Below are 72,089 nucleotides of genomic sequence, written 5' to 3' on the forward strand. Positions count from 1 at the left end.
GTATGCATGCGTGCGCGTAGACCATGATTGACAGTCGAGAGCGCCTAAGCTCCGTGATTGACAGCCAAGAGCGCTTTACTGACACTCCATGATTGACAGCCGAGAGCGCCTGAAAACTCCATGATTGACAGCCAGTAAACTGTATCTTTTAACAGCAAATGTAGGTTGTATTTTTAAGCAAAATTTGTAAAAATAAGCAGGTCACTCACGTACGTTTGGCCGGCCTGAATTCGCGTACTGGACGTTATTATGCGCTCCGATCCCGCCCGTAGCATTAACACACGTACACATCCCCAGCTCCTTGCTGCGCCTACGAGGTACTAATAGACCGGGGGCCCAGAAGATTTATTCAGCTGAAAAGGGTCACACTTTTTAATGGTCTCATCATATAGGGATGTGTCCAAGGGTCAATGAAATGCATTGCTGGCAAGTCACATCCTGTACCGTAAGCCTAGGGACCACAAAAAGGGACCCCGAAAAATGGATTTATTCAGCCGAAGGGGGTCACGGACAAAAGTTGGTGAATATTGTTCCTTTGGGTGTACTTATCATGAAAACAGCAATGCCAGCTATTTTATCCTGTACGGGGCCCCAGACAGTAGCCCCAAAGGGCCCCAGAAATATGGTGTTATTCAGCTGAAAAGGGTCACGGCTAATTTCTTTTGCAATGGAAGTAGTTCCCATCAGAGATATCCAAAACACCAATGCCAGCTATTTTATCCTGTACGGGGCCCTAGACAGTAGCCCCAAAGGGCCCCACCCCCCATAGGCCTACGTATAAACACACACAAACATTGATTTTATTCAATTAAAAAGAGTCAGGGCTAATTTCTTTTGCAATGGAAGGAGTACCAATCAGAGATATCCAAAACACCAAAGCCAGCTATTTTATCCTGCACGGGGCCCCAGACAGTAGCCCCAAAGTGGCCCACCCCCTATATAGATAAGCCCTACGTACAAACACACACACACATACATTGATTTTATTCAGCTGAAAAGAGTAACGGCTAATTTCATTTGCAATGGAAGTAGTACCCATCAGAGACATACAAAACACCAAAGCCAGTTATTTTGTCCTGTACGGGGCCCTAGACAGTAGCCCCAAAGTGCCCCCCCCCCCAACACACATACTCACACAATAGTTTCATTCACCTGAAAAAGGGTCACGGCTAATTTCTTTTGCAATGGAATTAGTACCCATCAGAGAAATCCAAAATACTAAAGCCAGTTATTTTATCCTGCATGGGGTCCCAGATAGTAGCCCCAAATGGCCCCCTTACCCCCTCCCCCTCCCCCCCCCCACACACACACATTGATTTTATTCAGCTGAAAAGGGTCACGGCTACTTGCTTTTGCGATCGGAAGTAGTACTCATCAGAGAATAATATAGGTTTTCCCGGCCAATTTCGCACTTTTTTCAGTCCAATTCCTAATTGCTGCATTCAATTTAGCACAATAATAGTCTAGACGGCATGTTCGGTATTTCAATTTTATAATCCTTTCATTCAAATTCATTTTGGAGCATTCAAATTACCTTTTACATCATTCGAATCAGCACGTTTTCAGTTCAAATTCGTAAGACAAGCACCATTTCGCAAATCGTTCATTCAATTTAGCACGAGATAGTCACGTGATCACGCATACGCAGCGCTCGTTCATTCGAATTCATTCTTGGGCATCCAATTTCGCATTTACTGCAGTCAATTTAGCAGACACGTTTATGCTTTTATTCTGACATCACCTTTGCAACAGTACTTTCGAAGTATGTGTATGTGTTTATAATGTTCGGTAGCATTATTTCATTCACAGGTACATTGATCTTAAGTTTGTTTTGACATTAATTGGGAGAAGGAGGTTTCAGTTTACATCGCGATATTTCTTTCATCTCCATGTTTCGTCGTTTTCATGTGGTGGGTGCTAGATTGCGTTTATTATCATTAGGAATAAATAAAAGTTCTTGGATCAGCTCTAGCCATCAATAAGTAAAGGTTATTACCCTCATATGCTTTTATGATTATTTCCCTGTCTTCTTGAGAGAAACGCCTGTATCAAACTCGTGCTGCCATGATTGGACATAAGAAAGTGAAGTGAATCTATGGTACTGGTGCAAGCATGGCATGTATACTTCTGATAACATGTATATATGAAAGAAGAGGGGCGTTACAGAACAACAAACTTGAATTATTTACGGTCAAAGATACCTTTACTATATACTTAACAGTGTGTGGATGAAACAAAAATTCACATTTAAATACGTATAAATCACGGTTCTCACCTTTTTTCAAAATAGAAATAACATTACGCCAATTTGAATGAACATGTTTGGAATTTGACTGCCCATACGCGAAATTGAATGACTGAAATACCATTTTCCGCCAGTGCTGGCGAATTTGAATGACTGAAGAGCACGTGCCAATTTGAATGCCCGTTTTACGAATTCGAAAGGCACATGTGCGAATTTCATTGACCGAAATGCTAAATTGAACGAACAAGTTGCAATTTTGAATGACAGAATGTGCAGTGACGAGGATTTTCGCTAAATTGAATGAACCTTTTATCAAATGGACTGACAAAAGTGCGAAATTGGCCGGGAAAACCTATATCCAAAGCACTAAAGCCAGTTATTTCATCCTGTACGGGGCCCCAGACAGTAGCCCCAAAGTGCCCCCTACACACACACACACACACACACACACACACACACACATAAATTGGTTTCATTCAGCCGAAAAGGGTCACGGCTAATTTCTTTTGCAATAGAAGTAGTATCCATCGGATATCAAAATACCAAAGTCAGATATCTTATCCTGCACAGGGTCCCGTACAGTAGCTCCAAAGTGTTTTGCTTTATTCTCTTTATTGTTTGCATCTCTTCTTCTTAAATATGCGCTCCTTCGTCTTCATTTTCGCGACAACGACAACGCGTCCTCCTCATTATCATCAGTTTTGCTGTTCTGGCAAACATTTTCCAGCGTATCGGCTACGTTCGATTTTAGAGCGACGAGTGCGGAAGACGTGCATAATTGAGTCTGGGAAAGCGTAGGAACAGCGTAGCTAAAGCGGCCAACAGCGTTATCGAATCAGGAATGAAGCGTCGTAGGAACAGGCCTTGATTTTATACGAGAGTAGAGAACTTAGTGAGAGCGTCGTTAAAGCGGGAAGGTCGTGCTTTGATCAAGAAAGCGGCGCAGCAGCGGGACCATGTCGTCGGTGTCTAGCTTAGACTATATTTCCCGTTCTTGTGCCGCTGTTACTACGGTCAGAAAAACCTGGAATTGTTACGCTCATCCCGCGGTATTTACACTGTCACTGCTCTCTCCCCGTTTGAGCTACGATTCAAAATAGGTCAATCTTGATGGGGAGATGAGGAAGAAATTTTGAACCAGTTCAAAATTTCTTCCCGATCTGTAAAATTGCCAGATCCAACCCCATCACCCAAACGCTGCTGCTACGATGCTCCCGGTCCCCGTACACTTTTGCCGCTCTCTCCCGATCTGACAGATTGAATAGATCGGGATGCAGATCTTGATAGTGGAATTACATGTGGGGACACTTTAGGAACACTCCGTGGGGCCCCGTACAGCTATATAACTGGTTTCGGTGTTTTTGATACCTCCTTGAGTACTACTTCCATTGCAAAAGAAATTATAGCAATGATTCTTTTCACTTAGAATAAAATAATACGGGAGCACTTTCCAGCTACTGGCTGGGGGCCCCTTAACTGGATGGGTTTTTGTTTTACGTATCTCAGCTGTTAATTCCACTGCCAAGGAAAATAGGCGTACATGACTGTTTTCACCTAAAAACAATTAATTCATATGGGGTGGGAATACCTTGGGGCTATACCTGTCAAGGGCCCTGCATCCGGGCCAATATCGCACCTCTTTTAATCGAATTCTTTAATGTTGAATTAGATTTAGCAAACATTTCGCCTAGATGACATGGTAGTTCAATGTCATATTAATCTCTTCATTCAAATTTATTTTGAAACATTCACATTACCTCTAACCTTATTCTAAATAACACTTTTTCAGCTGAAATCCATAATAAGACAAGTACCATTTCACTATCCATTCATTCATAAACTCATAATGATATAGTCACGTGATTACATGCTGCGCTCGTTCATTCAAATTGATTTTTGGCCATCTAATTTAACATGTTCTGCAGTCAATTAAACAGATATGTTCATGCTTGGCCTCTTTCCTTATTTTCTTTCGTCGTAGTTATTGTTTTGTAAGCATCATAGCATTTCATGTTTTCGTATTCGTTTAAGAGACTTTGACACCATTTTTTAACGTGCTTTTTGAATCCAAAGAAGTAAGAAGCCACAAATTATCTGGCCGTTACGAGCGCTTTATTACGAGCGGTCGGCCAGTTACAAGAAGTCAAGGTTATGAACCTCAAATTTTTTTTTTTATAATTCTTTCTATGTCTTCTAGAGATATACGTCTGTATATATTGTGCTGTCATGACTATAAAAAATGAAGTTAAGCTGCATTACTGGTACACGTATAGGCCTATAACGACATGTATATACTAAAAGAGAAGGAGCGTTACCAGTCTGGTTACAGAACAACCAAATCCAGTTATACTAGATAAGAAATATGACACTTTTACTGCTTTATAACAGTAATTTATAGATGAAACGAAAACACACATAGAAAGACATGTTAAAAAGATCTGAAACAAAGAAATAGCATGATTTGAATTTGAATGAACACGTTTGGAATTTGACTGTCTTTCGCGAAATTTAATGACTGAAATACACTTTTCGGCAAGTCAAGGCGAATTTGAATGAACGTAGGGTACCAGCCAATTTGAATACCCATTTTACGAATTCGAACCTTCTATCAAAATTAATGAACCAACAAAAGTGCGAAATTGGCTGGGAAAACCTAACTGGCTTTGATGTTTTGGGTATCTATGATGTAAACTAAGGCCTACTTCGATTGTAAAAGAAAAACAACTATGACTCTTTTCAGCTAAATGATGTCATAATAATTATGTGGGGGAGGGGCACTTTATGGCTACTGTAACCTGGGCCCAGTACAAGATGAAATGACTGGTTTTCGAAATATGGTCATCTTGGTTGTGCACTGTACAGAAGTATGCTTCCTTTGCAAATTTCTTGAGTGTTTTGCTACTCTAACCTATGGGACCCCGTAAACAGGATAAGATGACTTGCTTTAGTGTTTGTGATATCTCTGTTCAGTAGGCCCTGATATTAACGTTACAAAAGAATTTGTAAGACCATTTTCAGCTGATTCACAGTACATGTATAATGGATGGGACACTGTGGAGCTACTGTCTAGGGCTCTGTGCAGGATGAAATAACTAGCCTTGGTGTGTTGAATATCTCTGATAGGTACTTCTTCTAGTGCAAAAGAAATTACCCGTGTTTGGGGCTATACTGTGCGGGGCCCCATACAGGATAAAATAACTGGCTTTGGTATTTTGGATATCTCTGATGGGTACTACTTCCATTGCAAAAGAAATTAGCCGTGACCCTTTTCAGCTGAATGAAACTAGTGTGTGTATGTGTGTGTGTGTGTGTGTGTGTGTGTGTGTGTGTGTGTGTGTGTGTGTGTGTGTTGGGGGTGCACTTCGGGGCTACTGTCTGGGACCCCGTACAGGATAAAATAACTGGCTTTAATGTTTTGGATATCTCTGATGAGTATGCCTATACTACCAATTGCAAAAGAAAGTATAGCCATGACCCTTTCAGCTGAACAAGCTTAATCAATGTGTGTGTGTGTGTGGGGGGGGGGGGGGTGGGAGCAATTTGGGGCTACTGACTGGGGCCCCGTGCAGGATAAAATAGCTGGCTTTGGTATTTTAGATATCTCTGATGGGTACTACTTCCATTGCAAAAGAAATTAGCCGTGACTCTTTTCTGCTGAATGAAACTAGTGTGGGTGTGTGTGTCGGGGGGGGGGGGGGAGCTCCTTTGGGGCTACTGTCCGGGGCCCCGTACTGGATAACATAGCTGACTTTGGTGTTTTTGATATCTCTGATGGGTACTAGTCCTTCCATTGCAAATGAAATTAGCCGTGACTCTTCTCAGCTGCACGAATGAAATCAATGTTTGTGTGTGTTTGTACGTATGGCCTATGGGGGTGGGGCACTTTGGGGCTACTGTCTGGGGCCTCGTACAGGATAAAATAGCTGGTATTGGTGTTTTGAATATCTCTGATGGGACTACTTCAATTGCAAAAGAAATTAGCCGTGACTCTTTTCAACTGAATAAAATCAATGTTTGTGTGTGTTTGTACGTAGGCCTATGGGGGGTGGGGCCCTTTGGGGCTACTGTCTAGGGCCCCGTACAGGATAAAATAGCTGGCATTGGTGTTTTGGATATCTCTGATGGGAACTACTTCCATTGCAAAAGAAATTAGCCGTGACCCTTTTCAGCTGAATAACACCATATTTCTGGGGCCCTTTGGGGCTACTGTCTGGGGCCCCGTACAGGATAAAATAGCTGGCATTGCTGTTTTCATGATAAGTACACCCAAAGGAACAATATTCACCAACTTTTGTCCGTGACCCCCTTCGGCTGAATAAATCCATTTTTCGGGGTCCCTTTTTGTGGTCCCTAGGCTTACGGTACAGGATGTGACTTGCCAGCAATGCATTTTATTGACCCTTGGACACATCCCTATATGATGAGACCATTAAAAAGTGTGACCCTTTTCAGCTGAATAAATCTTCTGGGCCCCCGGTCTATAAGTACGTGAAAGGCCATCATGCCTACGGTGTACGTGAAAGGGCATGGCACAGTCATCGCGCATCGTTTCATTACGCGTGATCTGTGAGCCCCATGCAAACCAGAAATGAATAATTCATAATGACGTCAAATGACGCGGGGTCGCAGCAGCGCCCATACAGTCCTTCCGGCTCTGTCTCTCGATCTCTCACGCAGTCCTTCACCTCTCGCCGCGCGGGAAGCTTGTCTCAAGCGGCCTAGGCCTAATAGGGTGTGAGTGAACCGGTTCCAAACAAAACAAAAGCAAAACTTTTTGGAAGACATTTTTTTTTTTTTTTGAGGATCGTAAAGAAACAACGATGGAACTGCGGCTCATCGGCACTATATTGCTTCTCGGTGCTATATTTTGCTCAGCAGCAGCAAGACGGCAGCGACGTCCGAATATCATCGTTTTGTTTGCGGACGACTTGGGTTATGGGGATCTGCAAGTTTACGGACACCCGACTTCTTCCACGCCGAACCTCAACCGTCTGGCAGCAGGCGGGAAGGTATTCACTCAGTTCTATGCAGCAGCCGCTATTTGCAGTCCTTCCAGGTGAGTTTGCTTGGCCTGTTATACCAAGGAGTTATCGTAATCTCCTTGGCTGTACATATTGCTTATTGCAGCCCTGTGTGAGTGGCCTTTATGATAGGATCCCTTCGGCCCCCTCCCCTGTAGAGAGAGACACTTCTCTCAGTAACAACGCCAAAACGGCGTAACATAAGTTTATTATTGTCTAATGCTCATTATCGTCATACAAAACTTGAGCAGGTAAATGTTAGATCCATTCATTTTGATCTTTCTTATCCCATTAGGAATGTATATGTATCCAAAGCTTTCAGTTGTTTCAGAGAATTTCTCAGAGATGATACAATGTTAAAAAATGAAAGGAAAGTGCAGGGAAACAAAAAATTGTATATTATCAAAATATGTTTGAGTTTATTAAATTTGCAGTAGAATTAAATCTAGTGCCATATGATAAATGAACTATTGCCAGATTTTGCCATTGGTATAGCTAGTGTACTAAAAAGCTGTCAGGGGTTGTGCAAATAAATATAGTGCTTTGATACAGTGACCCCAAGAAAGGGAGGAAAAAAAACCCCACATGATTGAGAATCTGTAGGCAAGACAAGACCTTTCTTGAAGGGACTAAGGAGTTCACGCTGTGAGAGATCTCGTGGGACGGGCTTTGAAGTTTGACCATTCGAGTGGAACAATAACATGCGAGTAGGAAGTGGTTAGGGGAAGAGGGGAAGGAACAAACAAAAAGGCAACAGACACCATTGTGTGGAGGGCCTAAAGGAGGTAGATCCTCTTCACGGGTCAGTGAGGAGTCTTGGCGGAAGAAAGCAGCATCATGCAATCATGCATGGGCAGCTGATGAGAGCAGGCTTACAGCGAAAAAGGTCTTCTCTAAGTGATATCATCTCCCCCCTCCCCCCCCCCCCCCACACACACACGGACACTTATAGAAACAAGTAAACAAACAGTCAAGTGTGTCGTATAAAATGGGACATTTTAATAGTGGCATATGTGCATTTGAACTACGGGTAGAATGGTGAGTGCACAGATGATTTTGTTCAGTATAAGCTTTGGAACATAAAACTAAGGATTGCAAGTTTCCCATATATTTAATCTGTCACTGGCAAGGATGCTAGATTGGCATAGGCTGATAAATGCTGGAAGAGTTTGCAGTGTGTGAACCTCATATCTGAACCTATAAATGTAATAAACCTCATGTGTAGACTTGATTAAGACTTGATTAATCAGCACATTTTAGACATATAATGTGTTCATCAAATTTGATTGTGATCTTGGGTGAATAAATCTGTGTGCAGATTTCCCCTATGGAAGATTTAATGACCAGCAACAGTATGACAAGAGTGTATTGTATATTAGATACATGTAAATTGCATCTAACACAAGAGTGTATTGTATATTAGATACATGTAAATTGCATCTCATTGAGTGTATTGGTTAACTTACACCTCATCTGGTATTTTAGAAACATCACTAGTGAGCTTTCATTTACTGGCTGATTGAAGAGTCAGTGACAAATGGGAAGTTATTTATTTTTAAAAAATGCTCAGTTTGCAGTTCACCATGTGTATTCCTTAGAAGTACTGTTGGAATGACGGGAGAAAAGAAAGAGAGAAAGTTGGATAAGAGGTAAGAATTGAGTGATTCACGTAGTGTTCTTTCTGGAGTGTGTGTAGTCCTGAAAAGGACTGTGAACCGAAGAGATAGAAGAGCTTAAGAAAGGACTCATCTTTTCGGACAGTTGACTGTCCGTCCTCAGGACAGGAAGTTATTTATGTTCAAACCTGATTTATGTGGTCTACTGATGTTATCTTACACCATACAGAGGCGGATCCAGAAGGGGGCGCAACCGGCGCACGCCCCCCCCCTTTATTTTTCGTCAAAAACAAAAGAAATAAAAAGAAAAAAATGAAATGAAACCCGGAAGTGGCACCAGATATAATTAGTCACCCCCCCCCCCTTTACAGAATTCCTGGATCCGCCCCTGCCATATAATCTGGAAGAATTTTGTCAACTGAATCATCATCTACATCTTTATGTTGGGAAAAGAAGGAACTCGTTACTAAACCTGCACAAAATCAGTGAGAGAAAATTTATACGCAGATTGGCCAATATGAGAGAGAAAGGAAACTTTAATCTTCAAAAAGGGGTAGAGCCTAGAGGGAGGAGGGAGGGGAGGGGAGGGGAGGGGAGGGACGAGGATATGTGATTCATGTGTATGTGAGATGTTGTTTCTGCATCCTGAACACATGACTGCCTCATAAGTAAATAACATCGTTTCCTGTCCCTTTAGCCATCCACAGGATAATAACCCCCATTTAGTCATAATAACCCCCATTTAGTCAAGGCGGTCTGAGAAGTTGTGCCCTGTTCCTGGAATAGCTTGGGCAGCCAGCCAACCTTCCTGAAAACCCTCTGGAAAATGTGACATTGAATTATGTGGCTTCCAGATAACATTCGAGTATGAAGTGACCCATACACTAACTGCTGGAGCACATAACACAGCTTTGCACATATTGTACACACACATAAGTAGACCAATACATTATTTTGTAAACTGTTAAAGGGTAAGGTAACAATGCTGTTCAGAAAGATCTGATGTGGTCTTTCTCCAAGACTCAGACAGATATAGTTTTACCATTTCTGAAATGTAGACTCATGGGTATTTACCCTCTCGTGTGAAAATTATCAGTTGTTGTAGGTGCCAAACATTGACAAAAAGAGTTCCTGAACAGCTCTAATTACAAATTTCATTATCATTGATCATATTAGGGGAAAGACATCTGAGAGATAAATGATGGTCTTATATATATGCTGGAGTCATTACACTGTAGGCCCTACTTTACATAATGTTGGATGTGAATTTTCCCCATTATAACCGGTATCAAATTCAATCTTCATTCAGGCTTTCAGTGACACACTATCTCATGTAATGATAAAACTACCGAAGGACATAAAGGATAATTAAGCCATACACAGGGAGGAAGGAAAGGTTGTTAGATTTTATGTGCTGGAATTTTCCCCATGAATGCATGTACCCAATTTAATCTTCATTCAGACTTTCAATGACACGCTATCTCATGAAATGATGAAACTACCAAAGGACATAGAGGATAATTACGCCATTCGCAGCTGGAGGAAAGAAAAGATTACTAGATTTAATCAGCGATGCAGATGATGTTTTGTCATTGATATAATTATGTTCTAATAGAAATATATGACAAAGAGATAAAGGAAGAATGATGAAAATGTTGGGCATTTATTGAGTGACATGATACTGTGGTACTGAGAATGCTCCCACTAATGATATCTCGTCAATGTTATTATGACAGTAGTTGTGTTTTAGGCCTATATGCTCCATTTTAGTTCAATACATGATATGAAATTAATTTTGAATTTCCTGAAAGTGGCATGATTTTTCACAATTTGGACTGAAATGATTTTGCTGCTGAGAATTTACCAACAAAGAGAAGAGCAGGAGAAGTCTCTTCCATATGTGCCAAAACAAACTTGAATGATGTCATACAAAGTGAATTAAAACGTATCATAGCCTTCAATATGTGCACAAGGGGGGGGGGGAATCTTACCCAAGAAAAATTCAGCCATGAAGCATTTTTATTTTTTTTTTTACATAATGCTCACAAATGGATGAATTCATCATGCATTCCCACATCATGTTATATTTGATGATTATTTTTTTTCAAATGAATGTTACTCTGTCCGAGAGCCCACTCATATCATTTTGTATTTGGATCACTGCCTTGTTCAGAACATCTCCTTCACCACAGGCAGACACAGTGTTTGTAATTCTAGCCAAGTTTGGAGGAGCCTGTATACAGGCCTACCTCCTTTCAGCTTCGGGCTTTTGGTCCCCTCTGACTGCTAAGAGTAAAGTCAGAATGAACAGTCATCACTTTTTACAAAAGGATTTCTTTCCTGTTTTGGTTCATCGTTGATGTCTGACAAAGACTGGAAGGATTGTAACCTAAACGTGCAGTCATAGATCGGGCTTGGTGTGCAAATAGCCAGATTATTGTCATTGTACACATTTGCTGCTCTCACCCCACCCCCCCCCCCAAAAAAAAAGGGAGACCCAAAACAAAGCAGAGCAAAACAAAGAGATAACAAGGAAGAATCCTGCATTCCGCATAGTGTCGTAATAGTCCAGAGGGCTCTGTCTTACTATGGGTGTATATTCACAAGAAAATAGCAGAGCCTAACATACAAAAATACTCTGTAGTGATAGTGTATGTTGATGTTGAAGACATTCTTTGTTCACTGAGAATAAGGGTAGCAAAGTCTGAATGTCCAAATCAGATTTTAATCATCCCAACCTTCAGACTGTCTCCCAGGTGGGTATTATTGGGATGTCCAAGAGTTCTATCAGTATTGTGCCCCTGTCCCTCCCAGTGAAAGTCAGAGTACCAATTTGTCAGAAATCTGCGGACGCGGGACGGCACATCTCTGTTGGACCCGAAAGAAATAACAGACTAGGAATTAACTTTTGTTCAACATTCGGCCCAAATCTGCAAGCTACAAGGTTTGTTGAATCCCTGCAGAAAGAATTTAGTGGGGAGGGGATGGGGGGACGGCAGGAGTTCTGTATTTTCTTTTTGGATATAGAGTGGAATAGTTGTACCCCTGAGCAACTGCTTTGCCATGAATGTCTGAGTGACGATGGTGGAGGACTTTATTTATGTTGGGAGTTTTTAGAGGAACCCTACACTGCCCAGCGCCTGAGAACATTTATTGTCAAGATGAAATCCTATCTGACTCCTCCTGAGCTGAACTAACTTACAATTTAATAACTCCCAGGGGGCCATTTGCATGTTTTTCCCCTCCTCCTCTCTTCCCTGTCCCCAGTGCCCCATGAGTGTGTGTGCTTTTTCACCTTTTCTCAAAACAAAATATTCTTGACTTGGAACGATGTTACTAAAGTAAAAGGTGAAAATTTATGAACAGTTTGGTAGTCCGAGATGGAAAATTCGCCCCCCTCATCCTTTGTGCCTGTTTCCATTTCATTCACACCAGCCCTAGTTTTCTTCCCCCATTGTCTTGTGAGGGAAGAGGACTAGGTGGCATCCTGGATACCACCAAGTTGGTCCCAGTCCCATCTCCCTCCTCCCTTACCCTCACTCCCAGTGCACGCGTGTGTGTGCCTCGCGCTGAAACGAGGTCACCCGCCGTGGTGTGGGTGGAATGTGGGAGTATTGTTGGGAGTGGATGACCCTTGGCTCTGGGCCGCCCCGAGGTCGCAGAGAGATTGAGCAGTTTTTTTGAATAAATAAGCATGGGAGGAGGAAATCGTGCCTGTGACAGATGGGGACAGTTAAAGCTAAACATTTTGTCACATTAGGAATAGAACCTGTCTTTACCCCCCTTAATATCCACACCCTTCATAGTTCTGATATTTGCATTTTTCAGAACAGCTTTTACACTCTGGATACAAATACGTTATGACCTCCATCATCAAATACGCCATGCTTTTTCTTCAATAAAAATATACATGTAGAAAAAAAAAAACACATATTTGTGTTTCAGAACAGATGAGAAAATGCATACAACAGTAAAGAAATTGCCACAGAAAAAGCATTTTAGATCAAACAAATCTGGACTACCTTCTTTCTTGTATTTTTTAAATCATAGTACTAGTATCAATGCAACATGATTGAAGATGGACATGAGGAAGAACAGTTGTGCAGGCTGAATCTTGTGCCATGCTGAAATAAATAGGGCCTAAATAGAATGAAAATGAAATGCCTGTGTGATAATAGTTTGTACTATATGAGTTACAGGTGGTGTATATTTGATTTCACTGCCCATTATCTTTTTTTTTAGTCAAGAAAATGATGACAAAACTTTCTTTCCATACTTAAACAAAATTTGTGATATTTAAGTTTTCCTTTCTGATGCTAGGTAGCTTGAGAAATAGTCAGTAGTAGATGATCAAACTCATGTGGCAATTTCAAGGCAAATTGGTATTCGATATTTGTGTAAACAGAGATGTGGCTAAGTTGTATTCATATTGCTTTTATGCACTTCATCTCATTGAATTGACTTGTTTTATGTGACTGCTATGGAAGCAACAAATATCTCTAAGCATCGCCATAGGACCAGGGACTTTTAGTCTCCTCCAGAGGATGAGGAAATGAGAATGAGAGGGTGATCAGATGCAAAATATTCATACTAGAACAGTATAACTATGCCAAAATGGTGTAGCTATACGATGAAATTATACGTCTGAACACTAATGAAATGGTGTACATAATGAAATGAGGGTCAGAGCATCATTTCGAACTAGAACTCGATGACGAATCAGCATTCCATCATGTCCATTGTGCGTCTGAACCAACGGCGTAAATCCGTACTGAGGAGTGGGGGGGATGGTCACCATCACCACGATTACAAGCCCATAACCGGACCGGGGGGGGGGGGGGGGGGGGGGGGGGGGGGAAGAAGCTTGGTGCCCCCCCCCCCCCCCCCACACACACACACTTTACAGGGACCGGATGTCCCACTCTTTTGCATGAAATATAAAGTGGGAGGAAACTTTTTGTTCTTGTTGCTTTTTTTGTGCTTGTCAGATGACTTTCGGCAGAAAATCAGACCTTAAAAGTATGAAGACACTTTTTTGTTTTTTAAATATCTGTGAGAGGGAGCGGAGCGACCGAACGGGGGGAGGGTGTGTAGGGGGGGGGGGGGTATCCCTCTCCCACACGAGGAAGATTTTGCATTTTCAGACCTGAAATTCAGCGATCTGGTGCACACTTTTGGTGAAAATTTTCTTTTCTTTTCTTAAAAGAAAAATAAGAAAATGAAATATTCACAATATATTAATGAAAGACTAAATCGTGGTATTTCAGCTCTTGCTCCGCCTGTGCGACATCACTGTGAAGGCCTACTAAATAATGGGGCCTATTACCGGCGTAGACAGGATTTGACCTATAGGAGGAGCGGTTATGTGAGGGAGCGAAGCAAACGGGGGGGGGGGGGGTATAAATCTGTTTGTATTGAAAATTTTGACATTTTACAGTCCCAAAAACTGCCGTCTGTAGCTATATTTTCGCTTTGGAAATTAAGGGGGGCACACCGGGTGCAACTGCTGTCAACCACTGGCAGCAACATCAGGAGAATGGCCGCTATTTGATAGCGATTAAATGCGAGCGAGCTTGAAAATTTTGACATTCTACAGTCTAAAAACTGCCGTTTGTCGCTATACTTTTTCGCTTTGGAAATTATGGGGGGCCGCGCCGGGCGCAACTGCTGTCAATCACTGGCAGCAACATCAGGAGAATGGCATAGCGGTCAAATGCGAGCGAGCGGAGCGAGCGAGCTTGAAAGTTTTGACATTTTACAGTCCAAAGATTGCCGTTTGTGGCTGTATTTTTTCGCTTTGGAAATTAAGGGGGACACACCGGGCAAAACTGCCGGCAATTACTGGCAGCAACATCAGGAGAATAGCATAACGAATAAATGCGAGCGAGCGAAGCGAGAGAGCTTGAAAATTTTGATATTTTACAGTCCCCCAAACTGTCCTTTGTGGCTGTATTTTTTTCGCTTGGGAAATAAAGGGGGCGCACCGGGCGAAAACTGCTGGCAATTACTGGCAGCAACATCAGGAGAATGGCATAATAATTAAAACAATGCGAGCGAGCGAAGCGAGAGAGCTTCAAAATTTTCACATTTTACAGTCTAAAAACTGCCGTTTTTAGCTATACTTTTTCGCTTTGAAAATTAAGGGGAGCCGCACCCGGCGCAACTGCTGGCACTCATACGTCATATCCTGTAGTAGTCTCCTCATCCAGCGGTTCCAACACCAAAACTTTAAAAATTCATAACTTTTGCATCGATTGTCCGATTTTAATTTGGAAATTCAATACAAAGAAAATATAAAGGATATTCAACAAAAATTCACTTTTCTAGAATTATGAAAGAGCAGTGGACCAACCGCTTTCAGAAAGCAGGGGGAATAATTGCTACCCTTAACATATGTCAATATCAAGTTGATGGAATATGTAATTTTCATGAAAAATGGATTTTTGTAGTATTTTCTTTATATTTTCTTGATATTGTAGTCCACTCATACGTCATAACCTCTAGTAGTCTCCTCATCCAGCGGTTCCAACACCAAAACTTTAAAAATTCATAACTTTTGCATCGATTGTCCGATTTTCTTCAAACTTTCACTGATGTGTTCTACTAATGTTGCTGCTTTCACTCAATCCACATTGCTCTTTGGGTTTACCTTCCCTTTAAGGGGGACCGCACCGGGCGCAACTGCTGTCAATCACTGGCAGCAACATCAGGAGAATGGCATAGCGATTAAATGCGATCGAGCGGAGCGAGCGAGCTTGAAAATTCTGACATTTTAGAGTCTAAAAACTGCCGTTTGTAGCTATACTTTTTCACTTTGAAAATTAAGGGGAGCCGCACCCGGCGCAACTGCTGGCAATCACTAGCAGCAACATCAGGAGAATGGCATAGCGGTTAAATGCGAGCGAGCGGAGCGAGCGAGCTTTAAAATTTTGACATTTTACAGTCCAAAGACTGCCGTTTGTGGCTGTATTTTTCGCTTTGGAAATTAAGGGGGGGCGCACCGGGCGCAACTGCTGTCAATTACTGGCAGCAACATCAGGAGAATGGCATAATGATTAAATGCGAGCGAGCGAAGCGAGCGAGCTTCAAAATTTTCACATTTTACAGTCCCAAAACTACCGTTCGTAGCTATATTTTTCGCTTTGGAAATTAAGGGGGGCGCACTGGGCGCAACTGCTGTCAATCACTGGCAGCAACATCAGGAGAATGGCATAATGATTGAATGCGAGCGAGCTTCAAAATTTTCACATTTTACAGTCCCAAACTGCCGTTCGTAGCTATATTTTTCGCTTTGGAAATTGAGGGGGGCGCACCGGCCGAAAACTGCTGTCAGTCACTGGCAGCAACATCGGGAGAATGGCATAGCGATTAAATGCGAGCGAGAGGAGCGAGCGAGCTTGAAAAATCTGACATTTTAGAGTCTAAAAACTGCCGTTTGTAGCTATACTTTTTCGCTTTGAACATTAAGGGGAGCCGCACCGGGCGCAACTGCTGGCAATCACTGGCAGCAACATCAGGAGAATGGCATAGCGGTTAAATGCGAGCGAGCGGAGCGAGCGAGCTTTAAAATGTTGACATTTTACAGTCCAAAGACTGCCGTTTGTCGCTGTATTATTTCACTTTGGAAATAAAGGGGAGCGCACCGGGGGAAAACTGCTGGCAATTACTGGCAGCAACATCAGGAGAATGGCATAATGATTAAATGCGAGCGAGCGAAGCGAGCGAGCTTCAAATTGTTCACATTTTACAGTCCAAAAACTACCGTTCGTAGTTATATTTTTCGCTTTGGAAATTAAGGGGGACCGCACCGGGCGCAACTGCTGTCAATCACTGGCAGCAACATCAGGAGAATGGCATAGCGATTGAATGCGAGCGAGCTTCAAAATTTTCACATTTTACAGTCCCAAACTGCCGTTCGTAGCTATATTTTCGCTTTGGAAATTGAGGGGGGCGCACCGGCCGAAAACTGCTGTCAGTCACTGGCAGCAACATCAGGAGAATGGCATTATGGTTGAATGCGAGCGAACGGAGCGAGCGAGCTTTAAAATTTTGATATTTTACACTCCAAAAACTGCCGTTTGTAGCTATATTTTTCGCTTTTGTTTGTCCCACTTTTATGGGAGAACCATCCCCCCCCCCCCCCCATCGACGCCTCTGCATATGAGGGTGCTTTTGTTAAGTGAAAGATCTGCTGCACACTCTTTGATGAATTAGGGATATATACGTCAATGTCAAAAGTGTACAAAGTTTATCGAAAGGGATCCTGTATAGCGGAGCTTTTGCATGCTTATGATTGCAATACAACGATCTGGTGCATAGTTCTGGGGATATTTGGACAATTTTCCATTAAGAAAGTTCGAGATTTGTCCTCATCTCGGGAATTGCTTGGGGGATAAATGATTTGTCTGCCTAAACACTTCCAAAGGGGCGGGGCAAATGCTCTTTGCCCCCCCCCCCCCCCCCAGATAGATTTGACGCCCCTGATCTTCCCTGGGAATGCCCATAGATGTATCCTGACTGAGTCACTGTCGTTTCTCCTCAGGAATGATTCAGGAAATGGAGGGGGTTCAATTATGACGATATAGTTTTTGTTATTGTTTGTTTGTTTGTTTTCGTACATATTTTGCAGATGGTCCCCAGTTACTCGCGTCATAGCATGTTTACATGTAGGCCTATACTATTTCACGTTGTCAACGTCTGAGCCATACCTTACAGTGACTGTATGTCGATGTACTTTCTTCGCGAGCGAGCGAAGCGAGCGAGCGCTTGAGAAAATTATGTATACATTTTCCTACAAGATAGAATACTGTTCAGCTATGTTACCTGTCTGAAGGCCGGCGTACAAACGTCATGCAATAATTATGTCAAAATTGTTACAATCACATTTCTGCTTCCTCCATTTTTCCCTCAAAATTCAGGGGGGGATGATTGTACAGGCCATCCCCCCCTCCTCCATTTCAGGGGGGGATATATCCCCCCCATCCCCCCCGGGATTTACGCCCATGGTCTGAACGTATGGGCAACTATAGAACGGTACTCGTATAACTGGGTGGGGCTTAATGGGAGCCCGCACGAAAGGTGACCCTATACATACATGTTACTCATGACCATAACAGCATGCGTAGTGAGAAACTGCACATCTATACGACGTTTTCCAGAATGGTTGAAATTAGCGTCTGAATGGTCAGTCCAACCTTGGCTCTCGCAAAATTCCCGAAATTAAAATGGAGCCAAACATTTTTCTTGTTTTACAGTAGTCATGCTTTTAATATTCGGTTCATATGTAAACACAGAAAAACATCAATAGGCCCGTTCACAAACAACGAAAATCGAAATTTCAATCGCCATCCAAATTTCGATTTTTTTTTTTTCGACCGTTCATACACAGGGAAAAATCGCACTTCTCACAGCAAGGAAAGAACGATCAGTGGCCAAACTGCGCATGCGCGAATCTTGCATGACCGAAGACTGACCCCGCAGTCCCAATAGAGTTTCGCACGTGCTGCGAATGATGGGACTAAAAATACCGATTTCCGAATCTCGATCGCGCTCACACACATGACGCTTGGCAAAATAATCGCGATTATTCTGAAAAATCGCACTAATAGTGCAAGTTGGATCGCGATAAGGATCGAGGTAATTAGTGAGATTTTTCTTTCCACACTGGAAAAAATTTCGAAATTTTGATCGCGATAAGAAAATCGATTTTTAAATCGCACTTTTTCCCTTGTGTGTGAACGGGCCTAATGTTCAGACCCCAGTCCCAGTCTCAATCCTTGGTTTGCAAGTGAGCACGATGTAATTGACCTTCCAGATGAAAGTTACCCCTGGGCACTATGGCAAGAAACATCTGTGAAGTTGAATTTAGATAGAACTTAAAAACAGGCAAAGAAAGAAAGAAAGGGGTTTCCCTTTTTAGTGTCCCCTAGATAGTAAAAAGTCAGTTAGAGTCATTCATGCATACAGCAGCTGTATCAAATGTTGCAGACTTCTTCATGAAACACTGGGGATGTCACCCCTCCAGCATTTCATAGCTTTACTTCAGGGCACTGTTTCGTGAAAGTTGCCAGCCATGACAAGTTTTCAGTCTCTTATAATTACCATAATAACACTATTAACAGTCAGTGCAGTGACCAGAACTTTTCAACTGATCAAAACTATTAAAAGGATTTTACAGAAATTGTCCCAAGACTGACAACTTGTCAGTGCCGACAACTTTCATGAAATGGTGCCCAGGTGATGGATGCTCTCTTACTACCTTAAAGGGATAGTATAGCATTGGTAAGATGAGAATTCAGCTTTTAATTTTTTGCAAGATGCTTAGAAACCATGTATGAAACGTTAGAGAGCATACCATTCTAAGAGAAACTCAAAGTTTATTTGATGAAAATTAATTTTAAAGGGTAGGTTTGCTTTACTTTGGATATCTTAGCCATTCTAAAACCAATTTTCATGAAATAAACTTTGTATTCCTCTTGGAATCAAATGTTGTTTTGTTTTTCATATTTCTTAATGGGTTTCTCATTTATCTCACAAAATAGTTGGAAACCTGAAGCCCCGTCTCAACCAAAAATATACTTCCCCTTTAAATACAATTAACATTATTCTTTGATGGAAATTTTTCATACTAGGGTGACAATATTATGCAATGCTGTACCTTAAAGTGACCTGTGGTCTGTTTTTAAGCCATCTGTTATGTCCTAGTCCATCTTTAGTCTAATTAGGGTACAGGCAAGGGGAAATATTATACACATCCTGGAATGAGCAAGGAGGTACTAGGCAAGCTAAAGTACCTCCTTGGCATGAGGCTAGACTCAATACCATTACAGTGGATAGGTGTTAGTGTAATGATGTTTTCATAACATGTGCTAGTAAGTCTTGGTGCAACAGCCCAAGGCCATGTTATACTGCCATTTGTTTTCTCCTGACATCCAATAAAACAAACATGTCATAAATTGTGCTTCAGGCGTCTCAGCCAGAATGACTAGCATTCAAGCTCCATATACCAAAAGGCATCTGTAATAAATGTTACTGTAAATCTTTCTACCAAATATGCCCCTAAAAATGATGATAGTATCATTGTCATTATCTTAACAAAAGCGGGTAAATTCTACCAACTCTCATCATGCTGATTTGGAAACAGAATTTGGATTCAGAAACATTCATGAATTTAGCTGTTTTTTTCAAATATTGTTCATCATTTATTCAGAGTTTTATGTCCAATAGTCATTGAGAGTAAGTTTTGCACTTTTATCATACAGTGAATTTATCAATGGTGTCAAAAATCTTACAAGTCTTTAACATTACTACATGTATAACATCATGATAGTACTGGAACAACACGGATTATTTGTGTGCTTGTACTTGCAACCAGTCTATTATCAGCAATTATCCAGCAACCACACAATATCAACTTTCAGATATCATTGAAACAAATTTTGGACCACCCATCCACAAAAGATGTCATTCAAGAATCAGTCCAAAAATTGTCCTTTCTATGAGCAACTTCTTTTCCAACCAACTTATCTTTGGTATTCAGTGTAAACCCACAGTTTAGTAGCCTGACAGTTTCATGTTACTCTGAAATGCAATACTTAGTACTGGTATATTTCCTATTTTTTAGTTACTCTGTATTTATTTCCTTAACTATATATAGATGAGTTAGCGATGGTCCATTGAGAACAAAAACCCCTGTTAATAAAGTGTAATTCTACTGTGGAGTTTTGGGAAAGTGATTGTAGTTGATGACTTTAATATTTACCAGAAATCATGATGTTTATCATGTGGAGTTTGCATACAAACCAGTTTCAGTTTTGTGAATGTGACCAATACCAGTGATTGGCAGGACCTGCATAGAACTTGAAAATTCCATGACATTTGTGATGTTATGACTAATTATCATTATGGTAGAAGACTAATTTTGTACTGCTGTGGAATGTTTCAACCTTTATTTTTGAACAATGTATCAACATTCTATCAATATGTGGAATGTTTCTACTCTATTTCTGATAGGAGAGTCAACTTCAACATGAGTGCATGGATTCATGCTACGGAGCTTTGATGTCTTCCGCCAACTTCACAGTCTGGTGGCAGCACCAGTTTGCTTTTAATATTCAATTGCCTTGAATCTCTGTTCTTACAAATTGTATGACAAACGTGTGCTGTGCCTGTTCCTATTGAAGATGTTTGCCAAATATGACAATGACGAAACACCCACATATTTCCCCTCTATGAATGCAGTGAATATATTTCCAATTCATTTGTGCCGTTCAATGTCAGGGTGAGTGGGATTGTGATCAAAACTTTTAGATTCACCAGCATACAGGTAAAAAAAAAATGGTATGTGGCATTGCTTGACTGCAGTGCTGCTAAGTCTATCTCCTGAGCCTGCAGGAGGATCTCTAGCCTATAATCTAGACGGAGGATACAGTTTTGGTCTTTACTGTTACGCAAAACATCTGATGCTACAGGACTATTGTCTTTGCTATTAAGCTATACATCTGATGCAGCGAGACTACTAACGGTGGATGTGCGCGAAGCATCCTCTGCCTATATCGACTCGTCTTGCTTTAGTCAGTGTTTTCTTATTATTGACGGTAAATTGGTGGCAGTTTTCGTAAGAAAAATCTCCTACCGATTCATATATAGTCGATAATAAGAAAACGATTAAAGCAAGACGAGTGGATATAGGAGGGATGCTACAGCTGTTTGTTGTCTTTCTGCATCATACGTATTGCTTGGCAGAGACAATAGTCTCGCCGCATCAGACGTTTAGCATAACGACACAGACAAATTCTGCATCTTCCTCTTGAGGATCCCTGAAAACCAAAATTTCTCTTCATGTGCTGACAATGCAATACAAATGCCTTATAATACAGGCATCATTTTCACCCATTGAAGTGCAAGTAATGCACTTCAATGTATCTTGTTGATTTCTCTTTGGGATGTCCCTCATTTTCATGTGTCAAAGTGAGCAGTTTTGCCAGATTTTATGCCATAGATGCACTTTTCTCATATGAAGTAGACCTAGATTATATCAAATATAGATTATTTAACACGGATTGCTAATTATACCAAATCGCTCAATTGCTTCGCCGGTCTGCAGGTTGAGATGTTGATTGAGAATAAGTTACTCCTATGGAATGGTCTGTAAAAGCTGTTATTTTCACGTATCAATGTTTTTGCGAATGAGGAGGTCACAGTCATTTTCACGAGATGGTGGGGTTTTTTTTTTTGTGATTTGATACCAAGGCTATCCTAAGAGCACCAGTGCTATCAATTCTCGATATTTTCATGTATTGTTGAATTTGTGGCCATACAGCGATTCACAAAAATCACGAAAATCAAACCCTTGCAAAAAAAAAACACCCCAGCTTTTTCAATATGTACCCTTTAACCTTGTACATGTACAAACTGCATGCAATGCAGCTTCCAGGATGACTAGTACGTAAAATATTTTTGTGAACCGCAACTTGTTTTTATGATAGAGATCCTTGTAAGCTGATACAATTAGCCGAGCTGTTGAACTACACAGGTTAGCTCTCTCTGGGCTCATTGTAGGTTATTTAATCCTCTGTATTTTTTATATGATATGTTTACATTACTCAAGACAGCCCCCAGTGTCAATAAATATCCCGCAACAATATCTGGAATTTATGGCTGCCATTTCATGGCCACATCTTTGTCCCTATCCCATATTTATGACACTGTTTTTTTTATATTTTATCAATGCTTTCTCGACATCACACCCCAGGGGTCAATTATATAGTCAGATGCCTCCTGTGGTTCAGCAAGTGTAAGAGTTAGAGTACAATACCAAGGCATACTAACAAGGACGTTGCAGGTTAATGCGGTTGTAATCATATGATACTCTAATGTTTCCAGTTAGGTGCCGGATGTTTTGCAAGGTGTATGCATAAGGATCCTCTGAAACAAATTACTCATCTTCTCTTCTTTTTTTTTTTTTACAGTTGCCAGAGAGCATGTTTGTAGGGTAATCTTTTAACAAACAGGAAAACCACAATTTGAGGAGAGATTGTTATTTAAGGTAGCTGGCAGCTAAGGGGAACATACACAGTCTCTAGGCCTTTTCTCATCAGCCCAGTGTTTTGAAATCATTCACTATTTCTGATTTGATATTTGATAATGTGATTTCAAATTAGCCTTATAATGTGAATTCTGATTAGTGCACAAATTTGAAAGATTTAATTGAGAAAATTTCTTTAGTCAAACTCAGGAAATTGTGGATATACTGTATTTTTTGATAATGTGAATTCACTTCAAGAAATTAGAGTGATACATTTATATTCCATCATGCCTAGCATGTGTGACCTGCATTTGGCTGCATATTGCAACCTAGGATTTTTTAAAGAAAATGTTTAGAAAGTGTGCTAAGCCAAAGTAGGAAATGAATTAGCTTGCTAATTTGTGATTGAAAAAAAAAAAGAATGGGCCTGGACTTTCATCTTGGTGATCATGTGAAAATGCCTTCTGAGTCTGGTTGGGTTAAAAAAAAAAATGTTTGGATTTATTGCATCTGAGATATGATAGCAATTTCAGGATTTATTAGGCCAGTGAAATGGCAAAGAGAGGAATACTTTCTTTTTTTGCAATAAAAGCACTATTCAATATTTCCTTTCACTCAACCTGATGGCCATAGAACTTCTCATAAGATGATTTTATTGAAAAGAGTCTGTTGCAGATTGTCAAGAAGAGTTTGATAACTTCTCGGAGGGATCGATGATGAGAGAAGCTATTTTTTCACTCCTCCTGTAGGTAGCTATATCAGCTTTCTCAGCAGACATCCACGGAAAATCTTTGGAGGCCTACAGGGCATTCAGACGCGAAAAATTTATACCAATATGGTTTAGCTAAAGAATGAATTTCTATGTGTGAACGCTGACAATTCAATGAAATGACCTTATAACGAAATGACAGTCAGAGCATTGTTTCAAACTAGAACTCGAGAACAAATCAGCATTCCATCATGTCCATATGCGTCTGAACATATGGCGACCATAGGACTGTATAACTGGGTGGGGCTCAAATAGGAGCACGCAAGAAACGTGACCATCTACCTGTTACTCGCGGCGACGTCATAATCGTAACAACTGCGCATCTAAACAACCTTTTCCATAATGGTCGAGATTAGCGCCTTACCGGTCTGTCTGCTATAATACGATGATCCTTTATACATCATGTCTTTATCGAGTTGTGGTATAAACTGGTTTACGTCTGAACAGGGGTCTGTTCCTGCTTTGATGATGATGATGAGACTATCAAAAATCTTGAGTCTGCCAACAAACACATTAAGTGCTTGGAGACACAGGAACTGGGATTCTAGGCCTGTTCACATACATGCAAAATCTAATGTCTTTAAATGTCAGCTATTGCAGAGCAATGCAAAAGGGGATAAATCTTGTTTGTGAACACAGAAAAATTGCTATCTATTGTGAAAATCAAGTCCATTTTGATTTTCTGGAAATCTATGCTGTAATTTGCCAAGTGCAGTGTGACTAAATGCTGTGTGACAAAATGAAGTTTTTCAAGCCCATAACTAGTGCAACTTGTCACAATAGTGGGCACACAAGTCTGCACACAAGGGTGCCCTAAGTCATGCTCCAGTCATAGATTCATATGTACAGTTCGGATTGTGGATGAGCTGATTTTGCCATAACATGTAGGCAGAGACTCTAACTCTCCCGGTTTCGACGGGAGATCTCCCGCCGAAAGCCCATTTTTGCGCAATCTCCCGTTCTCCCGTTTGAGATTTGATTTCTCCCGCCCTGGCTCTGTGTCTCCCGGTGGAAAGGATTTCTTACTTATTTCTATCGTATGTTGAAAAAATAAGCCTTAGATAGCACCAGAGAACATCTAGAATCCTAGGAACTTCGCACACATCAACTTGGAGTCTCCCGTTTGCTAGGGGTTTCGGGCGGGAGAATCTCCAGATTAGAAGGTGCTTGGGGTTGGAGTCTCTGTGTAGGCCTTATTTCCCATTGACATCTGTGCGAGTATACTCGGAACTAGTCTTCAACAGGTTAAAATGCTCTGCTTGCAGCTGAATGATCTTTGTTTTTTGCCATGTGAGAATATTGATTGCAAAGAAAATTTATTTTTGCTATGCGATCCAAAAACCGATATTTCTTGTGTATGAATGAGTCTTTGGGACATCTTTAATGCACCACACATTTACCTAAACTTCCTTCTAAGGTCACTTATATTGTCACTACTATTCTATCTTTGTTGCTTATCATGTTTGACAATATTTTTCACAATTCTAATGATGCAATCTACATTCTGTTCATCAGAACAGTGAACTCACATGCCTCCTTGAATCCTTGAAGATAGAAGAAACTTAACAAAGAATGGCGATGGTGTGACCATCGACCCCAAGCTGTACGACCCCATATATCATTGACATCCACAAGACCAGATTTACCGCCCTGAAGTCAGCTCTTTGCCAGATATTTGGGGAGAAAACACACAGTTTTGTGTGTGCTGTTATCATAGTCAATATTTCCGCACTTTTGGCTCGTGATACAAATTAGCACGAACCTTTCAAATAATCATCGTGTAACCTTGGAGAGGCTTTGAGACCAAAGAAACGCAACAGGTGCACCCTGCTGTACCTGTTGACAATACTCCAGTCTGAAAGAGGAAACGGTGCTCTTCTTAAAACCATTTTTTCCGGTGACTTACACTTGACCATATTGCCATCGAAACGTGGAGAGAGAGGAAAAAAAACTGACTTAGTTTTATCTATAAGTATAATTGCTTTATCCATCAAAACATGGAGGGAAAAAACACAAAGACTTAGTTAAGTAACTGCTATATCGTTATCCATCAAAAACTGTTTTTAGGTGCCTATTAAATCTTGTGTTTGATGAAGAAGCACAACACTTCATAAAGTCTTCATCATTAGTGTGTGGGTCCAAAAATTGCTCTAGTGTTTATTTCCTCATTCCTCCTGTTTCATTTAATGCATGGATTCAACTTTCTTTCTTTTTTTAATTCTATTTTTGCTGTGCACTCATGCGTAGTGTTGATTCTCCCAAGGCTGTTGATGAATAGGCCTACATTACTGATCCTTTTTTCTTGTCACAAAGTAATCTAATTATTTCTGGCTGCAAACTATACATGTACATTTTTTGTGGGCACTCCAGATCTTGGTGATAACATTGACAGATCTGGCTATCCAGCAGACACAATAAACAAGTGAATACAGATTAAGTGGGTTGCAATGAATATGGAATTGTGCTGGAATGCATAATATTCCCATGTCAGATCCGCCCATGCCCATTTGTAGTGATTTTGGGGAAGTAATTTGGGCTTGTCAACAGCTGAGAGGTCAACAACTGGGTATTCCAAGAGCCGTCCACATCCCTGAGGCTAATTTTGATCACAGCAGACATCAAAATCCATGTTCCTTATCCCCGAGGCTTGAGTATTTATAAGGACAGACAAGCCGCTTATGATCCTCTCTGGAATTTTCCCCCCTGCAAGTAGCTGTGATGGAAGGATGTATGATAATCTTATCTAGATCTGTATTTTGATAATTTCTGTTTGTGGTATGGCAGGTGATAAGATTGATTTCAAGTGGGCCATTGTGTCAAAGAGATCAGCCACCGCATGGGCAAAAGTTGAAGCCGCAGTGGTTGTAAAATGTCGATGGATTTTGCACCAGTATTCATACAGAAAACAGCATATTTATGCTTATTATTGTGTTTACATTTATTATGGGATGTAATGTAAGAAAAAGAATATTTATGCAGGATGCTCAGGGATATAATTCTCTTAAGCTCGTTTTTCTCTCTTTGGTTGAAAAAGATCAGCTGGAAAAATGTAAGAGTTTTCTGCTATGAAACAATATTATCATTTTATCAAATTATCGGCATTTGGATTTTGTATTTGCATTAATTTAATTTATTGCCAAATTCAAACAATGATTACCACAGTTTGAGATATATATTCGATAAGAGTACAATGCATTGTGTGGTTTATATCACCAGAGTAGTGTAGATAACTTATTGACTCAGAAAACACTTCACAGTGATATGGTAATGTAGTTTACACATAAACCATAAACATCTAATGTGTTGATATAATATACATCCTATTTTATCATATCCAAGTGTCATCGTGTGTTTGTTTGTTGGGTTTTTTTGACAGCACATCAGGTTTTAAGATGGAAAGAAAAGAGACAGATAAGATATGGATGGATAGTACAAATATACAGGATATCATATGAATGAAAATAACACAAAAGAAGTATTGGTTTGGCATATTAAAAGATGGTTAAATAATAACACTTACAAGTTACCCTCCACGAGAAACACATAAACTTGTGTGACATTATTATAGGCAGAATGACTTTAGCCCAGTGGAGGTTATATGTCAGTAATGCATTCCTGAGCCTTAAAAGATAGCAGCAGGTTATATATTCCATGTAATGTTTTGTTTGTTAGTTCAAAGTACTCCAACTTTCTCAAGGATGTCCATTTTCAGACTCCGGAACAGCTGGCTGATGATGCACTTTCAAACCTTTCATGCACAAACCACAGCCAAAGTGATTGGGGTCATATTCCGTCTCAAAGTACCAGAGAGAGAGAGAGATGTAGTTTGTAAATAATATTCCGTGTCTTACAGGCATAGATATGTATTCTCGAGCCAGCCCAATTTCGACAATTTCAGAAGTGTGCGAGGATCAGCGCTTGATTGATAGGTATCGCCCTGGGGAGGATTTGATGCTCGTGTTCACGTTCCGATCACGGGTATTATTGTTGGAATTGAATGCCCTGTGTATAACACCATGATGAAAAGATTCCTGTAAGGAAATTTTCTGTTTGTAATTTGCTCGTCGAATAAGAGCTAGGAGCAATGAGTAGAGAAACCCTCAAAAAAGAAAAAAAAACAACAACAACAACAACAAACAAAAAAAAAGCAGAAAGGAAGATGAGAATAAATGGATATGAGATTGAGAGATATTAAGAATTAGAACATTCTAATCTATATTGGACACTCAGAGAGACCTATGACTGTAATGTCCCTGTGTTGTTCTGCAGTTTAGCTAATAAGGAGGTACGTGAATAGTTTCCCAAGGGGATCGTTATCATGAAATAGAAACTTTCCTCCTGTGCTGCATTAACTTTTTATGAGACCATGGAGCTAATGATCAGACTAAATGCTGATGTTGAGCATAAATTTATGACGACCCACTAACAGCTTGTTGCTTGATGGATGCTACCATCAGCTAATTAGGTCACTTGGTATGTGGAACAAGATATTGAGAAAAATCTGGGTAGAAGTTGCAATAAGATAATGAGCCTAGCTGTGGGTCTGTGTAAAATTCTTCAACGGTCATTGTTCACCCAATGAGGACAGACTGATTTTGCTACAACACGCATTTCCCATAGACACCTGCCCGAGCACACTCGGGACTCATCCTTAATGGGTTAAGTTTATGCTATTATATCTCTACCACTTTGACTACACAATATTTACTTCCACTTTCATTTATATGCAAATGCAGTTTGTGATTTGTACTTGATACCACTTGATACTTTCTAAATCTTTGCTTCTGATCACCGATTTGATGAAATAGCAATTGTCTGCTGCTACAGTTGGAATGTTTAAAACTGAAAACAAGTGCCCAGGCACTGAGCTATGCTTTTTAAAACATCAGCATTTAGATAATTCCTCCAAACTTTACCCGCTTGTACAATGTATTGTAAGTAATTCAGCCTACTTTAGCATTAAAAGAAAGTGCTGTGATTAGTCCAACAAGACAAGCGGTGGTGATGCAGTGAAGATTAAGGGGATTAGATAATCTCTATTGTATTCATTGGCAATTAGTTCCCAGACATCTATCAATTGGTGAAGAAATATTTTCTAGTTGTCATGCTAATCCGCAGACAAAGCACAGTAGGGGTTAATGTTTTTTGTTGTTGTTGTTGATAAAATACAAAGAGGTTCTCCTTTCTGCTTTTTTTCCTTCTTTTTTTTTTTTTTTTTTTTGGTTGTTTGCAATGATATGAAACCAATCCTTTACACCCTGAGAGTATTTTACAGATATTTGTTCTTTGGTGAATATTTCTGTGAAGTAATCCTTCTGTTAATGCCTCGGCGGTTCTAAAACTCAAGAGTTTCACTCCTTTGTGGCCCTGTGCAAACAGTATGATTGATAGACATAGAGCCGCAAACAGATATTGTGTCTCAGGCCATTGAATAGAGCAGAATATGAGCTCAAAAACAAATATTTAAACACTGACATTTATGTGGAAGGATTTGCCAGACACAAGCACTGGGCAATGCTTCTCCGACAGTAGCAGCATTTGAATGACCCAAATTCACGAAGGTGGTTTTAAGCCTAGACCATGGTACAAATTTAGATCATGGTCTAAAATGAGCGTGAAATAGGCGTACCTTTGACATGCGCATATTAACACATGTTTGTTTGTGGACGTATGTTGCGTACACAATCTGTCAATCGTATTTATGCAGAAGAAATTTGCATAAACCCTGGTTTAAATTTGTACCTGCACCTTCGAGAAATGAGCCCATGGGACTAGCAGACTTCTGTGCAAAACTATGGGCAATTTTCCTGTCAGTGATATGACTGAAACTAAAATTTAATACTATGATACATTTGATGGCAAACTAATGTTTGCGAGAGTGATGTGGAATTAAGATTCAAATAACATTTTGATTCAGTTATAAGTTGTCTTTTCTCTCTTTATATTGGTAGTTATTGCGAAACAGACTTAGGAATCACGTCATGACATCACTTTTTGCAGCTTGTATGATTAGAAAATTATAGCTAAGGGGGTAGCGAAACGATCACATACACAATTATACAATGCAATCAGTTTTTTGATTTTTCAGTGCAAGAGCATGACAAAAACTGAATTAAATTTTTATCAATTTACAGATTTTCACAAGTTTGTTTGTGTTATTTTTATGTCTTCAAATATCTCATTACATCTTAGTAGTGTGAGAAGAACTTATTGTAGATAAAGTGAATGTTAAGTATTTTCATTCTGGTTTCCAGTTGTCATTGGATGATAGAGTTATAGGAATTCTCTCTGTTCGTGATCTTGCCTACATTTCCCCAGAGCTGCCTTGCTGACAGGACGCTACCACATGCGGTCTGGCATCTACCCAGGTGTGTTCAACGTCACCTCCTCTGGCGGCCTGCCCCACCGTGAGATCACCATCGCCGAGATGCTGAAGCAGCGGGGCTACTACACCTCCATGGTGGGCAAGTGGCACCTCGGGGTGGGGCGGGGCGGCGAGTATCTCCCGCCCTCGCAAGGATTCGATGAATTCCTAGGTAAGCTGCCCCCCATACGTGTGATCACCTGGTTACTGAGGCTGTTTTGACATGAGCATAACCCCCTGTCAAAGAACTGCCTACCAGAACACAAAAGCTATAGTTTTGAGCATCTCTGCTGTACTATGTATAGTTGCTCTTCAATCATTGTTCTGAGTGATAAGTAATGCAGTATAGTAAATCCCTGCATAGAATGTGATGTGGCTGACTAGCCACAGACATACATCAACTCAGTAGAAGCTGATGAAAGGCAGTATCAAATAAACTCTTTACATTCCTATGCAGGTAAGGACATATGTTAGACCCTGATTTGTTTTTTTAAGACATTGGAATACATGTCTTATCCTAAAACTTTGGATCCCAGGCATTATGAACAGAAACCTTACCCTCGCAAGGGATTTTTTCGATACCTTTCAAATGAGCAAAAAACATCTAAGGTTTCCCAGTGGAAATTAAGCACGAGTTATTAGGTAGGGTAAAGATAAAGGGTTCTTCGGATGACATTTTTTTTCTGAGTGTGTGATGCAGTGGGCTCATTGTTAGGCTGCCTGGCTTCCAATCTTAAATTTAATGATAATGATTAATAGTAAAATGTATCCACTCTGTCTTCATAGATATATCCCCTTAAGGAGATGTTAATCATGTAATTAAGAGGAGATCATCTTTCATCAAGTTTTAGCTCCTTTAAAGATTACTGGTAATTTGTTGGTTTAGCATTCCAAAGTGTCGCGTCAGGCTGTAGAGCTCCCGCACTTTTTACCCCCTCAAAGAGATTTGCTTGAGATTTCTATATATGATATGAAAAGGGGGGAGGGGGAGAAAGCTCAGTGGCATCACCATGGTAACCACCAGTCTAGACCGACTGGCTTACTTCTCAAAGCAAAAGTGGTTACCAAGAGACCATAATCCAACTTTGTCGGGTCCTGGGGGGAATCCTTAAAGTCAGTCTGCAGTTTAAAGAAACCACCAGACCAAATGAGCTCAAAGTTACTCTTTAGCTCTATAACTAACTGTATACCGCTCACAGAAGATATGATATGTAAACGAGAGTAAGGTTAGGTCCAAGGCATACATAAGGTATATAGGAACATTATACCTGACATAAAGGTTTTGTTTTTTATGAGGGAAAGGTGATCATGTTTAATTGTGATCTTCGGGTAGCTAGTTTAACTGACACAGGCAGTCCAGAATAATATATCTCTGAGAAGCCCTGTCACCAAGCATTTAGAAAAAAAACATTCAATACTTTTTCTTGGACATTCAGTTTTCCGTTGCTAATACTATTTGCATTTCTCAGGTTCCAGCTCTCTTTTACAAACTTTCTCCTTGCTTGCATTTATGATCTAACATCAAATTAAGGTCAAGTTCTTTAAATTTGCAGTTGGGCTTGCAAATTCCTCAACAGTTCTTATTTGCCTTTGTATGCTTCGTGGTTTGTGTGCAATGAAAGTGAAAATGTAATTTGATTCAGGTATGATATTCTTCCCCTAATTCAAAGAATTGTTTCAAGCATCCAGTCGGTCAATATTTGTTCATGAGATGAATGGCCGTCATCATGTGATAAAAAGGCTCTTATCATGTGACGAAAAAGCTCTTATCATGTGACAAAAGGCTTCTGTCATGTGATGAATGACACCTGTCATTTGACAAATGAGTCTTCTCTTATGACAGTTGGCTTCAGATATGTGACAGAAAGCTCTTTTCATATCAAGAAATGCTCCTGTTGTGTGAAAAAAAAATTGTCTGATTGACACTTTTCTCCTCTATATTATATGCAAACTATGTCTAGAAATGCTGCGTACATGAAGGAATGTGCACTGGTGTGGCTTGTTTGCTCTGGTTTCCCTTGTACCAAATTTCTAGCCTGTGCTGTCAAGAAGAGATTTGAAATGAAACAAAAGCAAATGCCCCAAAAGGGCAAAGTTTATGGATATTGAAAATAATACATATTCACAAAACAAAATAGAAATCTGAAAATGTTAGGGTATGGTGTAGCAGTTCCATAGACTTCAGGTGGTCCTTTTGATGCAGTCGAGACTAGCTTGCCTCGTGTGATAATTTCCCAGTCTCTGATGAGAAAAATCAACTCATAATATACTATAAGATTTTTTTAGCAACTGATTTTTCATGCTCAGCCAGTGAAGATGAATTTCACATTTGTACTTTCGTGGAATCAAATATATGATATAGCATTACATAACAAGCAGAAATTTCTCACACTCATTTTCACACTGGTTTCATTTTGCACCACTTTCTATCTAGTACAATTATGATGTATAATTTATGATGTTTCTATATTTATTAATCAACTTTTTTTTTCTTTGCTCAGTTAGCTTGCTCTCATTTATCAATTCAATTTATGGTTTCATATATTTTTCCACATTCCCTACATTTATTTTATTTGTACAATCATGCACAACATTGCATCCACTTCCCCAGTAGAAATGTGATGTAGAATTTTAAAGGAAGACCTGAAGTCTTTCACAGTATTGGACTCTCACAAGAAAGATAGGACTTGCAAATACTACTCCTGTCTGGCATGTTACATGGTACTTGTCTCCTGAAGCACATGAGATGCTGGTATGAGTCGCAAGTCTTCATTTTTAAATCAAATCTGTTTCCCTCCGGACATAAAGCACCTGCACGGTTTGATTGTTGATATCACTCAACTAGCGGAGGTGGAGAACCGTAAAATATCGCTCTCCGCTGCGATTGAGTATCAAAAAAGGGCCTTTGCTCGGATGCAATTTGGGCGATTTTCTGGCAAGAGTGCAGTGGCCGGACAGAATTGTTGCAATACCAGCGGTAACTTTGAGATATTGAATATCAGAGACAATGCAATGCTTGAAATGGTATTTCTACAATATCTAGAGCAGACATGCACACATCTACTGTAATGACAAGAATTTAGTGGTGCGGGGTTCACAGATTTGCTATTTACTTGCCAATTGTGCAGATGACTATAATACGAATGCATGCCTCATAAAGTAAGTTGATGTTAAAAAGTGTACATGCCCTGATAAAACTAGCCATATTTTTGGTATCAAAAGAAGCTTAATGGGAACAACAGGACAGAGTGTCTTGGAAAGAACAAAACTTTTTATAGTCTTAACCTAAATTCAGGATCATATTATTCAAGAATGACAAAGTGAGAGACAAAATCATCTGTTTCATGTGGGAACATTTCATGAGGAGGAGATGCATATTCACATAAATATACAGACTTGCAATGTTTATCCCACAAACTTTATTTTGCATACATTGAAAGCTTACCTAAGCTAGCAATGACTGTGGCAGGGAAACCCATCCAGATGCATGTTGATGGGTCCTATGCAGGCCCGGCGATATGGTGCAATGAACTCACTAATAAGAGGCCAAAGATTTTGAATTCGCAACGGTCATCGAAGCACTATGCGGAGGGAAGGACAAAAAATCTAGAAAGTTTCACCTCCTCGTATCTCCCTTATTTTACCACCAAATCCCTTGAAACTTCACACATATATCTAATATGGATATATCATCCTTCATATGATTTTTGGGAGAAAATGCTATGGATTTTAAGTGGGTCACAAGTAACAGTGAGCTCAATTTTTTTCCCCGACATAATTGTGCACCAAATGATACAGAAAAGATATTTGGAACACAGTATGAATATACTACCAACACCATAAGTCATATACTGAATTTTCATTTTTGGGCAATGAAGGAAAATGTGAGAAAATAACACTCGTTTAGAGACCAAATTTTCTGTTTTGGAAGCTAAGTTTTGACGATATTTTCACAGGCTTATCCTCGATAAAATCCCAAATAACTAGCATTGCTAGTTAGAGAAGAGTTTCTCCTTAACTTTGCTGTATAGATTTAATCATTTGATGGCTTCTGAGGTGAAATATTGTGATTGTCCTGCAACGCTTCCCCAGCGGTTTTGTGTACACAAGCTGTTTACTTTATGCAAATGAGGTTTCGAGGTCGTATCTTTTGGCGAGTTAATTGCACCGTATCACCGCGCCTATCCCCCTATTCAGACGCAAGCCAGTTTATACCAAAACTCGATAAAGAAACGATGTATAAAGAATCATCATACAGCTGATAGACCGTTCAGACGCTAATTTTGACCATTCCGGAAAAACGTTGTACAGATGTGCAGTTTCTCACTGTGCATGTTGTTATGGTCATGAGTGACAGGTACAAGGTCACCTTTCGTGCTCGCTCCCGTTAAAAGCCCCGCCCAGTTATACCGTTCTATGGTCGCCATACGTTCAGACGCACAATCCACACAATGGAATGCTGATTCGTTATTGAGTTCTAGTTCGAAACGATGCTCTGACCGTCGTTTCGCTATACATCGTTTCATTATACGTCGTTTCGTTAGGCAGCGTTCAGACGTATAAATTCATCGTATAGCTATACCGTTTTGGTATAGCTATACCGTTCTAGTATAAATTTTTTGCATCTGAATGCCCTGTATATGTCTGTATTTGAGAGTCTAGCCACCTGCATCTTTCGTCTGAGTGCTTTGTCAGAGGGGAGTCGATAGGCTACAATTTCTTCCACATCAACACATTTCCCCTCTCATGTTGAGTTTGATATGTTTGAACCCATGATAGATATAGCAAAGTACATTGGGTGCAGATGTAGTAGGCCCTGTTGTCCTCAAACTTGAAATGGTGAGCAGGAAAAAAAAACCTCACAAACTTAAAATGCCCAGTCATCTTGCTTGACTATTTTTACTCCTTCAGGAGGAACATAACCATTAAGTTCACAGTCACTTTGTGTATTCACATAGCTGTACTTTCTTACAGTGCACTTTTTTTTTTGAGGGGGGTGATGTCATAGTTTGCAGTTGGTCCTCTTTTATAGTTCAGTTTGGTTTGGGTTAAAGGGATGGTACGAGCAGGGAGGTGGGTGGTACTAGTATAGTTTTGGTTGAGATGGGGCTTCAGGCTTCCAATTTTTTGTGTGAAATAATGAGAAACCTCTTATGAAGTATAAAAGAGGATGTAATTCTAACACAGCCAGGGATTCAAAGTTTATTTGATGAAAATTGATTTTGAAATGGCTGAGATATATCCAAACACAAAATGGTCCTTATAAAAGGTGGGACACACCTTTTAAGTGACCCCTTTGTTTAACTTTGTTTTTGGATTTCTCAGCAATTTCAAAATCAATTTTTATCAAATAAATTTTTATATGCTTTTAGAATCATTTTATGTTCTTTAATATTTCATAAGTGTTTTCTGATTATCTCACGAAAAGTTTTAAGACCTGAATCCCCATCTCAACCAGAATTACGCCATCCCTTTAATATCGTTAGAACTGAATGTAAGGGAAGCATATAAAGGCCTGGTATTGGTGAACAGCAAACAGCTCCCTTCCGGTAAGAATGAACCCTGGTTCAGAACCTTTGAAATTATGTCTCCCCCTCTGTGAGTGCACAAGTATAATTCATGTTTGTGCTCCACAAAGGCAGAATTATGTTGGTCAACATTGCCAGCTCGGGGGAGTACATATTATGATCCTAATCATATTCATATGGACAAACAGTTGCAGACAAGGGACAGCTCATGTTTGTCTGCCTTTTTTTCGTGGTGCTTGATTTAAAGTTTTTTAAATCATGTGATATTAAAACTGATATAGTCTATTTAAGAGGTACATGTATTTTTGATGTGATCAAGCACATTATGCATAGGGGGCCTATATAGATATTTCATATATTCTATAGGTAAGATATAATGCTGTTGATGATAGATTTTTGCCTTGATTTTGTAAAATGAATTCAGATCATACAAAAGTACGTGTACAAGCATTACTATTGTGAAAGTGGATGTACAGATTGTGTTGCAGTGCCTGTACACATAGGCGATTGCAAAGCATTCATTAAATGATTAGACCTGTTGCCTCGTCACTTTAATGTCAATATTTCATAGGAGGGAAAGGAAATGCCAAGTATTTTTTCCCTTCATAGTGCAATGCCCATTAGGGGTTGTGACACATATCAAAGAGAGGTCTAGAGCTCCAGAGAAAACAGGCTTAGAGTGAACTTTTAAGGATAGTAGTAGCATTAAAATGGAACCTGCAAGTGGAAAAACAGGAAACACTAATATTTTTCGTAATCTGCAGTAAGGGAGAAGCAGAGTTTGTTTTGAAAAACAGCATTGATATTTCTGAACACCGCCATTCAATTTTTCAGGTGTGAATAGGGTCGAGATGGAGGAATAGCCACAATCGTGATATGAGGAGATGCATCGAAGTTGGACTGAAGTGAAGAGGAGGGGGATGTCACAGTCATTATTCTCCATATTGGCCCTGCGATGCGTACCTGGTGGTTTGGTGGTGGCGGTGGAGGTTTAGGGCATAATGTCATGTGTGACGTGTATAGGGCTGATGCAGAAATTTTTTCATCCATCACGTCTGTGTGGGATGGGCTCGATAGACAACAAAATGGTTGGTGGGATCGCCTGGGAAGGATCTGGTGGTGGTGGTGTTGGTAGTTGGGGAGGGACTAGAAGAAACCTTCATCTTTCGTTGCTCAGTGTGATGCGCTTGTTACGGAGATTTGCCACCAGACTCCCACGGAGTTTTTCCACCGGCTTCCCAGCAGGTCGCATCCACCCCAACTTCATCTTCCCGCTAATTGGTGTCAGCCGTCAGAAGTTCCTCCTGGATGTTTTGCGCTTCTCCGTCTGGTCTCTCTGTGATGCTGATTTTCTGTCCAAGAATAACCATCACCTCCTGCATTGTGGCAAATTCCATTACGACCGCACCAAACCACTCCAGTAATTAGCCACGTCGGCTTGAATAAATGAGATTCAGAACACAAGAATTCAATAAATTCTGCATAACTTGGGAGATCTTTCTTTTTTTTTTTCCAGGAAGTGAAGGAAAGAATTACTGTGTTCAAAGATTTTTTTTTTTCTGTGCCAAAGAGAAGTCATGTTTACCGCAACAGGCCTGTTGCTTTTTGGCTTTAATCACCAAAGATTAATAGAAATAGACCTCAATGAAAATGTCACAATATGGATATAGACAGCTAGCCTACCAAAGAAAAATACCAAACAAACAAAAAAAGTGAAAGGTTTTGGAGAGATTGCATGGGTTGCAGTCTGTGCCAAGAATTTGATAAAGTTGATGACAATGGAAAGGAGAACCTTGGGACTTCAAGTGAAAGAGATTGAAAGATTCAAGATGACCAGTAATTCTTGGAAAGACTTGGCAAGCTTACCCATTTTTTTTAATAGTCATCTTCTCCTGTTTTTTTATTTCCAGTCATTTTCAACTCTAGGCCTAAATGTATCCCTGTGCCAAAAGGGGAGATATTTTGAAGAAGAGTTGATGATTGAATAATTAAGTACATCTTTGTTCTTATATTAAGTACAATGTATAAATCAGCGAAGAAAGCGATCAAGTCAGGTGAAATGGTACTGGCCCAACGCGACCAACACAACAATTGCAGTTGTGCTCATTGTCTGTGTGGCTAGGGTCTTTGATGAAAGACTAGGGCTGTCTTTCATAGGTTTAGTTCAATGTGACGGAATGAGTTTAAAATTCATGGTCATCTCTGTTCCAGGCATGTTCTCTCTCTCTCTCTCTCTCTCTCTCTGTCTGACTGTGGTAGGCCTTGAAGTTTCATCATGGTGGCGCAGCTGGGCGAAGAAGGAACAAATTTTGTTGGACCTGCAAGCATGCGTGTTAGCCTTTTGTCAAGGCCCTTTTGCTGTAAGATGAACTCTACTGAATAGTCATATTAACAGTTTCTCGTCGACCGATGGAATGCCGCGCCCCCCACATCCTCTGTCTTGGCGTTGTCCGGCCTGTTCGCATCATGGTTGTAGATCCATGTTTGCATGCATCACTGACCACCCATGGAGGTCTGTGGCGTGCATTTGCCATATGCAAATTGGGCTTTGGCAGACAGACATGCAGATTCATCAACTTTTGCCCCCGAAATCGGGAGCAAAAGTCAGTAAAGTAAAGGCCTAACAAAAGGATACAAAGCAGATCTCAAAAGGCCCTCACACAACCCCACTGAGCTGGGTTCTCTTCACCGTGCAGCGAGAGGGCCTTGACAAAAGGCTAGCATGCGTGTGAGCTCAAAGTGTGGTAATTTTGTCTCTTTCCCAGAGTAAAACACAGAAGTACTGCCTGAGGGAAAATGCCCACAAGCATGCGACTGAGGAACTAATTTCATAATACTTTGCCCCGTTTCCAGGCTTAAAATTGTCTCTAGGGGTATGTTTTCAGGCTTGTCTCTAGGGGTAGAGGTAATGAAGGTTGAAAGGAGGCGATCATGACTTGGCTCTTAATCAACTCGTAAAATGCTAATTGAGCATACAGCATTAATCAGCTTAATGAGACATTTCGTGCCTTCAGAACAGTTTTTCTCTATCTGTTTTTCCTGACAGATCGACTGCTAATTGCTGCGACCCCATAGCAATCAAACAGCAAGCTAGCAGTTTCAGAGCCTGGGAGCAGTACCTTGTGTGGTCATCACTCACACGTACAGAAAATACCTGTAAAAACGGAAAAGCTGTCATGTTTGCAACTCATACAATTACCCCTGAGCAAGCGGTAACCGCCAATTTAAGTTTTCAAGAAGTATTTAGCAGGTAAACATTGTCGCAGTGGTTGCCTGGTAGCATGGAAAGAGAACAAGATATGACCCATTTATCTCTCACGTTCTTCTTCCGGACGTATCTCCTTCAAGTGCTTCATGCTTTGTGCTGTCAATTTGTCTTGTCTGTTTGTTTTGCCATGCATTGTTTCTTGTAGCCTTGACAACTTGGGCATGACAGTACCAGGTGTTATGAAATTAAAATGAGAAGAATGTATTTCATGACAATTAATGCAGTCATAATGCTAACAAGGTTTTTGAAGGCCATCGCATTTGTGGTCGCAGATTATGGTAAAAAGCCATGATTTTGAATTGAAGGAGCGTTGGATGAAATCTAACCAAACTAGTGACGAATGTGAAAAATCAAACCGCAATTAAGTACTTTCCACTGAATGAGATGTTTCAGGATAATAAGTCAAAACAGTCAATCAAAGGTCCAAATTGGACATTTTGCAAGTCAGTGTCCCAGACTTAGAGAAGTATTCAATTGAGTCCTATCACAGTTAGAAATTAGGACACATACCAATTTATTGGTAGGAGGATGAAGGAGAAGCAAGTGTTAAGTTTAAATTGACTAAAAATTCAATCACCTTCAGAGGTATCACACTTAAGTTGTGCAACTTGTCCGATTATGGAAGAATTAAGAGTTTCCTTCAAAACAATCGGCTTATCATATTTGTCATAGCATTGTGATGGTACTCAATAGCATGCTGGCATAAATATTGATTGTCTAAATTCAGGATGGTGCATAGGGGCAGCATTTCCTTGTTACATGGAAATGTTATGATGTTTTGAAGTCATTCCAGCAGGTTGACAGTTATTGAACTTTCACAGTTGTACTGTTGTGTGTCCCATGCAAAGCTGTTCACTGGAGATAAGGAATTGTGTCATGTGTTGAATTCATATCACAGCAAAGAACTTGGCCAGTTTAACCCAGTGTACTATTCAAGGCCTGTAGTCTTGTCTGAGAGCTTTTGAGCAGTCCTTGATCAGTAATTTTGTCTGATTGCAAGGCAGCCAACCCCTGGATGTCTGTGGAGTGTCATTTGGAATCAAAAGTGATATATCTGTCCATTTGTCTAATCCCTTTGCGGTCTAAGCTAAAAGCAGGATTTGGGGAGGTTAGGGTGATAATTAGGGATCAGGAGAGATGAGGATTATAGTAGGAGGTTGTTTCAATGGTTTTGGATTTGTACTGTGTTAAGGATTTTTGAGGGATATAGTGAAACAGACAGGGACAAAGAATTAGTGCAAAGAGGCTCTGTTAGAGTAACATTAACAATATTAAATGGATGCTGCAATATATGTTTTGCTTTGACTGTGAGAGAAAAAAAAAATCTTCAAATCTGTTGCTCAACTGAGAAGACACAGGGAGATATGAGTGATTATTTTTATGGGTGGTGTTCTGTCTTTTATTTTGTGTGTTCATCCAAGCTGAGAAGTGTATGATCGTTTTTATCTCAACTTATACGCAGGTCTCGGTTGTCAAAAGCTCTCAAGTGTTGACATTTCTTCTCAGCAGGAAGACCCTGCATGTTGTTACTTCACTGGAGCTGTATCGCTGCGCTCCTGCTGCCAAGGGGGGTCCAACTTTGGTCCTTTTTTTTTTCTCGATACCAGATAGGTTTTTGACCCTGTGGTGGAAATGTTTGCAGCCCCCGTCCTGCCCAGTGGATGCCCACTTTCTAAGCTGAACTTGGGATGACCTTGCCTCGACCTCGGCTCTCGTGCCCTCAGTCTGCCTTTCAGAGGGCGGCTTGAGGGCGGCTTTACCAACGGAGATGAGGTCATATAGTGGTGGTGTCGAGAATTTTGTGTCTGATAGCTCAGAATACTTTTTTTTTTCAGCATTGCCTCTGTCTGTGGAGCCTGGTCTACCACTAATCTTATTTGCTGCTACCCTGTGATACATGAAAAGGTCTCATAACATCCATTCTCCAGGCCTTGTATGGTAGCTGTGAAGCTCACAGTGTGGGTTCACCACACTTCGTGTTGTACAGCTTTGTACTCTAAATTGATGTGTGATCAGCTTTCCTTCTGTGATAGATGTTGTTGGAAGACAACAACAACAAAAATGGTGAAACAGGTGAAATATGCATCAACAAACTGAGCATGTTTTTCTATTGTTTTGTAATATCATGGTAGGCAGTGTTGAGTGAGAAGCATCACCAAGTTTGTGCTGTGACTGTGAAAAAAAAGAGCAGAAGCAGAATTTTGGCAGGCAAGTGAATTTCACTCTGTGATGAAAATTGTGCGTGCAATAATCCCTGCTTCATGCATTTCGAGTGTCTGTGAGAAATTCTGAAGTGGGAAGCAGAAATTTGCAGGTACCGCCAGTGGAGATTACTGCCTTTCATGGCATTATATACCAAAAACACAGAACCATATACCATAATGTAAGATTCTTGATAGGGAAAAGTGTACGCTGTCGGCCGGATAAGAAGAGTTTCGCATGTTGTTAATTCCGCGGTATCAAGACATCAACTACAGAAACATATGGCAAGCAAAAATATTCGCGTGCTTTTATTTTCGCGCTAGTTTCTGATTGTGCAAAATGCACAAAAATTTCAGCACCGCGAAAATTTCTACTTTTACAGTATGTACAATTTGAGGTGTTCATTTACCAGAAGTAGGCCTATATTTGTCAGCACCCACAGGGTCAAGAATGTTGATATTTGCACTCACATAGGACCCAGGTAATTATACAATTACCTCTCATCATTTCACAACCCACTACTTTAGAGCTTCAGGGAGGCAATGCCTCCTTGGGAGCATCAGCAACTACTCAAAGTCAGCTGAAGACAAGAGTATGTGTTCACATAAGTCACACAGTCTCTAACTGAACTTGACAACTCCGCTATACGGACTAATCAGCAAAGTTGTTCGCGAACTTCAAGCCAGTTCAGTGCGTGTCAATTATTCAAGTTATAAACTTGTACCTTTTTGAAATTCTGACTTTGTGTGCAGTTTGCTGTGACTATTTGCAGTGAGAACACTCATGACAGAAAAATTTGATATTTGCAATGCGATTTCCATTCACTGTGGATCCCTGTCCATCAGCCCATGTGAAACAGCAACCATTTAACCTTAATTTTCAGGCAGCACACCCCTAAATAGCACATCACTGTCAACCAGAATTCTTAGGATTCTCTGTTGCTTAAAGGACTAGTTCACCTTCATTAGCATAAGAATTGAGAGAATGAAGCAATATTAGTAGAATACATCATTGAAAGTTTGAGGAAAATAGGACAATCCGTTCAAAAGTTGTGAATTTTTGAAGTTTTTGTGCAGTCACCGCTGGATGAGAAGACTACTGCAGTGTATGATGTCACATGCGTACAACAATATAAGGAAAATATAAAGAGAATTTCACAAAATTTAATCTTTTGAAAAAAAGTACACCTTCCCTTGACTCGTTACTGACATATGTTATAGGTAATATTATGCCCATTGCCTTTAGAAAGAGTTGAAAGAGTTAAAATGTTGAATTTTCTTTACATTTTCTTTATACTGTTGTACTCATATGACATCATGAGCCTTAGTACGATAGTCTCCTCATCCAGCGGTTCCAACACAAAAATTTTAAAAATGCATAACTTTTGCATCGATTGTCCAATTTTCCTCAAACTTTCACTGATGTTTTCTACTAATATTGCTGCATTCTCTCAATCGTTATGTTTATGAAGGTGAACTTGTCCTTTAAGTTGCATGACCTTGTGAGTGTTCATTTCAGTCTAAATGGAAAGATGAAATATAAATCATTTCTTTTCGTATTTCTCATTTCCCACTTTGAGTAAGAATTGGCAGGTCTACATCGTATATCACATGTATTGAATGTTTCGACAGAGCATATTATCATGTCCACAGTGTAGCATGCAATACAATGGACCCAGTGACCTGTGGCAGCACACAGGAATCATCCCTGGGCATCATTAGATGTCAGATTAACCAGGACAATAGTAGAGGAATTAAAGACATCTGAAAAGAGCTTCTGCAGTTAGTCCTGATTCTGTCTCTACAAGGTCATGATACTCCCCCTGTCTTATAGCCCTCCTAATCACTCTTCCTATAGGTATCAGTGGTGGCCAATGAGATTTCACTTCAGTTTCACCCCTTCACACCAGCAGTATACCTGTCAGAGTATGTTTCTTAAAAAAAAGGGGGGGGGGGGAACAATTCAAAACAAAAAAGAATATCTTTCAGGATGTTTCTGCTTGTAACCAGTGATATATTTCTCCCCAGCTGCAAAAAGTAAATCAATGTAGACCCTATAAATGCACATGCTTCTGATGATTATAATGATGGGATGATGATGATGATGATGATGGTGATGGTGATGATGATGATGATGATGATGATGATGATGATGATGATGATGATGATGAAAAAGAAGAAGATAAGAGAGGTAAACTACCAAGAGTTACCCAAAGATTGGATCCTGTACTCTGCAGAGAGTCACTAACTCTCCCTTGCACTTTCGTCAGAGCTTTGTTTCTGTAATACAATGTGAGTGCATCAAAGGGGTATTTCAGACCAAAGATATAGTCATGCACTGCAACAGGTCAAGACTGCCAAGTCTGAAAGGGGTATCAACTATCAGCTTTATACTATGGTATCAGTATTAAGGTAATCTAGAAGGCCAACAGCTTTAAAGTCTGAGCCCTAGGGTGACATCCAGGTGTTCTTGTATCTGTAACAATACCAGGTAGGGTGCCACGCCCTTGCCATAGAGTCTCGCACATGCTTGCAAATTCAAAGGACAGATTAACCTTATTTCTACGTGTATGTGTATCATACTGGATGTAGGTAATGAAACCAAAAGAAGCAGTTCACTTGGAAGGTAAAAACTTCAAAAAAAAAAAAAAAAAAAGAAGCTGTGATTGTTTAACTGTCATCCAGAAGAAACTTGTTTGACAATTCTCACAAGTGATATCTTTTCTATCTATCCTTCTTTCCTGTGTACAGAAATGATAATGGTTCATAAAACCTAAAAGAACTTGCCCCTCACAGCATATGATCAAGAGTACAGTGTAACAGCCTACATCCGTATAAAGAACTCTGAGTGACTGACACCAGAAGTAAGACTAAATATAACAGGACTCCATATGATTCATCAAAAGGCATTGTCATGTTGCCAGATAGTAGAATGGCAGAATTCCAAGGTCAAAGAAACTTTGAACTCATGTTTTGTTTTTGGTGTTTGTTTATTTTTTTGACAGTGAACATCTTATCCACTCGGCATTATACACGGGACATCTGTCCTATACTTTCAGAGTCTTTATGTATTTTAATGAGCAATAAGGGGGGGGGGGAGGGTACCATTCAAACATTCAGAATGGAAAACTTATCAAAACTTGTCAAAATGCAATATATGTATTGTGTTAACATACTTTATATATATTTGGGACCTACCCCTTACTTTGTAAAATCATTTGCAATTCAACCTTGGGCTGCAAAGAATAATATTTGTCTGATGAATAAAGATACCATTAATAATAATAGTGACAATAATGATTATTATAGATAATAGTTATAATGATAATAATAATAATAATGATAATATTAATGGTAATAATAATAATAATAATAGTAATAATATTAATAATAATAATTATCATCATCATCATTATCCTCATCATCATGTTTTCCCATTAAGATCATAAAATACACAAGGACTTCAATTACTGCTCCATGGAATTTCCTTGAGTTTGATGTCTGAATATTGGCAGCCATGAGTAGGAAGCAGTCAGCCAACTTCTGACCTTTAATAACTATTTCAGGAGTAAGTCTCATGAAGTCTAACTTCAGCAAGGGATGATCACAAATGGAACACTATGAAGGTCATACCGTAATCAGATTATAAGATGTCTCTAAGATTATAAGATGTCTTCTAACATAGCAGCTTAAGCACATCACTCTGTAAGGCTTGAGAATGGGAAGGCATCTAAGAAATAGATGACTATGACCATATGTGGTCAAGGTTACAATGACATTAAAATTGCATCCCATACAACAGAATATGGAAGACACATCAATTGGTTTCGAGATGTGGAATTTTCCTCTTTCATTGTTTGCACAGTAGCAATCGGGGATCTTAGTTACCATCATTGAAAATAAGGACGAACAGTTTGTCTGATGTTCAGTTTGTTGGTTTGGCTGCACTTCCTAAGTACTTCTTAAGTATCACAGACACAGCTTGAATGTAGTTTTGGTCAGAGTGAAAAATTATATGTTGCAGCCAGCAAAATTGCTTGTGCTAGAAAAATAACTAAATACATATTATGTTACATCCGTAAATTAATGCACAATATGCTTACACTCAAATGAAGTAACCTGTTCCTATGTCTTATGCACTTTGATTTGACAACTTGTTGTTCGATCAAGAGCAAAAAGGACATACCTCACACATATTTTAATGTTGATTTCTGTCGTCATAGCAACAAAGAAAATGCTTGCTTTCACTTTTCTAATCCAAGGAATATGTAGAGCATGACTGTATTTTAGTATCTTCGGAGATCAGAACCAGAATGGCTTCAGTTCCTCACTCATCTGAGACTTACAGTATGTTCTGTCTCATTGGTTCCAGTTTTTAAGTTACCAATTGTTTCACTTTTTGTGGGTGTTAAACTATTCTGAGAATCTGCAGAAATTTTGATTGGGTGGAGTAGGAAACCAGAGTTGGTGTATGAGTAATGGATACCAAGTCAACCAAACCGAAAGCGTGGGTGTACTCTCCAGCCAGACATGCTTCTAACACAGTTTTTTTTTTTTTTTTTTTTTTACTAAAAAAGCATATTTATATATGTTTGTCTAGGATCATGGAGCCATATCTCGTCAAACCCAGACACCTACTGTAGCATGCTGACTGACTCTTAAAGGCAGAGCTCAGTCATTTGAAATGCCATAAAAATATTTGAAATTGTGTGTATCGTAATTTGTTACTATGATAATATCATAAGAAATTTGTGTATTGGCATTTGGAATTCGACATTATTTATCTGTGCATGCAAATGGCATCGTTATCATGTTTTGTGAAGTATAATTATAATGTCCCAAGGATGTACATTATGACAAAAGACTAATATGTTTTCTCCCTTTTATATTTTGATTTGAAACAACTAAAGCTAAACTCCTCAGTTGCATTCTGAAATTTGACATTAAGTGAGAGTGTAAGTGTTGTTTAAGGCTACATAGTGTTTAATAAGTTTTATGAATTATTATGCATTACAAAGTTTATCTTAGATATGCAGAGTATTATATTCTAGTATTGGTATTATTTCAGGAAAATCAGGAAGTCCATGAATTGAGCAGAGCTCATGTTATGGCAGCTGAAGACTACTGCAGTGTATGGGATGTATTCATTCACACTGATGCATTCATTCTTGACCCGTGGATTACTTATAACCACTGTACCGTAATTTTAAGTGTAGGAAAGAAGTGATGATTACAGAGGAAATAGCTAGTATCATATGTTCAGTTGTGGAGCTGAGCATGTAATCCATTGAGAAAACATGTAAGCCCCTGTCAGGCTGAAGGCTGTTTTCCTACAGATGCTCACTCGAAATTAACATTTTTTATCAGGTTTTTGCGACATGATGCAAAAATTGTTAATTCTTGTGTTTTGACAAGTGCACACAAACAAATGGTTAACTTGCAATATGCATCATGATGCGTAAAATCAGTCCAGCCTGATTTTTGTTTAAATTACCAAGTGATAGTTTGCTCTGTGCAATGTGTGAACAGCATGCAGAGAAACCATCTATTCTTAAAATCTTGCATTGGAACTCAATCGCCACAGTAGGTCTGCACATTCAGATGCATGGGGTCATGTTCCGGTCGAGACTGTTCCTGTAGAGACTTTTTGAATGAGTGGAAAAGGAGCCATTCTCGTTCTCCCGTGGTGCCAAATGGTTGCAGTCCACTCATTACGTCCATACAGTTACAACCCATTTCAATTTTTTAGTATAAACATGCTTATGTGGTGAGCTCATGGCTCCTGCCCCCCTGGCTGGCCTGATTCTTAAATCCAATTATATAACTTATCTATCCTAGAATTGAGAAGGCTGTCATATTCTTCATACCCATGTTCTTGATCCTGGTACTTTACATGCCAGAGAAAGTGAAGTTCATTCTTCAAATGATATCATCATGTGGCAGTCCACATTCTGGACATGAAATCAAAAAGCCCTTATTGTTTTGGGCATGGAGGCAGTCTAGAAATTCAAAGTTGCTTTATTTGCAGCCAAGCGAAGTTTCTCTTGTTCATTCTAGCTTGTTTTTTATTGTTGTTTTTATGTTGTAAACTTCGCGATGACTTACCCTGCATGCCTTGTGTGAACAGAGGGAAATAAAGTCAAGTTTTGTATTGTGATGGAAAAACCAATTTTAAAGCTCCTGGGTGTGAATACAGATTCCATATTGCTTTCTCATATCAAGGAGAACAAGGTTTTAAAGTTCTTTCATCATATCCTGTGAGAGGTATTTGCCCTGCAAAATACAGACACATAACCCCCCCCCCCACATACACACACACACACACACACACACACACACATACACATGATAGACATAGAGCATCGAATATGGGTCATGTTTGTAATGTAATACAGTGAGCATACCAAGTTCTTCCCCCATTGTCTAATCCCTGTCTGTGGAGTCCTCAGTGAGCTTTATATCCTAGCCCTCAAAAGAACCCTCCTTGGTTTTGGTGATATTGTGAGCCGAGTTTCGGATGGCCGCCTCCCGATAAACAAGTGGCAAGAGTCACACGTATCGCATTCTTTTTCTCTCTCTCTTTTTTTTTTCGAGTGGCTGGTAATGAGAACTAATAAGAGTATTCATGCCACAGGGGTCATTATCTCTGACAAAGCATCATCACAGGAAATTCGCAAACAGGATAATGTCACATTTGGCCGAGCATGAAGTATTTTTTACAATGAAAAAAAGAAAGAAAAAGAAATGCAAGAAAACTGAGGCATTGTCTCCATGCATGATTTGCTGTTTACGAATAGCAGCCTCATCTGTGTATCACTATTCTCTTTCTGGTGCCAGCATTGCCTCGGAGAATGCGTTGGAGAAAAAACAAATAACAGTAGTTTATTGTTATTGGTTACCTTCAGAAACAAAATATTGTACATAATGAACACAAAAACACATCTATTACAAAGTGTGGAGCCAGTTGTTACCTATAATTTAAAGGGCTAAACAACTGAGCAGTATATATAAATACATATAAACTTTTTTTTTTTTGCGGGGGACAAAGTCATTAACGATATCACAAATGTTTCATTTCTCAAAATAGCAAAGATATGTGGGCAACATCTCACCCATTATTGTTAGTTTAGGTCTCAAAAAGAGTGCTGAAAAAGGCTTGTTTGAATTTTCACTAGTGCTGGTGTTGCTTCTGTGTTCAGTGTGCCTGTCTCTGCCGAAGGTTAGCCATGGTGGCCCTTCACATGTTGGATTTGACCATCTTACTCACTGAGCTATGCTTCCTGTGTGGATTATTTCTGGCTTCACTGCATTCATTTAACTGAATGCATGGCCCATTATCACTCCAGATCACACCATATTCCTGTGGAAATTAAAACTACTGAAGGGGATACTCACAAGTCTAGTTCTTGCCACCTTTGTTGTGACAGCTGAAATAGTATATTTCAAAGACTTACACAACAAGAATCTATTTTACCTGTAATGAAACATGGTAAAGATTTGTCACTGTAATTTTTTTTTTTCCAAACAGTAATTTAAATGGCATTATACATGATTGAAAACTAGCAAAATAAGAAAATTAAGTCATGACTTTGATAAGGTAGTATAGTGTTGTGTCATGCTATTTTTTAAGGAGCAGAAGGCTGTTTGTACCTCACTTTAATATCTCAGTCTTTCTTTTAAAGGAGAGATGCTCTCCTCTCTGCAAGCCAGTTTCAGAGGTTTTTAGTTCTTCTGCAAACTTGTTTCATGTTTTCTCGAGAAGGAAAATATGAGAGTGCCTACGTAGTGCCACATTTCATCTTTGCCCTGGTAATGTACCCTGTGGGAACCAGAAACACAAACATTGTATGTTTTCTGAGGATATGTTTGCTCGTAGCGACCTACCATCTGTTTCTCTGAGAAATAAGGTCATTCACTCCATATGTCTTGGTAGAATGGCTTCCACCTGCTGTTTGTGCCGTGAAAGGAAAGTAAGTTTGCTCGAGGAGAGGTCACTGTTTTCCCTGATCAGTATCAAAACTCCTAAAAACAGACCAATCTTAATGGAAAGTTTTCTTCAGGTTTTCAAATATTTTGTTGTGTGTGTCTTTTCTGGCAACAGGTCTGCCTGCCTCTCACAGCCACTGTCCCTGCAGCATCTGCTTTGCCCCAAACCAGACGTGCCTGTTCAGCTGCAAGCAGAACTACAGTCCCTGCCCGCTGTACAATGGCACCACCATCATCGAGCAGCCCATCGACCTCCTGACCCTGGACGAAAAGTACGCCGCCCGGGCCAGGCGAGCCATCCGACGCAGCGTGGAGGCCGGCCGCCGCTTCTTCCTCTACTACTCCTTCCAGCACACCCACGACCCGCCCTACGCCGACTTCCGGCACACTGGTAGCACGGCGCGCGGGGACTACGGGGACGCGTTGGCGGCCATGGATTGGGAGATAGGCCAGGTAATGGAAGAGCTTGAGTTGAATGGCATCATGGATCAGACTTTCATCTTCTTCACAGCTGACAATGGGTGAGACATTATTCATGATGTGTTCTGATTGGCTGATTTCAAGGGTGTGGTTAGGGGGCTCTATGTCTGATATTCTCGGACTGTTACCAAAACTTCAGAAGCAAATGGAACAATTTTGAGAAAGTGGCACAATGATTTTACTCGGTACAGGATACTAATGGCTCCATTAATCTTTATGTTATGCTTTATGCATGAAATGTTTTATGCTCTTTGGTTTTAAATCATGATTTTGACTTCCATAAAGCTTGCTTGAATTCCCAAAATACCCCATTGCACCAAATTTGTTTTGCTGTGTTTCATTTTTGGTTCTTTTTGTATTGCCATTATGTTTAATTGTGTTTTTTTTTCCTATCTTCTTGCACAGAAATAGCAAACATAATGTTTATAAAGAAATGATGTTTCCATCATATTTGCTCAGCAAGTGCAATATATATCTACAATATGTACATTAAACTTAAAGTGGCTGTTTGTCATCAAGGTTTATTCTCGTCTCCCATATGTGTTTCTTATTCTCCAGACCAAGTCTTTCAAAGCGTTGGGGCGGCAGTGTGGGACTCCTCAAGTGTGGGAAGGCGACCACCTACGAGGGCGGAGTTCGAGTACCTGCCATCGCACATTGGCCAGGACGCATCAAGCCTGGCTACACCCTGGAGTTGTCCAGCACTCTGGACCTGCTGCCAACCATCGCAAACATTGCTGGAGCTCGCCTTCCTCCAGTCACCCTGGATGGTGTGGACATGGCACCATTCTTATTCAGGGGAGAAAAGGTGAGTGTTGACGTGATACTTACCTCAGGCCAATGCCGACACGGTGTAGCCATGTTATGAGTGTAGTTGTGGAGGTTGTGGGGAGTTGGTGGAGAACCAAGATGTTACCCCAATGCAGAGAACTTGAGGTTATCCTGTCTTCCTGTCTTTTTGTTGTTTCCATGTTCCCAGAGCTCGAGAGAAACCTTCTTCTACTACTCACCAGCTGCCAGTGAGAGTCACAGTTCATTCGCCGTCCGCTACCGGCAGTACAAGGCTCACTTCTACACCAAGGGCTCCACCTTGTCTGGGAAGGGTCACCCAGATCCGGATTGCCGAAAGACTGCCAAACGAACCAAGCACGACCCTCCCCTCCTCTTCGATCTCCACCGGGACCCCGCGGAGCAGTATAACATTGCCCACGAGCCAGAGTTCCAGGAGGTCATCAGCTTGATCACCCGCATCAGGGAAGACTTTGACAGCAGGATGGAGTGGGGTGAGTCCGAGCTGAAGAAGCCATCCTTCGAGGAGTATATGCCGTGCTGCAATCCCGGGTGTCGGCCACGCCCTTACTGCTGCCACTGCACAACAACAGGCACCGTGGCCTACAACCCTTGGGAGCTGTACACAGACATATGGCAGGAGAGGGACCACAGGTTTGGGACTGGAGGCCGGAGAGACAGAATCAGCCCCAGGAAGGAAAGACCCAGGGACAAATCGGATTACTACAACACTGGCCGGGATGGCAGTCGCCGAGTGAAGGGCTCACTCTCCAATGAGCCTGTGGCAAACAGGGACCCCCAGAGAGACATCTTCGATGATGATGTTGTGGAGAGAGGTCGTGTGAATCGACGGGATAGACCGCGGGACAACGGCAGGGATAGGGGTAGAGCCAATGACAGAAACAGGGGCCAAGCTCAAGGTGTGTTTGATGACTCCTTACTGCCCACAGGCAGAGAAAGGAGTAGGGAAAGACCTAATAAGGAAAGGGGCAATGGGAGGGAAAATGGGAGAAACAGTGACAACAATGGATTCCAGGCAAATGGTAGGGTGGACGACCGGGGTTCAGGCGGGGATAGATCAAGTGGTAACGGAAGAGGAGCTGCTGAAGAGAACACAATGAATTTCTTGGCCCAGAGTCCCGGTGGGGAGCAAATGCAGACAGTGCACATTGGAAGTCACTACATTGACCTGACCTTGTTAGACAATACACGAGAGGAGTCGGCAGATGATTTTGTCCAAGAGGGGATCAAAGAAGAGACAGAGGATGACCCGGTAAATCCGTTTCTTGATTTCACCGAAGACCAAGACCGGGACACAAGTCCAGCTGATCAGACGGAGAGTGTCTGGTTGGTTGGCACCACCACCCCCTATGCCCCGGAGGTGAACATCCGCAAGTACTTTGACGACTTCTCCGCCTGGCAGAGTGACGTGGACAATTCGCTGGAGAGCTCCTTTGACGATGCTACCACCGATGCGACGGCGGAGTCCGACCTGAGCGGAGACAACTCCAGGCGAGAAAAGAACATCAGCAAACGCATACAGCGGCAGCAGAAGAAGGAGCAGAGGCAGCTGAAGAAGCAAGTGAGGCAGACCAAGAAACAGGAGAGGCAGACCAGGAAAGAGAGACGAAGGGTCAGATTCGGTGTGGATCTCGATCGTCCAGGTCCAGGATTTCTATAACACCTACATGCAGAAAAAAAAAAATTTGCCCCAAAATGTTAGAATCCACACTGAATGCCAGGGTTTTTTGTAGTGTAATTTGGATTTTAAATCGTAGGGAATTGAACGTTTACTCAAAGAATGAGTAAGCTGGCTTGCTTGTGCGTAGTTTACTACATGATTACACACAGATGGACTGTGCTCAAGAGAGCCTTGAATAAAATATTGCTTTGCTTGTGTGCATACCTGGTAGATAGCATGAAACATCAATCAAAAACAGGAGAGCAAAATTGCAAAAAGAGATCAATATCGAGAGAGAACAAACTAAAAGAAGATGAAGTGATGATAAGAATGCGTAAAGATATTTTAGAAGATTGCACATGCTGATGGTCAAAAGTGTGTGTAGTGAAGAGTAAGTCATATTTATAACAATGCCTTGTTTAGTCTCCTTTAGGTTGCAATGAGGCTCCAGGCTCCATGTGTTACTATGCTCCTCTTCTTGTGTCAGGGTATAACTGTAAGAGCACTGAATTCAGAGTTTCGTACAAAAACTTCATCCATATCTTTTCAGAGTTGATGCGACATACCACATTCTTCTTTTTTTTCTTCAGATCATTATGCTATATATCTCTCAGAACAGGGGTGGTATTCTGAGGTCATGATTAAGTCTGTAATTAACTTCGTAATTAAGTCGAGAAGTTAATAGGCCCTTAATCATGGGCAAAATTGGTATTCTGAGGACGTAATTAAGGTATGATTAAGTCCCCTATAATTATCTTAGGTTCCTCCCATGTAATTGTTATTCCATCCAATCAGACGCGTTGTTAGAAGCCAAAATGATGATCACGTGAGCAATTATGCCCTCAATGCGCGCTCCTCCTACACCCCCTGTAATTACAACGCAAGAGCTCCCTGCGCACACTCCGGTCTTTGATTACAATCCTTCACCTACGCACGCAAAGAGCTCACATAAAATGACAAAATTCCCTGAAGATTGCATATATTTCTTCTTTTCTCTGAATTCTACGGATACCATGACAACAAGACTCAACCGCTCCTTGGTTACTGAAGACAGTAAGCATCGTTGTGGCCAAGAAAAAAACTCTGTAATGCGTGATATCGGAGTAGTTAATGACACTCTTTGGTATCATTAAGTTTTCCATTAACTTTCATACTTAATTACACGCTCAGAATACCGATTTGTAATTAACTCTGTGATTAAGTCCTCTCAGAGGTGTACGCGCATTGATACGCGCAAGCGCGTAAGACTTTCCCGCCAAAACGCTTGTTGTCACGGTAGTTAATAAACCCCCTACTTAATTAAGCTCTCAGAATATCGATTCGCTAATTAAGTGCTAATCAGACACTTAATAAGCCCTCAGAATACGGCCCCAGGAGTGGTGTTAATATCACATCTGTTTATGCCACATGTATGATTTTGCTTTGAGTGAGGAGGGTAATTTAGAGAAAGAATACAATCCCCTCCCCCGAGGATTAATCATCATGATGCGTGCTTGAGTTGTGATTGCACTTACCATAGATATGATTTCAAGTGTTTTGTGCTGTATTCTAAATTTGATACTCTTCTGCTGGCAGTTGTTCTAAGTCATCCATTCATTTGATGGCATACGAGTGTCCTGTCATTGAAACAAGAGCCGGATGAAAAACAGATGCGAAAAAATGCTCTCAAGGCCTGAAATAGTCAGGGTTGCATGTGCTGGTATTATTATTATCGTCATTATTATTATCATTATTATTATCATTATCATTATTATTATTATTATTATTATTATTATTATCATTATCATTATTATTATTATTATTATTATTATTATTATTATTATTATTATTATTATTATTATTATTATTATTATCATTATCATTATTATTATCATTATTATTATTATTATTATTATTATTATTGTTATTATCATTATCATTATTATTATTATTATCATCATCATCATTATTGTTTTTGTCTTCATTGTTAATATCATTTTTATTGTTATTAATATCATTATTACTATTTTATTTTAACAAGCTTATCATTATTTTATTATTTGTTGTTATCTTTTTGAAGTAATGTTACCAGCATCATGATTATGAGAAGCTCCTTTTATTCTCCCTTAGAAAGATGAGAGGAAAAGTCAAGTGTGTTGTATTACTACGATGAAACACTTATTCCCTGCCATTTCATATGTAGTTAGTAGTACATAAGTATGCATGATGTTAAGTGCTATTAACTCAAGAGGCAAGTTTATTTATTCTTGGATAACTTTTTCCATGTCAGCAAAAATGTAAATTGAATGGCCACTTCCTTGAAAGACAACTTATTGAGTTTGTATCCAGGTGCATCGCCATAGCACTACTTCTGACACAATAACTACCAGGATTAAAGGGATGGTTCAGTTTTGGCTTAGATGGGGCTGCAGGTTTCCAATCTTCTCTTGTCTGTGTGTTTGTGAGATAATGAGAAACCTTGTATGAGATATGAAAGAACATGTAATTCTTAGAGGAATTCAAAATTTATTTGATGAAAATTGGTCTTGAAATGGTTGACTTGAGGTATCCAAGCAAAACAATCCTAATAAAACACAACAGGCCATAACTGTTATTAGCATCACTTTCTTTTACCTTGTTTTTGCATATCCGAGTCATTTCTAAATATCTCACAAAATGTTAAAAGCTTAATCCTCACCTCGACACTATGCCATCCATTTAAGAAATCATAGTTTCTGTCGAATATTGGGTAAGTAATCCGATTACTACAAGTCCAACAAAGCAGGAAAAACAGCTTCCATCAATGAGGTTGCTGTGGTTGAGTAATCATGCTGATGGAATATTTTATGAATTTATTAATCTTCTGAATGGCAAATATTTGGTCTTAAATATTTTTGTATTGGAAATGAAATTAAGCAGTAATAATGAATGTCATGCTTTAATTTGATTGTGAAAGTGTGTGTGATATTTTTCTGTATTTTATTTCTTTTTATGCTAGTACTCACCACCAGCTGTCTGTACTGCTAAAATTGCCAATATTGAAATAGCTTATACATTTATGAATATAGTAGTTGGTAATTCAATACCAACACTGAAATTTTCGGAGTGTTGCATAACAATAACCTTATGTGAAAATGTGAAAATACTTTCTAGTGTTACATTGTTACTATGACAAAATGCATCTGTGTTTATGAAGATGTAAGACTGAAAATGTGTGTATAAATTACCTTGTTGTGAGAAACATTTAACCCTAATCAGGCTGGGCTTTTTCGGCTATGCTATATCTTGGGGGGGGGGGGGGCGGATTCCGCCCCCCCCCCCTTCAGATCTTGCTTATGGAACGCGTGATCGCGTCGAAAATCGGCACACACGACGCCCGCGACGTATACTATCAAAATGTATGGTTGCTTTCTCCGAAAATTTTTTCTTATATTTTGTATTAATTAATTATTGTAATTTATGCATAAAATCAGTTTGGGGCTCTAAATCACTTATTAATGCTCTAATTAAGCTAATTTCTTTTTTTAAATGTTTCTTGTATCATTCTCCTGAGACATAGGATAAAAAAAAATCTGTATCGAAATTAATTTCTTATGTATTTGATTGTTTTTTGAATTTCTTATGTATTTCTCTGTTTTTTCGACCTTTTGTTTTTGTTTGTTTTTTGACCAAAATTTGTCACAGACATTTTTTGAAGCTTTATTATGCTAAAATGAATTAATTTCATCCGTTCTAAGTCAAGATATGAATTTTTATGTGAATTAATTGAAAAAACCCAATTTGCATTGGATTTGTGCACAAAATCACGTTTTGGAGCAATTTTGGGGTTGACAAATTTTTTTCGAACGGGCGTCGCGTCAAAACGGTACGCGCGGGCGCAACAATTTTGGTCTCAAAAGTTGCGCGATACTTGAAAGAAAAAAGTCATGAAACATTGCAGCGGGAGCTTATCGCGCTGCGAAGGTTTTGCGCGAAACGTCGAGGGGGGCAGATTCCGCCCCCCCTAGCCTGATTAGGGTTAATGTTTTGTGTTGTGGTTTTGATTATGCCCTGGGTCTAACAAAATGTGCGTAGGACAATGAAAATGTTTGTAATCTATTTAACTCATTACTGATTAAAAGTTAACACTCATAATTCATGAATTGAACAGTTATGTAGCAAAATGTATTAAGGAAGAATAATTACTTTGAAAAAAAAAAAGATTGGATTTTCCTTTAATGTTTGCATTTTAGTTCACTTCAATCTACACTCTAAGAAAAAAAGGTTCTCAAATGGTTCTCGTCGGCTCCAAAATGGTTCTCATCGGATGGTTCTCGCAAAATGGTTCCGATGAGCACCTATAAATGGTTCCCAATCGAAATGGTTCCGTTCGTCACCATTTGCTAGTATGCGACCCAGTCCCCGAGTGTTATTTGTGGTACTCCTGCAGGTCAAACAATATCTTTAGGTCCACTTTCATTTTTCCCCTTGCTGTATATTCGAATGTCAGATTTAAGAATCACCAAAACTGTGGTATTGGTACAAAAATATTGTATGTGTTTCTACTGCTGTGATAATAAAAAGTACATATTGTTTTTATCGTAGACTAATGACTTCTCTTGGCTGCGTGCCAACTGACAGCTTTAGCGCTCGATCAGATATGCGTACGCGTAAACGTACACATACTAGTACTGCACTGTAGGACTACTAGTATGTAACCGCGGCGGCACGCGCCGCGGCTATAGCCCTGTGCTGCCTGCCTGCGCCCAGTACTGCGCCTATGCAAACCTACCACCACATAGCGGCAGAGTGCCAATGCAATACCATACATGCAGCGGCAGACGGCTATAGTGTAGACACTTACACACAACACATCACACCCATAACGAACGGCACCCGGTATCGTTAGACATTAATTTTGACAAAGTGGACTGGAAACGTGTCACTGTCAATTTCATTTTCGCCATGGCAGTCATCACAATTTAGGAGAAGAGGTAAGATTTTTAGTTTTAATGTGGTTTTATCTCATTTTTAGATGACATTTATTCGTTCGACGTTGGTACAAAATCAAGTTAGAATGTTACGTGTTAGATTCATCACTCAGTTTTTGTTTTCAGTCAGTGATTATAACCTTTAACAGTTAACGGTTAGCTAGATCCTAATGTTAGATCTAATTTGATCGAAGCTGCTATCTTGTGTAATGTTTACCAGGTACAGTAGATCCAGATCTATCAATAACATGTTCGGCAGAGCTGACACTTTACAATTAGAAATTTGGCATATTTAGCAATGGCTCATGGGCTAGCCCGAACAGACGCCGTGCGGGGCCGGAGCATGGCTGTCACGTTTTTACAGCGACTGGGCCGGGCTAAGTTACTGAGCTAGGTGTATGCATGTAACGTTTAACTGATTGTTAGACATTTCTATGCCTATTAAAAATAGAGTCTACTAACTCCGAAACATAGCCCAAACGCCGAACGCAAAGATAACTGTGCTACAAGGAGCGCCCCGGGGTAAGGTCTATAGGCCTACCGTCTACATGCAATAAGGAAATTTGTTCTAATGTGTATAGAAGCTTATAAGTTACAATGTATAACTGTCAGTGTTAACGTTAGAGCCAGTAGAGGTCTGTCTACAGCCCAGTAGGCCTAACTGTTAGGTCAAAATCTCTTCAGTATGTTTTCAGGCTTGTTCTTAGTGAGGGGTCACGCCGTGTAATGCCGTGTTCTGTTTATCGAATTATAGCAATGACATTGTTTTATTAACGCGGTGTAGGTCTATTGTATCTTTCAATTCATATATCAGGGAAGTGGACACACCAACATGCACAGAAACCAGGGAACAAGTAACTCTGGCCGGGACGATGAAGCAGTACGTACGTGTTTGGGTCGCTGGTGCGGTTAGGGAAAAAGGTAGACTCTACATTGATCAGAGAGACAGCACATGACAGACCGTTGATAACATCGGCCAGAACCGTAGGCTTACCACTAGCCAAGAATGAGCTGGGCGGCCACAAGAATTCATCGATCAGAATAAGAGCCCGGGATAGCCCATTTGCAGCATCAGCCAGAACCCTGGGCTAGTCGAGAATGAGCTGTGTGGCTAAGACGATACATCGACCAGAATGACAGCCTGTGATAGCCCGTTGACAGCATCAAACAGAACCGATGGGCTACTCAAGAATGAGCTGGGTGACCAAAAGAATACATCGATCAGAATGACAGTTTTAGCCCGATAGCCCGTTGACAGCATCGACCAGAAACCTACGCTAGCCAAGAATGAGCTGAGTCAAAGAAAACACACTGATGCTGCCAGAGAAAACCTTTGAGAAATATGTAGATAGGGTAGGTAAGTTCGTTTGCATTGACTTATAGTGTATTTTATAGCTGCTCTTTCAGAATCTGCCATCAACCAAATATTCACGTCAGGCGACTTTTTGTTGGTTTGTGTGATGGAGGGTCACATGTTTTGTTATGATCCCAATACAGTATTTGCAACTTACAATGTACCAGTGATAATGTTTCACTATAATTTGCATTTAACAGCTTTGAATCAACTGTATATGGGGGGGGGGGGGGGGTAGACGTAATAAAATCAGACCAGATGCCAATCTGAGAAGTGGAGTCATTCATAGTTCTAAACTTTAAAAGCACAAAAGGAAAATGCTCTTTATGACTCTCCAGTCATTGTGTGGTCGATTTCTGCACACTTTTAAAGTTTGCACCTAGACTGGTAAAACTTTGAATTGCATTTATACACACGCAGGAATTACGTATTGTGTGTTGAGAATTGAAGATGATGTAATTTATTTCAAAGCACTGATGCACCTCTTGTCACCAGTTTATATTGCTTTTGCAGAAATACAAAATGTACATGTGTGGTGTTTAAAAGACTGTTGGCAAATTTGGTGAACAAAATGACAAATGCTAACAACATATTATTGTCATAGGCAGCGACAGCAAATTCAAACCTCAGCTTTAGGCCTGCATATAGTTTACTCTAATGAATTTGTTGCTCTGCTTTTTAAAAAAGTGTAAATGAAGAGTTTGTTCGCAAAAACCGATAAGTCCATATTTGCCAAATGGAGATATTTGCGATTAAAGGTCAAGAAAAATAAAGAGAACAATAAGAAAATTTTTGCTTCTTTTGACCATAACTTCAAAAATGTACCTTTATATGTATTAACCAATATATGATTTAAAAGGTATTATTTTGTACTTTATGACAGAGACCGTACTTCAAAATCTTCAAAAATGGACTTATCGGTTTTTGCTATCAAACTCTTCAAATTTTTATCGATTCCCAATGTTATATATTTTAGATCATGGTTGAGGAATTTTGTTCATTCATGCTTGTGAAACTGTGTGGGTGTGGTATCCTAGCTCTTTTCCCCTTGGGATTCTTATTATCCTTCTCATTATAAAACAATGTGTTCTTTTCTTTTCTTTTCTTTTCTTTTTTTGTGTGTGTTTTCGTGGGACATGCTGTAAATTGTCAGAAGTCATGATTTCGTTAACCTGAATTGATACTCTTCTTGTATTTGCAGTTGTATAGATGTATCTATGGTGCTTTCAAATTGCAGAACAACAACAACAAAAAAAGTCACTCGTATACAAAGATAAGTTAATTCAAGTACTCGACGTTATGAATGTGAAGTGAAGTGAAGTGAAGAAGTGTAAAGCTTATCCTATCCGAAGTATCATACAGTACCAGCAATATAATGTATGTTTTCTGTGACAATACCAAAGGTCCTGTTTAATGGAATTGATTTCTTGCCCTTTGTAGTTGCTTTTAGGACAAATATGCGTTAAAAGGAAAAAAACAACAACAACACCGAACAAACTAGCAAATATGTGGAAAAAAGTTCCTCATACTACTTAAGCAGGTAATGTACTTGCCTTCTGCCTATCAATTGCTGTATCTCATCCATGCAGGAATTATTTCACAGAGGATTAGAAATTTTGTTATGTGTTTCAAAAGCCTGATGCACCTCTTGCTATTTCATGATCTGTACAGAGATGTGTGATGGTGTTTCAAGAACTGCTCGGTACACAAATGACAAATATTGTGGAAAAAAATTAGTGAACAAATGAAAATATTTTGTTAAGAATATTTGACAGATTATAACGTGACAAATACAAACCTCACCTTTAGATTGTAAAAGTGAAGGTGAATAAATACATTTCTGCGAATTTATGAAAGAGCAAATTTCTATGGTTTTCAGTTATTGAGTAATGTTTCATGAAAAAATATTGGTGACTGTCATGTACATGCATTCATGCTTGTGAAACTGTGTGTCCATGGGTGTGTTATCCTTGCTCTTTTTTTTTTCCAGTGTCAATGATAATGTATGATATGCTGATGTATTGCTAATATATATGTATACATGTTTTGAACGTATGTTTGACTGATGAGATGAAATTCAGATGAATTCATTTCATTTCAAATGAGTTTGTGATGCACATTTTCAATGCAGATAGGTAATGTACCTTTAAGAATGGTGCCAGTGAAGCACCTTACCAGCACTGCATGTGAAACACACCAAAAATACACAGACATCAATTCACATACTACATTCTAAGAAAAAAAAAAAAGGTTCTTTTGAGCACCATTAAATGGTTCTCAGCACTGTCACAATAGCGACACCTTTTTTGGAGCCTGTGAGAACCTTTTTTAAATGGTGCCTGTCAGCACCTTTTAACAATGGTGCCCATTAGAACCTTTTCCAATGAAATGGTTCTCATGAGCACCTTTTGAAAAGAGTCAAAAAGGTGCCCATCTTTAGTCAAAAAGGTGCCCATGGGCACCTTTTAAATGGTACTGACGAGCACCATTTCATCGGGAAAAAGGTTCTAATGGGCACCTTTTGCAAAAGGTGCCGACAAGCACCATTTAGAAAAGGTTCTCACGAGCACCTAAAAGGGTGTCGCTATTGTGACAGTGCTGAGAACCATTTAATGGTGCTCAAAAGAACCTTTTTTTCTTAGAGTGTATAGTCATGAATAATCTCCACCCACCTTTAATATTTCTATGTGCACAGATTGCACTGGCTGAGTGGTCAGAGACTCTGCCAACAGCTGAACAACTCATCAACTTGTATGTCGATCAGCAAGCTAGGCCAGTCAGCCATGGTGTTACATGAAATGTGTCACTATGCCACACAAAGGCTGGCCTGTTTCATTTGATGATGAGTCTATTTAATACTTGATTGACTGCTGGAAAGACATTACAAAAAGATTCCATTCGAGGAGTGAAATGATGACAACTTTTCACTTTTTCAGTTATACAAATGTAATAACATCTTAAAATTTTACCAAAATGCCGTCTAATTCATGGTTTAAGTCCCTTTGAATAAGGACAATGGGATACTTGTCTGGGTATTGTTTGTTGTTTACGTCGGCTTCGCACATTATCAATCCCCTTGAACTCGCTCGTGAACTCCGTTCGTGCAAAACGGGTAGGAATCAGTTCCTCAGGCTCGAAATGTTATTTTAAAAATCAAAAGAACAGAAGTAGGCTAAAAGAAAATTTTAAATGAAGTAAATTGTAAAAAAAAAAAAAAAAAAAAGGAGAAAAATCTCCATTTTATAGCTGCTCATGCAAAGTTATTTGATGTTTGTTTGTTTTTTTTTTTTAAAGAATAATACACATATGTCGTATTTTATGCTATTATACAATGCAAGTGTGAAAATTCAAACTGGCCTGTCTATAGTGGCCACCTATCTATAGTGGCCACTATTGTTCTTTCCCCTTGGATGGCTGCTATAGACAGGTTTGACTGTACTATATATAAGCATGTGTTCTTATCACTTAATTTGTTAGGTTTGGCTGGGGCAGAAATACTGCAAAAAGATCAATGATTTTGATGAACCTCTTCATTCTTTGCCACTATCAGCTATATTGTTTCAGAGTGCTTAAAGTACTACAAATATGCCAAGGTGGTTTCACACATTTTCGGTTTACAGGTCTAGAGTCCATACAGTTTGTCAGGTTTGATTGAGGCATTTCTTGGTTTTGGTTGTTTGTTTTTTTTTTTTTTTTTAAAGGGCTGGATGAGAATCTATAACGTTTGGATACAGGTAAATGCTTTTTAGACCTTGCATTCCCATGTCAGTGGTCTTACACAGCTACACAGGGGCAATTGCTTTCTTTAAAATGAGACAAATCAGTAAATGCAAAGAAACATTGTTAGTGTCTACACTAAATTGCAGTTCTTTCACATGATATAAAATTTCCTTTTTAAGTTGAAACAACTCACTAAGGCATCATTTTTTTTTCCATATGTGCATGTTTATTCTTTACCTTTGTCCCAAGTTTGAAAATTTGGTGTGAAAATTCTAGTGCAATCTGATGCTTTGTATTTAACCATTTGTTTCATGTTAAGAACTGGCTGCAAATGTATTGTTAAAAGTGATATGTTTTTAGGCATTTGTATAAGGAAGAGGTCAGTAATGCTATAAACAGTAACCTGTACACCTATGCAACTTTTGTATAAAGTTATTTGAATGTATTTTGTATGTGACTGGAAGTGGTAAGCCGATAAGAACACTTCTTATTTTACTGATAGTGTGGAATAATAGGTGCTTCCTTCGTGGGACAATTTTAACCTAAATTCCAAAGCACAATACTTGGAACATGTTTATGAATGAAATTTGTGAATTTACAGTGGTTTACTAACTATTAAGCTAAAATCTAACTGGTTTGACTCTAAAATACTGGCTCCAAGACTGAAGGACTGACAGTTCATCAAACCACTGAGATTGAAATAGAATTAAATGAATTATTATCATTATTATGTAAATGTGATGCTTTATGTTTGGTTTCTAGTGTTGTTATGCCAACCATTTGGAAAATGTGTCAAAGATGTTTTCTACCTTGATTTTACTGTATTGTAGTAATTTAAACACAAAAATATAGTTTTTAGACTCTCTGTGGTAAGGAATAAAGCTTTAAAATATCTTGAATGCTCTGTTCTTTGCCATGACCACTTTTTTTTTTACTCTGTTTTGATTTGTTACAGGGGCGGATCCAGGAATTCCGTAAGGGGGGGGGGCACAAAATATATTTCTGGTGCCACTTCGGGTTTCATTGACTAACAAGTAAAAAAGAGCTTCAGCGCAATTTTTTGGTGCCAAAAATTAAGGGATGCCCCCCCCCCCCCTTTTTTTTTTTGGAGTTATTATGTAATCAGATTAGGACCTACGGACATTTCACATTATACTTTCTACATTTCTACACATTGTACTGTGCTTAATGTAAAGTTACTCCCAAGAAATTGTTTACAGTATTTAGAAGCAATTGTACATTCGTCACCAGAAAATTAGATTAGACTAGATTAAGATTAGATTTTGCATTGAAACATAAAGGGCCAGGAATCCCAGACCAGTTAAAAGTTAATCTAAAAAAGTAACATTTAAAAAGCATAACAGTGAAAAATTCATTAAAATCGAATGAAAAGTAATTAAGTTAAATGTCATTTAAACATTCACTCATATTTTTGCAAAGCAGTTCCCAAGCAGTTGATATGAATATGCAAATGAATGAGCTGATGATATCATCACCTTACTAATTTCAGTTTATCATGAACAAAAACAAAACAAAACGAAATTTAATTCAAGTTGACTCAAACACTAATGAACCTCATTTCATTTTCATAATTAGGCCTAAACGTACTTTTCAAATAAAAATCTGTAAACGCTTTAATCATGGTATTACCAAATTCAATAAAAGTGTAATTTTAAACAGTGTTATTTCTGGCTGAATTATAGAAGTTCAAAATATTGATCAGTCAGATTACAGTTTTGAGATCAGGGTATATTTGCATCTGACCAAAACAGAAATTTCAGCAAAAAAAAAAAAAGAAAAGAAAAAAGAAATTAAAGATTTTATGTACGAACTCTAGATTGTAAGGTGAAACCATCATCAACTCGGTATTTTGCATTTTCACATTGACTATTGAAGAACTGTTTTTCATGAAAATTAACAGATTTTCATATTACACAGTGTATCATAACTTCCCTGTTTTCTCCATTTTAGTCAAGTTATCATTCTGTTGTGCTTGTTAAATCTTATTCTTTCTTTTCAGACTAACTTTAAACTGGTCCAGCATTTCTTTTTTAGAAGGAATTTCAGAATTAAAAAAAAAAAAGAAATCAGTAGGGCCTAGGCCTAAATATTATATATATATGTATATATATATATATATATATATATATATATATATATATATATATATATATACTGAAAGAAATTAGACTGAGGCAGACGTTACTCTCGATCTTGAGTCTCCCTTTTATTCAGTCAAGCTTTCGGCCAGTCATCAGGCCTTCCTCAGGATCCACCAACAGAATAGTTATCTGAATAACCTGATGTGTCATTAATTATGTAATGCAATTTTTTACCAATTTTCTGAATTATTTCCTTTACATACACAAATCACTCATTCAATTCAATACAAATATCCAATCTAGCCTCATCTCATCATCAAAATAACATCATATATCCAGAAAATATATATGAATAGATATCTCTCGCACTATATATATATATATATATATATATATATATATATATATATAATATGCCTTCAATGGTACTGTACAAATTGATCGTGTGAAAGTAACGAATTGCAATGTATGTAATGACATTGTGCAAATATAGGGATGAAAAATCATGTCATCCCTGTGGCGATGTGAGTACACCCTCCTCCTCCTCCTCTCCCCCCCCCCCCCCCCCCCCCCCCCCCTTCGTACGTGACAAGGCACATCAAGTGAAGAGCAGTGCGACCTCGGTTGACCGTTGCTAGGCACACACAGCCATTGCCAAAAGTGAACGCCTTTACATCAATCGACAAGCAATCCGTACATGATCGGGAAATTCAATTAACCTCCTCGGCACTAGGAATTTCGCCCAGAACTTTCTCGGAATGTGCCGCATTCCATGAGGATTGACCTTCTGTCCAGATTTACACTCTGGGTTTTGTCTGTTGTGGGTTCTAACAGAGGTGATTTGTGGTGTGCAGAACGTCAATTTCAAACTTGCGCCCAAAAGAGAGAAAACAAAAATGCGGAAATTAGAGTTTGGATCGTAAGCCGGGGTTGTTTACATAACTACAATCTCTTCATAAAAATATGTTATTGTAATTACCGGGAGAAGGGATACATTGTATTGATATGCGCACTGATTCAATCTTGCTTGCACGTCCAAAAGCGTGAAAATGATACGATTCTTTTCCATATTTAGTCAACTCGTGCAACGTCATGAGCGAGATTCACTCCTAGGTACATTTATCTTCAAGTTCGGTCCATTTCACCTTTCCACGGTTTTTTCACTTTAGGAGCTAAAGAATTCCTACTTCTTATTATTCTTGTCTATTCGACTGTTTGTTTCTGATATACATAATATTGTCATCTATAATATGGCATACATTAAACTTAAATGTATTCGACTAATTGCGCCCTCCATTATTAAGTACATGCATGTCCATGCATGTTCTTTGTTGCGTGTTTACCCCTGGTTTGATGTTGTGTTCATTTAGGTTGGCTGGCTTTGCTGTATTTCAGCCACGGACTAGTTGAACAATAACAATTTGTTGAAACCTGTATCCTAGGTTGGTAAGCAAAAATAGATGAAACAAAAATATCTGCATGTCTTCCCTCTTTCATCAATTATGATATTGCATTTTTAAGTAAATGTCTACTTTTCCTCCTCCAACTCCTCTTCCTTCTTATTTTTTTTTTCCATAACGTCAAAAATATTGCTATTATGACAAGTGTATAGTTAGCCTAGAGAACTACTTCCACTAACATAATATATCCAGGACCCATCTAACAAATACACTTGCAATCATTACAATGTTTGCTTGTTTGTTTGCCTGCTTGTTTCTAGTGAGAGCCTAGATGAATCGATTCTGGCATTTCCTAACCAAGATATAACAACAAAAAGGTTGTAAATAAACTACAGTGTATTGACCTATTTCATAGGTTTTCAAAGAATATGCACTCAATGTTAACATTTAAATACACTACAATGTAGTAGATAAAGGAAGATAATGCACACCGTAATTAAAATGTTATTCCTCGCCTTGTCCACGTTGCTGTGATGAAATCAAACTTTGACCTACAACAACTAGAAAGATATCAAAATCTGAACTTTCACGTGGTCTTACAGAACAATGGTATTGGTGGCAAACACTTATGCGAATTAGATACATTTACGATGACACGCCAACAGAAGTCCCGAATGCCCATCCAGGCGTCTGCAATGCGTTTCCTTGATTGCCGTTGAATAGAAAAGGGCAGTATGATATTTACAATGATAAAACACTTGATACTCATGATGAATAAATGTGCACAGATGATGTCATAATGCCCCTCAGCTAATGTGCATAAGTACTTGCGATCAATAGCACCTATTGATAATAGCTCAACCGATATAATTATCATCAAGTGATTCCGGTTCGTTATATTCCGAAAGTTCATTATTCATTAATTCTTTAGTCCAGAAATGGTAGAGTTCGTTGATCCGGACTTTAATTTTGTGGCGTTATTCTGGAGGTTCGTTAGTCCGAAAGTGGCGTTAGGATCGCTATTCCGACAGTTCGCTGTAATCCGAATATAAGATAGGCCTATGGTTCGTTAGTCCGGAGGTCCAAAAAGGAAATATAAGGTTCTTTAATCCAAAAATGAAAATGAAGAAGAAGAAGAAAAAAAATACACGTGCGTATTGTGGAACTTTCCGAACGAACCTGAATTGTTTTCAGATTAACGAACCGTCGGACTTATGAACATCATTTCATTTTCGTAATTAGGCTGACATACTTTCGGAAGTAACCGCTCTTAATCGTGGTGTCACCAAATTTGATTTGATATCCGGCGATTTTTTTCTTTTCTCCTTTGGTTTCCTTTTTTTTTTTAATTTACCAAAATTCAATTGCCCCTTAAAGGAATGGTATTTGTTGAGGTGAGGAAAAAAAATACTTTATGAAATTTTAAAAAGCATATATACAATAATTATTCTAAGAGGAATTCAAAGTTAATTTGATGGAAATCGGTTTTGAAATGGTCGAGATATCCAAAAACAAAGTAAAGCAAAGAGGTCCTTATACTGAGATCGCTTTGTTTTCAATCTCAGCATTCTTAAAACCAATTTCCATCCAATAAACTTTGAATTCCTCGTAGAATTATAATCATGCTCTTTCATATTTCATAAGAGGTTGCTCATGATCTCAAAAAAAAAAAAAAAAAAAATCATCATGAAAAAACGTTGGAAATCTAGCCTCATATCAACCGAAACTGTGCCATCCCTTTGATAGACACGCACAATTCATAAGTGCTCCTACTCACCTTTTTTCATCCACAGTGCTGCAAGAATCTGTCACTACATTCAAATGCTTTGCAATCATTACACATGTTTTTGTGATTGAACAGTATGTGACTCCCCTCCTCTATCCCTCCCCACCTCCCCCCCCCCCCCCCCGAACGACAAGTGATGGGGAGATGGAATGATTTTTCTGTTCCTTACAAATCTCCTCGTCTTACGGGAGATCTGCTTTCGTGGGAATGGTGACATAACAATGTTTTCCCCAAAAAAGTCCCCCATACAGGACGGTGATGGATGATAACCTGTGGGTAGGTTATTGCATTTTGAGAAAGGCTGCCGATGTTGAGGAGTGATGTGGTGAGGTCGATGTGGTCCAGGGGAACCACGATGACATGACCTCAAAACTTGAGTCAAGGTCCGCTTGTTTTCCTTTTGATGAATTTGCTGTCGAATGGATTAATGGAAGAGTCCTAGCCTTGTCTGCAGACACTGTCATTAAATTTTCATCATCGGACGTAGTTTTATCGTAGCAGTTTCTCTCGATCGAAACCGATCGCGGCGCACCTTTGTAATAAGTATCAGAGCCTTCTATTAACTCTGATAAGTATGTTATTGTCATAGGCAAAAAGGAAAATTCCTGATCACATTGATTGACGTTGGATTATCAAGATTGTCTCAGTCATCATAGAAATTTCTTCGTTTTTCATTTGAAATGTACCGACTACATGTTCTAAAGTCCTTTATCATGTGCCCCTTAATCAAGTGATAAAGATTGAGCTTATACATGCAAACATTCAAAACAATTCATTTATTTTGTCACGACTGTGTTCTCGACTGACGGGCATCCTGTGTTCGAAACGGGAGGGGGGGGGGGCAGGCGGGGGCACTTCATGAAGCGTTTTGTAAGATATTTTCTTTCTGAAAAACTGCTATAAGTTACTGAAATCCTTGCATCTGATTGACTGAGAGCAAAGAATTAATTTGTCTGACAAATTTGTCGGACAAAACGCTTCATGAAATGCTCCCCAGAACGTTCAACGCGACTCACCAAATGAGGGCGCTAGATAAAGTTAAGGCCCAAAAGGTCTAACGTTTCAAGAGCTCTTCCGTGGAAGTAACGAACACTTACGGACGCATAATTTTATTGACCGTGAAATAAAAGTGAAAGCAATTCACTTAATTTCGCCTTCATGATATGTAATTAACAGATTCCTTTATTCAGAATTCCAGTGATAAAAGATTATTATAAAGTGTTTCAGAAAAGTTTAGAGCACATTATTGGTGTACCCTCTGTAGTTTTGATGATAGAATATTTTATGTGTATGAAATCTTACAGTACTACACCTAAAGAGTTTTTGAAAATAGAAATGAAAATCTAATCCTATGACACACAGGATTGTGTGATAGTGAATATCATCTTCAACTACACTTAGGGTGGGATGGGGAGAGATAAGAAGTATTTTACTTGAACAGAGTGATTTTTTTAAAAAGTCACTCAATGTTTAACCCTAACTTACCTGGGCTATTTAGCGAGCTTGAATTCCTGGGGGGGGGGGGGGGAGGGCACAATGCCCCCCTTCAGATCTCGGCCGTTGATCGCGCGATTGCCGCAAAATTTTGCATGAACATAAAGCCGGATGTAATCTACAAGACTGTTGAGTTAAGTTTTCAAAAAATTTGCATTTTCTATTTTGAATTTATTAATTATGCAAATATATGCAAAAAAACTCATTTTCGTGAGTAATTGGCTTATAAAAGCTTACGGAATGCTGATTCTTGGTGTAAATATTCCTAGTGACATTCTGAACATTTGTGCGTAAAAAAAAAAATCAGTATCAAAATTAATTTCTTGTTTTTTATTGTTTTATCAATTTTAAAGTATTTCCATGTTTTTTCGAACTTTTGTTTTAGTTTTTTCCGCAGAATTTGTCATACACATTTTTTGAAGCATAATCACACTAAAATAAATTGATTTCAGTCATCAAAATTAAAAATATGAATCTTTATATGAATTGATTGAAAAAACACAATTTGTATTGACTTTGTACACAAAATCACGTTTTTGAACAATTTTGGGGTTGACAAAAATTTTTTGAAGGAGTGTGGCTTCAGAACGGTATGCCTGGGCGCAACAAATTTGGTCTCAAAAGTTGTGCGAGACTTGAAAGTAAAAAGTCAGCGAGCGGCGCGGTCAAAATATTTTGCGCGCCGGAATGGTCGCGGAATTCGTTGAGGGGGGGGGGGGCATTATGAGTTCATACTCTTCACACAGTTGCAAAGATTGTATATTTGGTAAAACTGACTACATGTACTTCAGAACTACTTTTAGTAATGAGTACATGTATACGAACTTTCTGGTAATTAGGTTGTGCATTCATTTTCCTCTACCCTTTGTAAAGTGCATAATGAGTGTAAATGACTCTTTTGATAATATAATTTATAGTCTGCATTGAATGACGAATGAACACAAGTACACATATGTTTCTCTTATCATTAACAGCTGGTACTAAAGCAAATCATTTTAATTCTAGATGCATAGCATTTCAGCCTTATATCAAAAGAAAAAAAATCTGACATTTTAAGTACTAATTGAGCACACTACATCACAATATTCCATTCATGATTTAAAATACAACAAATGGAATACTTGTAACAATTGCTGACTGTGTGTTTCGTACAAATTTATTGACATACATGTAAGTAAAAAAATATAAACAAGTTTATGAGTTTCAAGAACATAGCATACTGTCACATTACAATGCAATTCAGTACAATTCAATACAATCTAATACAATACAATACACATATTTCTCAACTCAGAAGGCCTATACAACACATTGTATGCATACATACTGCAGTTGATGAAAAGGCATGAAAAATTATGTGGATGTACGTCAGCATTATGCCCCATCATTAGTGAGTAAATACACAAATCAAATCAAATCAAAAGATACATGTACATCAACATTATACATCTATATGAAGAAAAAAAAAACTTTTTTTTTCTGTAACTAGTTATCAACATTGCACATAAGAGTATGCAAACCTTGATAACAAGATGACTGAACAAATCATACTCTTTGGTAGTCAGAAACAAAAAAAAAAAATGTACTCAATATGACTGAGAACTGACAAGCATATGAAAAATATTGATTGAGCTGTATCAAAAGACAAATGAGAACATCTAAAAAACAAAAAGGGAATCTAATTCGTCTCTTCTTTAAAAGACATCAACCTCCCATTATGAGTGCTTACATTAACTTCTACCACATTAAAGAAAGTCGGTTGCAAGATATCATGGCTCTTTGTTTGAATCAATATTGTTCTTTGCCCACTTGAATACATTTGAAAACCATAACTAGCGCAGGCCTGCCAGAATAGAATTGGCCATCAGCAAATATGTGCACCAAAGCATACACTCATCGGTGAACAGTTAACTCCAGTTGAGCCTGATTCTTCAGCTGTGTGTGTGCTTCCTTGGTACAGGGGTTTTTGAGCCAAGGGCAATTATACATGATCAAGATGTACACACAATGCTCGGAATCCAGCCCAGCAAGCATTGCACCGGGCTCAAGCAGTTGGAAACTAGCTGACAGGAAATTTTTCGTTGTTCCCCGTGAGTTTTGCACAGGTACAAACACCCATTTGTCCTATTAAGTATGGACAAGTACACATATAGCGTGCATACATATCATCAAAGACTGACATTACCATCATCAGTAGGTAGCTTGTTTAACCCATTCCATACTGAATGGACTTGACACACAGGCCACCAGATTCCTGTATGGAACGGGTTAACTGAAACTACATTTCTATAATTCAAATGGTGTGGCATCATTCTATCACATCTTTAGAGTTTGAAAAAAAAAAAATCTTTTACATGTGAGACTTAATTTTGTCATATATCATTGTTAATTTAAGTTGGCAGCACTATCTTAATTGCTAAAGTCACTACTGATCCTTCAATTGGCAACACATTTACAAAGATAAATGTTAATGTTTCTGTCCCAAAGTGATACCTTCTTGTATTTTTTTTTATTTATTTATTTATTTATTTTATTTTTTTTTTTTTAGATAAGATGATATTCTGCAGATTGGATGCATTAAACCAGTTCTGGCTAATCTGTCTATAGTAAAGGATGCACAATATCATAGAGTTGCCAATTTCATGAGAAAAAAAAAAAGATAATTTCAGCCAAAAAAAAAAAAATCATTCCAGGGACTGATGAGTTGACATATCATTCACACTAGAGACACCATTAATGCTCATATTGTCCATGACAAGGCAAGAATTGTACTGTTCAATACTTCAACTATGATGATCAAATCCCTCCATGCCACATTGTTCACTGTGCGTTCAAGTTTGAACCATACATTACATCTAACCATGGTAAAACTGGGGAAAAAGCGCACACAAATCTACTGGGATGTCTCTGCTTATTGTGCAATCTCTATATGTGCCATAAATACATGCATGATGCATTAAAATGAAAAAAAAAAACCAAAAAACACAAGCACTTTAGCTAAAAATTTACATACATGTATCTCCACTGATCTCATCCCATGCTTTCTTATGAATTCATATTGGCTTGCATGAAAAATGCCCCAGATCAAGTGTATTTTCTGAATAATTATCTTTAACATCTACAATGTATATAGTCAGAAAGCAATTTTGCTCAATGAAACTGTCAGGATAACTGCAATTCACTGTCCTTATGGAGGGAGAATTCTACTTCAGAAGATCTGTCTTTCTTTTTTTTTCAAAAGTACTATTAGTGTATACAAGTGAATATCAGAGTATACCCACTGTTATTTCTCCACTGACAAGTACATGTT

General features: G+C 39.2%; 1 protein-coding gene across 1 annotated transcript; it reads left to right on the top strand.

The window, feature by feature from the left end:
* The first annotated feature begins 6,900 nt into the window (after positions 1-6,900).
* LOC140227009 (arylsulfatase A-like) lies at positions 6,901-51,992 on the top strand. The gene is made up of 5 exons (XM_072307442.1): positions 6,901-7,301; positions 29,996-30,213; positions 49,140-49,545; positions 50,063-50,312; positions 50,484-51,992. The coding sequence occupies exons 1-5, from the start codon at positions 7,066-7,068 to the stop codon at positions 51,972-51,974; spliced, it is 2,601 nt and encodes an 866-aa protein (XP_072163543.1). The 5' UTR covers positions 6,901-7,065; the 3' UTR covers positions 51,975-51,992.
* Positions 51,993-72,089: the final 20,097 nt, after the last annotated feature.

Source organism: Diadema setosum, chromosome 4, assembly GCF_964275005.1.
Source record: "Diadema setosum chromosome 4, eeDiaSeto1, whole genome shotgun sequence".
Taxonomy (NCBI): Eukaryota; Metazoa; Echinodermata; class Echinoidea; order Diadematoida; family Diadematidae; genus Diadema; species Diadema setosum.

Bases quoted from the DNA above. Each gene is read 5' to 3' on its own strand.
- LOC140227009 (XM_072307442.1), top strand. From the start codon at position 7,066: ATGGAACTGCGGCTCATCGGCACTATATTGCTTCTCGGTGCTATATTT. The intron at 7,302-29,995 runs GTGAGTTTGCTT...ACATTTCCCCAG, and splicing joins GCTATTTGCAGTCCTTCCAG to AGCTGCCTTGCTGACAGGAC. The intron at 50,313-50,483 runs GTGAGTGTTGAC...CCATGTTCCCAG, and splicing joins TCTTATTCAGGGGAGAAAAG to AGCTCGAGAGAAACCTTCTT.